The sequence below is a fragment of the Lactuca sativa genome, chromosome 4 (genome assembly GCF_002870075.4).
Source record: "Lactuca sativa cultivar Salinas chromosome 4, Lsat_Salinas_v11, whole genome shotgun sequence".
Classification (NCBI taxonomy): Eukaryota; Viridiplantae; Streptophyta; class Magnoliopsida; order Asterales; family Asteraceae; genus Lactuca; species Lactuca sativa.
Genome location: NC_056626.2, coordinates 175875840 through 175947928, shown reverse-complemented (window position 1 = coordinate 175947928; position 72089 = coordinate 175875840). Strand labels below are relative to the sequence as shown.

Genomic DNA, 72089 nt, shown 5'->3' with positions numbered 1-72089 from the left:
TATTGTACTCAATTTTTAATTTTCTGATCAACACATGTAATGCTCAGCACATTAAATCCTAAAATTTGGTGCATCAAATTTCACAAAATGCTTAGTGCATTCAGTGCTAATACTTAGTGTATTAAATTTCATGGTTAATGAACAATGACCAACACATTAAGCCTTGATACTTAGTGAATTAAACCTCATGGTCAACGCATAAAATGCTCAGTGCATTGACTCATAGAACGCTTAGTGCGTCGAACTATCATTATGTAACCTCTATAATCAGCATGAGGTTAAACGCTCAGCGCATAGTCCTGTGAAATTAATACTAAATCTAGCAGCCAACACAACAAACAATATAGAGCAAATCATCCAAAGTCATATAAAAACATCACTAGAAAAATAAGGCAAAAACAGTGTTACGTGGAAATCCAAAAAACAAGTATCAAACATAGAAACAGACACACAAGAAATATAAAAGTCTTCACACCCCCGGGGGGGTAGCACACGAAACCTGGACATCTTCAATCATATCACCACCACCACTATCCTCATCGTCATCATTCTCAGCACTAACTTGCCACCAACATCCCCAATAAAACCTTCCACACCTACAACATTCTCAACAACAATTTTATCAACACAAACTTGCCCATCAATAACAACTATGTGATTCCCATCATCATTACCACCCAAACCAGCATTGACATCCACATGACCACTCGCACCACCACCACCTTTAATAACGGTATCCCCATCACCGACAACAATATTATCACCATGACCAACCTCATCATCGCCACTCGCCATATCTTCAGGAGTACAGTCAGAACCACAAAAAGCATAAAGACCACGAACTCCCTGCATATCCAAATCGCCCAACCCCAACAGTGAAGCATGGTCCATACTAGCAAATGCCAAGAAAGCCTCATTGACACTCGTAACAGGGCCAAAGAAGGGAGCATCAATATGACCTGAGTGACCAGCACTGACCAGAGCATTACGCATAGACTCTGCTCCGACAACAAAGGCGATGTGACGAATAAGACTCACTACACCGGTAAATTCCGGATGTTCAATCAACTTATCCACGAATCGCACAAGCCCCACCCGTAAAAATCAGTCCAGATCACACTGCACAATATTGATACTTGAATGCAGATCAGCAATCACCCGATCACGATCAGCTGCATCACGCTCAAAACTCTTGACTTGAATCATTAAACCTTCGTTAGCCTGAGAAAGGGAATCAACCTTGGCTTCCAGACCAGACCTGATCTCCTCCATGCCCACTTTCTCGGAAACAAGAAGTTAATACTTCTGCTACGAGCGTTGGAGATCACCATTAAGCTCTGAAATACGATGCTCCAATTCCATAATATGAGTTCCACAGCCGGCATTCGCCGCTTCCATCTCACTAAGCATCTGGATACGCCATGCTCCGGTAACAAGATAAAACATGGCCTGCATGGCAGCATAAGTCATGCTGTGGGAAAGGGCAGGACTACCCATAGATTCCATGTCAGCAGCGGCGCAGGAGGGAAAGCATGTCGGGAAAACTCCAAAGCATTAGCACGGACAGAAAGGCGAGACTCATTGTGAAGATTCCAAGGGGGGGAAGGAGAAGGTCCTGAAGAACTTTCGCCAAAACCTTTAACGGGATAAACAGGAGTTTGACCCGGATCAAAAGGATCCTTCGAAGGAAAAGGATTGAAAGGAAAAGAAAATGCGATTTGAACAGGAACAATGGGTTGTTTTAATGCCCCACCGATCCCTTCAGATTGTTGAGCATCATCATCAGGGATCACAACTATGGCCGCCGGCGACAAAGAGATTGAGCTCAGAAGGCACGAAAATCTACGCCTAGTCTGAACCCGCTTGACAACATTAGGTGCACCGGTAACCGCCTCGCCCATGACCAAAATGGCCTTCCGCTTGGCTTGCAGCCGCCGAGCATCAAAGATGATGCCATCCTTGCTATCCTCGTCACCCCTGGTAGAGGTATGGTGAGCACCATCTAAAGTCATGACGGAGGAAATAGGACAAACTGCAAGGGGGTCTGCCTCAGTAGGAGATAAGTCTTCTTTTATCGACAGAAGAATAGGCATAGCGGTGGTCAGGGTAAGCTGATCTAAGAGGCGAGGAGGAAGAAGACGATCGACCAGATCCGCTTCCCGATAGTCCAATTTACCCCTGTAGCGCTTTCGAAGAACCTCAGCAATGGATAAGGGGGACTCGTTTCCTGGAAAATTTAAGGGTAAAAGGGGGAGTTAGGATGGGAAGGTTCCCAAATAGTAAAACCCTAACACTGATAAACAAGGGAAAAACACTGGTACTTACCATCCATGACGAAGAAGAAAACGGCCATCTTGCCACGACACCTCCAAGACGGGCTCATTCCTACACCAGAAAGAAGGGATTCATAATAATCATCGGGGGACACCTGTACATTCTTAAGAAAATCAGCCACACCCTGGTTATGGGGAAAGAGCTTGGGAGTAGTATCTGCAAAGGTATTGGCACGGTAGCGACTACTACCCACCAAACCCTGGTTCACCCATATCCACTTGTCATGCCAGTTTTTGGGCGTTCGACCGTCAGGCACTAGGGTGTGTCCTCCTAGTCGGACGAAAACGTGTATTTATCACCGGTACAGCAAAATCGAAAGAAGTACTTAAACACGAAGTAATCAAGAAGGTAACCATTGGCCAGAAAAACCATTTCGAAAGCAACAACCTTGTTCACAACATTCGGTGTTAGCATTTGGATGCTACAACCATCTTTCTGAAGGACTTCCTCCTGAAATTTGGTTAATGGAAGACGAAGGCCAACGTCTAGGGTTTTCTGGTAGATCCCAACTTTTTCGGGAGGGGGGACATGATAGAAGAACTCGGCAATGGAAATTCCACGCCATCCTAAGAAGAAAGACCATAGGTGCTTTCTAGATGCAAGTACTCAGCAGCAGAGGGCACAATGCCTGGGGGAATCGCCATGAGAAAGAAGAAAGGAAGATGGAGTAGAAGAAGAAGAATTGTAAAAGAAAGGAAGCATAAATAAGGAGGTATGATAGACACTCTTATAAGAAAATGGAAAAGGCGGGATATTCAAAATGCCTAACATGATGACGTAACCTCTGACCATCATGAGCGGTCACGTCGCCATTAAAACCAGAACGACAGGCAAACAAGGAGACAACACGTGTAGAGCAATCAAGTCCAAAACGTCGTAGCTAGCAGTACAACGCTACGACTACCGGACTGGGGGACTTGGTGATGTGCCTAAGCTAGCACGAAAGAGTTACACCCAGCCGAGGAGCTTGGCGCACTAACTGAGCCAAGCTAAGCAGGCTTAGTGCCCGCTAGCACCCCTAAGGGCAGGTCGCCCTGGCGAAAGGCTCCCGCCCGCCAGAGACGCTCCCGACACCAAGAAAAAAGATACGGTCAAGTGACAAGGCAAATGCTCAGGGAATTACCACCGGAGCCAATGGCAGTACTCTAACAGAAAGAGGCGCACAACCCTTTAATCAACGCCTTCGACCTTGTCCCCTAAAAGCGATCTTGTCTTGTACGGACGAGCAAGGTCGCTAAGTATAAAAGGCCACGCTTAGGAGCCATAAAGGTAAGAAATCTCCTTTCAAGAAGTATTCACTCAAAAACCCAAAGCTCTATCTATCTTGACTGTCGGAGCGTTCTTCCGGGAGCCTCCTCCCAGGAAGCGGCTGATGGTTGTTCTTTTCTGTGACCTTGCAGATACAACCTAGCACCATAAGAGAGAGTGAGAACAATAGCGGAAGCAATGTCACATCATTCTCCAACTCCTTGATGTAACACCTTTTTCTTAAAACACTCAAGAAACACTCAATAAGCTCAAACACTCAAGGAAATGGATAGGGTTTGGGGAAAACGACTCTAAGCAGTGGAGGCTGGGGTAAGGGAAGGTTAGGTGCTCGTAATGTTGATTATGTAGCCCCAAACCCTAAATATTAGGGTTTCATCCTAACATCAGTACGCCTAGTGTCCACAAGTTTACGCCCAACATACACAAGTTTACGCCCAACGTACTAAGGCAGACCTTAGTACTCTTAGCTTACTCTTATGTACGCGCAACGTACTCCTTCTTGGCCCAAGGTTGCAACTTTTCCCCTTAAACTTATCTTGACTCTACACTTCCAACCCCAAGGACTATAAATGACAAGGTAATCATAAAGGAGGGTTCAGAAATACCTGCAAGAATCTCGGGATGTTACAATTCTCCCCCACTTGACCTAGACTTCATCCTCGAAGTCTGCTGCGGTAAATAGATCTGGGTAATGTTCCCTTATCTCGGACTCGGGCTCCCTCGTCCACTCGGATCCCCTCCGATGTTCCTACTGTACCTTTACCAAAGGTATCTCTTAGTTTCGTAGAAGTTTCATCTTCCTCTCTATAATGGCCATGGGCCTCTCCCCGTAATTCAGGCGTTCATCAACTTGAATAGCATCCAACGATACTACTGCCTCTTGATCTATAATGCACTTTTCGTAATTGCGAAACTTGAAAGGTGATGTGGAACCGACTGAGATCCTTCGGTAGCTCTAACATGTATGCCACCTTGCCAACCCTGGCAATGATCCTGAACGGCTTAATGTATCGGGGACCAAATTCCGTCTCTTCCTAAAGCGGATCACACCCTTCCAGGGCGAGACCTTCAGTAATACCATGTCCCCCACCTGGAACTCCAACTCAGATCGACGCCTGTTGGCGTAACTCTTCTGCCGACTCTGAGCGGTCTGCAGTCGTTGTCTAATCTGCTGAATCTTCTTGGTAGTCTACAAGACTACTTCCATCCATCCCATCACCCTGTGTCCAACCTCACCCCAACAAACTGGGTTTCGACATCTCTGCCCATACAATGGCTCGAAAAGGCGGGGCGCCAATACTAGAATGATAGTTGTTGTTGTAGGCGAACTCTGCAAGGGGTAGGTGGGGATCCCAGCTCCCTCCGAAGTCAATGACACACGCTCTCAACATATCCACGAGGGCTTGTATGGTCCGCTCACTCTGACCGTCGGTCTTCGGATGAAATTTTGTGCTAAAATGCAGCCGCGTGCCCTGTTCCTCGTGAAACTTCTGCCAGAAATGGGAGGTAAATCTAACGTCTCGGTCGGAAAAATGGAGACCGAAACACCGTGGCGAGCGACGATCTCGCGGACATACACGTCGGCCAACTTCTCGGCCGATGAACTCTCCTGTATAGCCAATAAATCGGCACTCTTGGTCAATTGATCCACGATGACCGATAAAGCATCAAACCCCTTCGCCGTCCTCGGCAGCCTGGTAATGAAGTCCATTGTGATTTGTTCCCATTCCCATATGGGAATCTCCAGGGGTTGCAGTTGGCCATGCGGCCTCTGATGCTCAGCTTTGACTATCCTACAGGTCAAGCACCTCTCTATGTACTTAGCAATTTCTCGCTTCATGCACGGCCACTAGTAACTCAAACTCCAGTCCTGGTACATGTTGGTGACCCCTGGGTGAATAGAAAAGTGAGACTTGAGAGCCTCCTTCATAACTGTCTATCTGACCCCACCAGACATCGAAACCTATACCCGACTGCATCGGTCAATAATCCCCAACTATCCTGCACAAACCGGGCGTTCTCGCCCCTGATCCTCTCTAGTTTCCATTTCTCTGGTCGCATGCCCTCTACCTGGGCATCCCTAATCAAACTCACAAGGGGAGAATCCACCACTATCCTCATACATATCGTTGGGATGAAATACCCAGCTGACTTGCGGCTCAGAGCCTTCGCCACCACATTCTCTTTACCAGGGTGGTAAAGGATCTTGCAGTCGTAGTCCTTGACTACATCCAACCACCTATGTTGTCTCATGTTCAGGTTCGGCTGATCCAAGATGTGTCTCAGGCTCTTGTGATCCTTGTATAAGGTACAACGGACCCCATAGAGGTAATATCTCCAAATATTGAGAGCGAATACGACCGCTGCCAACTCCAAATCATGAGTAAGGTATCTCATCTCATGTGACTTCAGCTGCCGCAATGCGTAGGCTATCACCCATCCTCTCTGCATGAGGACCGCCCCCAAACCTGTGATGGATGCATCACAGAACACCACAAAATCCTGAACTCCCTCCGGGAGAGTCAAAATTAGAGCCTCGCACAAACACTGTTGGAGGGTCTCAAACGCTCTCTGCTGCTTAGGACCCCACCGAAAATCCATCCCCTTCCTCGTCAGGCGAGTGAGGGGTACTGCAATCTTAGAGAAATCTCGTATGAATCTCCGGTAATACCCTACCAATCCCAGAAAACTCCTTATATCTGCAGGAGATCTCGGCACCTCCCACTGCGTGACTACCTTGATTTTGGCTGGGTTTACCAAAATCCCCTCCTGGTTAACGAGATTTCCGAGGAACTGGACCTCTTATAACCAAAACTCACACTTCGAGAACTTGGCATAGAATCGTTATCGTCTCAAAACTCCCAACAACTCCCTGAGGTGCTCTTCGTGCTGCTCTCGAGTCTTGGAATATACCAAGATATCATCAACAAACATGACGACTGAGAGGTCAAGCATCGTTTTGCAAACCTGATTCACCAGGCCCATAAATACTTCTAGCGCGTTTTTGAGCCCAAACGACATCACAACGAACTCGGAATGTCCATAATGAGTCTGAAATGCGGTCTTCTCCAGGTCCTCCTCTCTGACTCGGACCTGATGATATCTCGACCTCAAGTCTATCTTGGAAAACCAAGATGCGCCCTGCAACTGGTCAAAGAGATCATCTGTCCTCGGGAGTGGATAATGGTTCTTCACCATTAACTTGTTCAACTCCCTATAATAAATGCACATCCGGTGCGAACCATCCTCCTTCCTGACGAAGAGGATCGGTGCTCCTCATAGGGAACTATTCGGTAGAATGAACTGCTTGCCCAGTAGTTCCTGCAGTTGTGACGACAACTCCTGCATCTCGGGTGGTGCCAGTCGGTACGGCGCCTTGGCGATAGGGGCTGCACCCGGCACCTGATCGATTCGGAACTCGACTTGCCTCTCCGGAGGTATCCCTGGTAACTCCTCCGGGAACACGTTAGCAAAATCTCTAACCATTGGAACCTATGAAACTAGAGTCTGATCTCTGACCCGCGTATCCACCACATACACTAGATAACACACACACCCGTGTTGAATATACTTTCGAGCCCTGGCAGCTGAACAAAACCCTGATCCCACTCTAGTGCCCTCACTATATACAATCAGTTCTCCCCCACTTGCGGTTTGAACTACCACGCGCTAACCCTCGTAATCAATCATGACACTAAATCGACTAAGCCAATCCATCCCCACGATCACGGACACCTCCCCCATGGGAATCAGAATCAATTCTATCGGAAAGGATACCCCGAAGACCTCCAACTCACATCCCTGGTAGACCAAAGAAGCAGAAACCCAGTGTTCGTTGGCGATGGAGACTCGCAACGGACACTCTAGCTCGCCTACTATCACATTGAACTCCTACTTAATGTTTGAGATACAAACGACCGACTCGCCCCTGAGTCAAATAAAACCAATGCAGGAAAAGAGTTCACTAAAAACGTACCAGCAACCACGTCCGGTGCTGCCCTGGTCTCTTCGACTGTAAGCTGGAAGGCACGCCCCTGTGCCTTCGAAGGCTCTGCATTAACTGGCCTCCCATCCGTAATCCTCAATGTAGCCGGCGCTGGAGCCTGCGCCGGCTTGGTGGCTAGTACATGACATTAGGCATTCATATGGCCCACCTGCTCACAATGATAACAAAGTCTGACTCTGAGAGTCGGAGTTTGCTGCCTGCAATCCCTGGCCAGATGGACCTGCTTGCCAAATCGATGGCACCCACTCCCTGATCGACACGTCCCTTAATGAGCCCTTCCACACTCCCCACAAGTACGACCTGGCTTTCCCCCAGTCCTGGTATTAGCGATCATAGACTGCTTCGCTGCCAGCTGTGATTGTGTCGGGGCCTACCACTGCTCCCTCAACTACAGCTCAATCTCCAACTCACGCCGCCTCGCGGTCTCCTGCAACTCCAGAAGAGTATCACATCGCTGGGTAGACACAAACTGTCAGATGTCAGTCTTGAGCATGCTCAGATAACGTGTCATCTGAGCATGCTCAAAAGAAAACTATAGGCAGAACATTGCCCTTTCTGTGAACATGCAGGTGATCTCCGTCACCAAATCCCCGCCCTATCTCAAACTCAAAAACTCCTGAGCCAATTGTTTCCGCTCAACCCGTGGAATGTAAAGAGCACGGAACATATCCCTAAACTGCTCCCAAGTAACAGTAGCTCTCTGATCATCAATGTACGACCCAGTCGTCAATCTCCACCAGTCTTTGGCCTTGAACCTCAGCAGGTTCAGGGCACACCTGACCTTCTGGTCAGTAGGACACGAGCAAGTAAAGAAACACCCCTCCACATTTTAACCCACCTCAGAGCCTTGACGGGGTCTTGATTCCCATCAAAATCAGGGGGCTTCGTGTTATCGAAGTCCTTATACTGTAACTGGCTCCTACTCCTCCTCCCGCCGCTGTTACAGCCGATGCAACTGCAATGGCAGCCGTCTTTGCAAGGGCTGCGTATCTGTCATCGAAGAACTCCATCATAGCGGTCTTGATAGACCCAAACAACTCCGGAATCTAACCTCAGACAATCTCGACCACCTCCTCGTGGATGATCTCCCTGACACTGCCCTCTGTCAACACTGGCCCCTCCTGGCCGATAACCTCATGCGCTACCGGGGCCTCCTGATGGCCCTGTCCTGATCCTGATCCGGATCTAGTCACAAAATGCCTCATAACCACCATACTCGCAAAATATAACAGGAAGATATTAGAGAATCCGCATAAATAACTGGAAACCAACTCCCAACTAAACCCTAGGGGTTGTGACTTCCTTGATATGCGTATGGGTCCTATGCTTTCACTAGTACGGGTCCATACTGCCTTCCACACTTACCCATATTTTTCTCAAGTATCACCACAACACCATAACAATATACATATATATGGTGGTCTCTCAACCTCGCTCCTAGAGGAAGGCAAATTGTCTCACAATTGATATATCGGCCTCACACAACCCACCTATCCATGAAACTTCCACTAACCCTGCAGTACTAGTGTATGCTAGACATACATAACGCTGGACCCTATAGACTTTCAAATATATGATCCTACCCTAAGCTCCTAATCAGACAAGAATAGAACATAAGGATAAACCAAACATTCTCAGGCTATAAGATCTTAATTATGTACAGCTGTGATGCATACACAAGCAACTATAGTAATGATGACAATCTCATATAAGGAAAACCCTAGGCTAACAGACATCATGTAATCAGGCAATTCTACCATGCAATTCCTGAAGAACCCTAGCCTAGTACTAGCATGCTGCTCTAACATATCACCGTATCAAATAACAGTATGGTATTTTGGGGTCTACTTACTGGCTCTGACTGATCGTACAACCTGCATCCTCCTTTTCTCATTTTGAAAACCATTTTAAAATTATTCTGAAAATTCTTCCTTGATTTGAGACTGGATTCACACGAATTCCTCCAATTCACTCAAACCAAGGCTCTGATACCAACTTGTAACACCCATAAAAATCATGCCAAATTTAAACTTTTTAAAACATTTAAAAGCCAATAGTTATTACAAATTTGTTTTCAAAATAGTCTATATCAGAGTCTCCCAGAAACAAAGTCATAAAAGATGAGGAGTTGTATGATCACGCCTTTGCCTTGCCGCGATTCTCTGATGTACCTGAAACAATAACCTAAAACTGTAAGCTCGAGAGCTTAGTGAGTTCCCACAAAATACCCATACACACAATAAAACACGTATAATCATAAACAACATACTATGGGTCCAGTCAACCATCAGGTTGGAATACCCCAGGCCCTCAACCATCCGGTTGGAATGCCAGCCTACTATGGGTCTAATCATCCTCAGGATGGAATACCCCAGTCCCATAACCAACAGGTTGGAATTTCTACATACTGTGAGTCCAATCATCCTTAGGATGGAATACTCACGGCCTACAACCAACAGGTTGGAATGCCCAGGTCTATTGGCTTTCGCACAAAGAAAATAAGCCTCAACCGCCAAAAAACATGTGCACATATAACAAAAACTCACATAACAGTCTATAGACAAAAAAACCGATCTAAGGGATCATACCACACAATACCATCATATCTACCAGGATACCGATCTAGTAGATCATACTAGCATAACATATCCAGATAACGATCCAAAGGGTTGGCCTTGGTGCCTTAGACCCTTGAGTATAGTGAGGATAACTCACCTCACAGGTAGTGCTGAAGTACTGAAAATCTATTATTGCTATCTCAACGGAAATCTCGAACTATAACACAATAGATACTAAGTCAATACACAAAATAATAGTCTTGACTACAATCCATAGTATATATAGACCCTTAGGGTTGGAGAAATCGGCCACTCTATGATTGAGAAACCCTAGAGCCGATTTATCACCTCTCTCCATCTCTCAAATCATCTTCTTGCTAGTAGGTGTTTGTAAGCCATTAGAGGAGTGACAATTGTGACTCTAAGCTCCAAGAAGAAGAAGTTTTCAAGCAAGTAACTCAAGGTATTCTTCTAGATCTGATTTCATATGTTATGAATTGTTTGTTTACACTAGATCTATGATTGAAAGTCTTGGATACAAAGCATGTTCAATTAGAGAAACCTAGATCCAAGCATTAGGGTTTGCATGTGCACATAGGAAAGTTCTTATGGCTCAAACCCATCAGTGGTATCAGAGCCTTGATTGGTTTCAATTGAATATGATGCTTAACTGTTTTGCTTGTTGAAAATCGTGTTTCTTCACCTCTGCCCGACCCAACTCGGCGAGTCAGTCTCTGGACTCGGCGAGTTGGTCAAGCGTCAAGCAGAGGATATTTCGGGATTTTGTTGCTGTTTTGTCTTGGATTTGATACCTAAATCGTTTTGTTATGTTAAAATCCGAATTTTAACTTAATTTTATGATTATCCTTGACATAACAAAAGATAATTTCAAATCTTTTGAATATTGGTTATTTATATGATAAATATGGACTATTTAAGATTATTTGGTATTTATCTAATGACTAAAATTGCATTAGGTCAAATATAGATAATTATGAAATTAATTGTTTAATTTGAATTATTTGTTATTTGATCCCTTTGTTTTTGCAAAGTTCAAAATTTGTCCCGAAGTTTTGAAATTTGAATTTTGAGATTAAAAGTTTAATTTAGAAGAATTTAAATTTCAACCTCTAGAATTTTAAAAGTTTAAAATTCAACCCTATACTATTATATTATTAAAAGCTTAATGAATATATAAGTATAATTAAAATGCTAGTCTTACCGTTAGTAGGCCTCATTCACGAAGCCGGTCTATAAGGTGGGTATAAGGTTGTTGCCTATAAAATGGCGCTTAATGGGTGTACACTCACACCCACCGCTTGCTTGAATGGTGGAGGGTCCTTAGCCGAACGGGTAGGATAGGGCAACTCTCTCTCCTCATTAAAAGTATAATCTTAAAATATAAAGTAACTACATGTTTTTTTTTTCAAAACTCCCAATCCTAGTTACTTTAGGCAAAAGTGAATTGATGCAATCCCATTAAATTACACTTTGCACCCTTGCTAAGAAGTTAATGGAGCGTGTGTGGTTTACCGGCACACTAATTGGTTCTAAGTAAAGGTGGAAAAGGGTGATTCATTGTTTACCATAGTTCGATGGAGCGTGTGTGGCTTACCGGCACATCGAATAGGTGATTGTAACAATGAAGGCACCGTGTAGATTTGCATGGTTATTCACACCCACTTTGTGATCCTCGGCATCCCAGTCACAAACAAGAGGGGCATATCGAGATTTAAACATGCCATTGAAAAGTTCAATGAATCTCCAAGAAAATCTAGGAATTCTCAATGCATTTAAAACTTAAGGTTATGTTTTTCATGGTGAAGAATTAGTGAATCGTCATTCACTTACCTCCAAATTATTTGCGTGTTGGATTACGACATCCCTTTTCTAATATGTGAATAATGTTGTTGGGTCCTAGCACTAATTTTTCATTTTGGGTGTTTAATTAGGGATTCAATCCTAATCAAACTTTGTCCTTTCTATTTGTAGATGTCGAACGCGAACAACGTTGCTGCTAACTCATTCACGTTAATGAGTCTTTGCCAAAAGGTGACTTTCGATGGATCGAACTTTAGCGAGTGGATAAGATACATTCGCACGATCGCATGCTACGAGGACAAAGAGTATGTCCTTGACGAAAAGCTCAAGAAGGTCAACCCAGAAATCGCTACTCCCGAAGAGATGGCCGTCTTTGAGACCCATGAACGTGATGCAACGAAAGTCCATTGCATCATGATAGCCACTATGAACAAGAATTCCAAAAGTCCTATGAGGACATGTATCCCTATGAAATGCATCAAGACTTAATGGAGAGGTACCACCAAAGCGCGAGGCAAGAGCGCTATGAGATCATCACCAATATGATCACCGCTAAGATGGGAAGTGGAGAATCGTTAATCGTGTACTTGCAAAAGATGCAGAGATATGTTGATCGTCTTCGCAAGTTAAATGTTAACTTTGGGGAGGATTTGGCTATCGACATTGTTCTTCACTCCTTGCCCTCATGCTACAATCAATTTAGGACGACCTACCACATGAACAAGGAAGAGGTCACCCTAAGCAAACTCCAAGGACTTCTAAGAGCAACCTCAAGGAAAAGTCTGTTGCACCAACTCCCGCACCACCCGCTGCTCCTGTTTTGGCTATTGGGCAAAGAAGGGGGAAGAATCCGTCTAAGAGCCACAACAAGGGAAAGTCCCAAGATGGTACCTCTTCTAGTGGGACCAAAGATGGCCCTCCTAAGCCCAACTCTAACCCAAAGGAGGCAGAGTGCCACTATTGCCACAAAATAAGGCATTGGAAGAGAAGCTGCCCGGAATATCTGCAAGCCTTCAAGGATGGGAAGATCAACCCGTATTTCGCAGGTATTTACACAATTAAATCTAATGATTCATCTCATTCTATTCCTTGGGTTCTTGATATAGGATGTGGTTACCACATTTGTTCTGATTTACAGGGACTAAGAAGAAATAGGGATGTAGAGCATGGAAGAATAAATCTAATCATGGGAAACAGAAGATCGTCGCCTGTCACCAAGATTGGAGAGTATTCTTTAGTTCTTAGTAATGGATTAGGTTTAGATTTGAATAATTTTTGCTACTCGCCAGATATGGCAAGAAACATCATTTCTTTTCATGGTTTGTTTAGACAAGGATTTAGATATTCGTTTAATAATGAGAATGGTTCGATGTATGCTTATCTAAATGGTGTTTTATACTTTGAAGCAATGCCTTGTAATGGAATTTATGAAACTGTTATGGTTGTAGATAACCTAGAAAATGATGTGTTGTGTATGGATTCTTCCAATAGTATGGATAAAGCATGTTTGTGGCATTGTCATCTTGGACATGTCAACAAGAAACGCATAGCCCAACTCCAAAAGGATGGAGTGTTGGAGTCATTCGACCTTAGGGAAGATGACATGTGTGAATCTTGTTTACCTGGAAAGATGACCAAGTCACCCTTCACTGGCACGTGTGAGAGGGGTGAGGGTTTATTGGATCTCATACATACCGATGTATGTGGGCCCTTTAGATCCACCATAAAGGATGTGAACCGCTTCTACGTGACTTTTACCGATGATTATAGTAGATATGGGTATATTTATTTAATCAAGCACAAGTCAGAAACGTTTGAAAAGTTCAAAGAGTTCAAAAATGAAGTGGAGAATCAATTGGGCAGGAAAATCAAGATGCTTCGATCCGATCGAGGAGGAGAGTACCTAAGTCTTGAATTCCACTACTATCTCAAGGAATGTGGAATAGTTTCGCAATTGATGCCACCTAGGACACCACAGTTGAATGGTGTGGCAGAAAGGTGCAATCGAACCTTGTTGGACATGGTTCGTTCTATGATGATTCATGCTTCACTACCTATCTCATTTTGGGGGTATGCCTTAGAGACTGCCGCCCATATCCTTAACTGAGTCCCTACAAAGAAGGTTGCCAAAACACCTCACAAGATGTGGACAGGGAAAGCTCCCTCGTTGGCACATATCAAGGTTTGGGGTTGTGAGGTTTTCGTAAGACGAGAGACTCACGACAAGCTCGAGCCTCGTAGTGAGCGATGTATTTTCATCGGCTACCCACAGAAATCCTTTGGACATCTCTTCTATAGACCGAGTGACAATGTTGTTTTCGTTGCGAGAAGAGGAGTTTTCCGAGAACGAGAACTCATAAACCAAGGAGACAGTGGGAGGCAGATCGATCTTGAAGAGATTCAAGAGTCGAGTGATGAAGGAACCTCTACCGCTGGCGCTTAACCCAAGGAGGAAACTATGGTTGAACCAATTGACGAGCCATTACCTCTTAGACGTTCCGAAAGAGTTAGAGTTCAACCCCAGTTTTATGGTTTTCATATTACTACTGAAGGGGACACGTATATTAGTGATGGTACACTAATAAATCTAGATGAACCTAATAACAATAAGGAATCCATGGCAGGCCCAGAGTCTGCGAAATGGAAAGAGGCGATGAACAGCGAGATTCAGTCCATGTATGACAACCAAGTTTGGAATTTGGTTGACAATGTGCCCGGACATAAGACGGTTGGGTGCAAATGGATCTTTAAGAAGAAGACTGATGTGGAAGGTCAGTGGAAAGAGATGTGGATGGGAATGTACACACGTTTAAGGCGCGATTGGTTGCGAAGGGCTTTACTCAAACTTCCGGAGTTGACTATGATGAGACCTTCTCACCAGTTGCGAAAGTAAAGTCTATAAGGGTGATGCTAGCTATTGCTGCATTTCATGATTATGAGATATGGCAAATGGATGTCAAGACCGGTTTCCTTAATGGGAAGTTGGCTGAGGATGTTTACATGGCTCATCCAGAGGGTTTTGTCGATGACAAGCATCCCAATAGAGTGTGCAAGCTTGAGAAGTCCATTTATGGACTCAAGCAAGCATCTCGCAGATGGAATCTTTGCTTTGATGAGAAAGTCAAAGAGTTTGGATTTGTATGAAGCGAAGATGAATCATGTGTATATGTCAAAGCCAGTGGGAGTATAGTTAGCTTCCTCGTTTTGTATGTCGATGACATACTGCTCATGGGAAACGACATCCCGACTTTGTCGGAAGTTAAGTCCTAGCTCGGGAAGTGTTTCACTATGAAGGACCTCGGAGAGGCTTCCTATATTTTGGGAATAAGGATAGTGAGAGAAAGAAGTAAGAGACTAATAGAACTTAGTCAGAATACTTACTTAGATAAAGTACTAAAACATTTTAGTATGGAAAACTCAAAGAAGGGAGAACTACCGATACAAAGTAATGCCAAGTTGAGTAAGACTCAAAGTCCGAGTACCGAAGCCGAGATAGCTGAGATGAGCTGAGTACCTTATGCTTCCGAAGTTGGCTCAATCATGTATGCTATGACTTGTACTCGCCCTGTTGTGGCCTTTTCTTTGAGCATGGTCAGTAGATATCAAGGGAACCCTGGGAGAGCTCATTAGATTGTGGTTAAGAATATCCTTAACTACCTTCGGAGGACCAAGGAATGGTTTCTAGTCCTCGGAGGGAGTGATGACTTAAAGGTGCGAGGGTATAGTGACGCCAGTTTCCAGACCGACAGAGACATCTACCATTCGCAGTCGGGCTGGGTCTTTACCCTTAATGGAGGAGTAGTAACTTGGAAAATTTCCAAGCAGGAAACTGTAGCTGATTCAACGTGCGAATCAGAGTACATTGCAACGAGCGAAGCGTTAAAGGAGGCGATATGGTTGAAGAACTTCATTGGTGCCCTTGGAGTTGTGCCTGCCATAAAGGAGCCCATGGAAATTTTCTGTGATAATGAAGGAGCGGTTGCCTTGACCAAGGAACCGAGGGATCATGGCAGATCTCGGCATATCGACATAAAATATCACTTTATTAGACATCGAGTAGAAGAAGGACACCTCGTGGTTAAGAGGATATCATCAGAAGATAACCCAACAGATCTACTTACGAAGGGACTGAGTAGGGTTAAGCACTTGCATCATGCTAGGAGTATTGGGCTGAAGGATGATATTAGTTTAGATTAGATAGTTTGGAAACTTATAACAGATAAATGTAATTGACATTTGGTGATTAAATAAAGGGGTATTATTTAAAAGTTTTGTCTTATATTTAACTATTGTTTCACTTTGCATGTTTTGACTTCCAGAATAATTGAGTTTATTAAGAATAATCGAATTATTCAAACAGTCCACAATCGTTCATATGTTGGAAGTAGGTATCAATGAATATTGTCGTGAATTGGTGTGTAGATTGTCTAAATGGTATTAGACATAGCAAAGGTTTGCTACAATGTTCATGAGTGCTTATAAACAAGTTTTGAGCATTGGAATAAACCCGCGCTTGCTGGAATCACTTTATGGAATGTACCGTAAGTGACCGCAAGACGATAATATCATATGGTCTTAAAACCTAGATATATGGTTTATTATTAATTAATTGGTTGTACAATGATAATGCGAAACCGCATCAGTAAATTAATGTCATAAAACGCATTGTTGTGTATAGTTGATTAGTGAATAAGTAAATGCATATAAGTCGAAGTTTATCTGTTACTTTTATCCTAAGAGTGTAAAAGCGATATCACGGCTGCTCGATGATTTGATTTGACTTATGTGCCGGCCCGGTCAGGACTGAATTGATGTGTTCAGTTAAGTTCTATGTCAAATAAATCTGAGATCGAGAAAATAGTTGCTGGACAATAAGTATGACAATGTTTCATGAGATCGTCTGCACGATATCAAAACAAAGGACTGTACGATCCCTTATCTAAAGGACAGGATACTAATAAGATCAGAGTTGATAGTGTCTTTGAGAGCTATGATTGCTAATCGGATTATGTTTGCATTTATAGTTACTAGACTTATCCAAGTGGGAGACTGTTGGATTAGTGTCTAAGGTTGTAACTATAATTGGTAAGTACTTGACCCGGTTGTGCATGGTCCTTTTGGGTTGCCTTCACCATAGTAACTTGACAAGGTGATTTATATAGAGAGAAGAGATATTATTATTAATGTATTATAAGAATAATATGTTAAAGGAATAATAATATTATTTGATTAATATAAGTCATAAATTAATTTGGTGACTTAAAGAGATTAATTGAATAAAGGGGCATAAACTGTCAAATGTGTGATAGTTGTATTTTTGGGCTATGAATCCTTATGGATATAGGAGGGGACGATTTTAAGATATGGATATCTTAGAAATCGTCCAAGGCCTTATCTAGAAGGATCTTTGGATTGCTTTGAGGCTAAGTTATCCAATTAGGGTTTAAGGTGAAACCCTAGGAGCTCACAGTATAAATAGACCCTTAGGGTTGGAGAAATCGGCCACTCTATGATTGAGAAACCCTAGAGCCGATTTCTCACCTCTCTCCCTCTCTCAAATCATCTTCTTTCTAGTAGGTGTTTGTAAGCCATTAGAGGAGTGACAGTTGTAACTCTAAGCTCCAAGAAGAAGAAGTTTTCAAGCAAGTAACTCAAGGTATTCTTCTAGATCTGATTTCATATGTTATGACTTGTTTGTTTACACTAGATCTATGATTGAAAGTCTTGGATACAAAGCATGTTCAATTAGATAAACCTAGATCCAAGCATTAGGGTTTGCATGTGCACATATGAAAGTTCTTATGGCTCAAACCCATCACAGAGGACGTACGAGGGGCATACTCCTCTGGTACGCGGGGCGTACTCGTCCAGATCTTTTACCACCATCGGGGTGGTTGACCCAGTACGTTGGGCATACTAGATTTACGCTAGGCGTATGCAGTGGTTTGGCAAACTCTTATTAAGTGCTTAATGGATTAAGCACTTAAGCCTAAACTTCAGATCCAAATACCTAACGTGCCTAGGACCCATAAAGTCACGAACTTTATCACTTTGGACGTCCAGAAAGCTCTTAATACTTGGTCTTAATCCATTAAGACCTTTTTACTCCATGCATGGGACACATTCAACTGTTGGGACCTCATTTTTATCACTCAAATCCCTTTCAAGAGTCTAGATGGACAATTCTTTTCGTCTAAATCACACCATGTACCATCTTGGGACTTTTTGGGACAAGAAATGGTTCTTTAAAGTAAAATGGCAAGAACTATACATATATGCATAAAGTTTGAAGCTTTTTACCTTCTGGAGCTTCTAGGGCACAAACCAACTTCAGATCTACAAGCTTGATCTTCTTCTCCAACTCCTTGATGCAACACCTTCTTCAAGAAACACTCAATAAGCTCAAACACTCAAGGAAATGGATAGGGCTTGTGGAAAACGACTCTAAGCAGTGGAGGTTGGGGGTAAGGGAAGGTTAGGTGCTCATAATGCTACTTATATAGCCCCCAAACCCTAAATATTAGGGTTTCATCCTGACAATTATAAGCCCGACATACACAAGTTTACGCCCAACATACTAAGGCGGTCCTTAGTACGCTTATTGTACTCTTATGTACGTGCAACGTACTTCTTCTTGGCCCAAGGTTGCAACTTTGGTCCTTAAACTTATCTTGACTCTACACTTCCAATCCCAAGGACTATAAATGACAAGGTAATGATAGAGAAGGGTTCGGAAATACCTGCAAGAATCTCAGGATGTTACAACCATGAATTTTAACCATGTAAGGCCTTGTCATGCATGCAACACAACAAATACCTAAAAATAACAACCAACTTAATAACAAATAACCACGTTTACATTAGTAGTAGATTAACATCCAAATCCCAACTACATAGAGTCAAATAAAAGAAATTACATAGGTTCATACTTAATACCAATTATTCCATAACAATTAAAGTGTATTTTCACTTAATCTAGAGCAAGATCTTTATTTTTAGAATCCCCAGTTGCATCTTAATCACCAAATCTCTTGGCCAGTTTCGGATTGAGAATCCTTTCAGATTTTTTCCTTCACATTTTCTTTAAAATGGTTGTGATTAGTCTTTCCCTGGCCTCCCGTTACACATGTATCTCACCAACATTGACATTGTCATTTGGTTTCCCTACCACTTCACCACCTGCTTGTTGACTAGTTCTCCATTTCCTGATGCATTAAACTCTAGATAAGTGACTTCTACCTCATCATGGTCTTGTTCATCATTTTGACCTCCTTCATCAGCACACCCATTCACTTGACCACCACCCTCATTCACTACAACACCACCCTCGATGATTTTGTGTTGACTTACATGTGGGGCCCCGTCAGGACTGAATTGTTGTGTTCAGTTAAGTTCTATGTCAAACAAATCAGAACTTGGGAAACAAATTGTTGGACGATGAGTATAACTTTATTCCATGTCTTTGTCCATGCGATATCTTGAGAACGGAGGACTACATGATCCCTTATCTAAAGGACGCGTCATTGACTAGGTCAAAGTTCGACAGCGGCTTTTTAGAGCTACGGTTGCTAATCAGATTTTGAAGTCGTATTTGCAATTATAGTTATTAGACTTATCCAAGTGGGAGACTGTTGGATTAGGTTTCCAAGCCCATAACTATAATTGGTATGTACTTGACCCGATAGTAGCATGGTCCTTTTGGGTTGCCTTCACCATAGCAACTTGACTAGATAAATAATGGAGAAAGAGGTTAATTATGATTTATTAATATATTATAAGAATAATATATTAATTGAGAAATCATATTATTTAATTAGTATTGATCAGAAATTAATTTGGTGATCAAAAGAGACTAATTAAATTAAGGGGACTGGTATTGCAATTATCTAATAGTTGCAAAGTTGGGCTTGTGGATACCTGAGAAGGATGGATGAATTATATGTGTAGCCTACATAGATTTCGTCCATATGATAGCTTCTGGAAGGATCTGCTGGGCCGCTTAAGGCTTAAGCAGTTGCATTAGGGTTTTACCTGAAACCTTAGAAGCTCAGCTATATAAGGAACCCCTAGGACTCCAAAAAACTGCCTTTTGCTTTCCTTGAGAATACCCTAGCCAATTTTGAGCCTCCTAACTACTCTCATATTCTTCCAATTTTCTACTTGGTGTTTGTGATCCATTTGAGGTGCAACAATCGAGGCACTAGGCTCTTAAAGGTCAAGATCTACAGGCTACAAGTAAAAGGCGTTCTTCTAACTTTGTTTTATGTTACATATTCCGAAAATTGTATGCTAGTTAGGTTTCATGCTTTGGATAATTTAGTTGCATGTATAACTTGAGAAAAACATAGATCCGAAGCATTAAGGTTGCATGTACACCATAGGAATGTTGTAGTGCTCAGAACCCATCATCTAAAAGGATAAATTTTCCAACTTTATCCTTTGGGACTACTCCAAATGCTCAAAAACCCTTCCACAAGGCTTGACAACTCATAGGCTTAACCATTAAGCACAAAATCCTTGAGATTTGGAACCCAACTTTTCCAGAAGAGATTCTAGCCTAAAAAATGTCCCGATGGTGGGTGCTTTATAGACATGCATGTCCAATGCATGTCTTGAACTAAAAATGGATCAAAAAGGGGAAATATGACCTAAACTCCATGCATGGCTTCAAAGCTTTACTGAAGACCAGATCTAACCCACTCTAAGGTCATCTTGACCTGGATATTCATAAATTTGCAAACTTTATGAAGTCTATCCATTGCAACATCCAAGAATAATGAGAAAAAGGGACAAAACTCAAGATTTAGCTACATAGATAGATAAAAATCAGATTTTGAATACTTACAATGGTCCAAACGAATGCGAAACTAAAGATGAGGGCTTAGCTTGCTAGATCCTTGCCTCTTTCTCTCAAACTTCTCCTTATTTTGCTCTGAAATGCCACACTAACTCACAATATGATATGGAATGAAGATTAGAGTTCACAAAGCTAATACTAGGATTTGGAGGCTGATAAAAGATCAGCCTCAAGGACTTAAGGGGGTTATATAGGGTGTAAACCCTAAAATTTAGGGTCTCTCAACCAGCCGCCAACTCTTGTAGTTTTCCTCACCAACTCGTCGATTTGGTCCAAAAGATGCATGACCCAAAAGCTTTCAACACATCGAGTTGAGGCCATCGACTCGACGAGTTCCAAGGAAAACTAGCCTTTTAATGAATATATCTCATACCTGGAGATCGGGATGTTACATGTTTTGGGTTTTTGGCTTATGTTTCGGATACGAGGGTGGAGGCCACGCCAGATATGAGTAGGGTACTGATTATGTGAGATTTTCCTGATGTATTCCCAAAGGAGTTTCCTGGGGTGCCTCCCGAGAGGCAAGTGAAGTTCCATATCAATTTAGCGCCTGGTGCAGATCTGATAGCCAAGGCACTGTATCGTTTAGCTCCACCTATGATGTAGGAGTTGTCTACACAGCTTCAAGAGCTGCTAGACCGAGATTCATTCGTCTGAGCAGTTCCCCTGGGGATGCTGTTCGTGAAAAAGAAGGATGGTGTTAAAGCATAAAAAGTGACCCTCTTGAACTTCAGCTACCACAGCCAACAAGCACCCGCTATCAAGCTTCTTCTTCAGCAATCGCATCCGGAGTCTCTACATACCCTAGTCACTCTTTGTTACTTAGTTCATTTTGTCTTACTATAATCCTCTCTATTGTCCAGTATGCCTTGCATGGCTACTCTTAGAGAGTGAATCTAATGTAACTCCTTGAGTCTCTATAAATAGAGCTCATTTTTCTTGTATTCAAATACGCATCTATCTTTCTGAATATACATCTCTGAAGTTATCTTTTCTATCTCTTACTCACACTTCTTACTCTCACATTCGATTACAATCTCTCTCCGGAGCAAGTCTTTTGTGACTTAATCACTAAGTTTGATCTCAATTATTAACTTGGTTTGAATGCATTCCTCGTTATGAATCAACTTATGTGTATACTTGATATACCAATTGTTGTCATTTTCATTTCTTTACTTTTCCGCAACTAACTCTCTAACTATCTAACTTTAAATATTATTGTTGAGCTTTTAGATCCTTCGAGATTAACTATTCTGCAATATACTTGTTCTAACTTTTGTTCAAGTCTGTCTCAAAGTTTTTATCTCAACAATTGGTATCAGAGCTATAGTGGTTTCTTTTTGAAAACGGAACTCTGATTTTCAAAGGGCCTTCTATACCACTGAAGCTCATATCTTTTAAAACAAAAAAAAAACAAAACGGCACAAGCACTTTCTCTAAACATTTCCAACAGTGTTGGAGGTTCAAATCAAGCTCCAATACTGGTTGCAAATGAATACCATCAGTGGTCTCAGAGAATGGAAAGATACTTAAGAAGACTTGGTAGAGATGTATGGCGATCTGTTGAAGAAGGATCACACGTCCATGTTCTCACACCTGTTCAAACCGATGGCGCCATAGCCAGACTAGGAGGAGGTCAACCAGTCATGAACCGTCCCACCAAGGATGATCTCGATAAAATGGAAAATGATGTTGTTGCTTTTTATGAAATCTCTTGTGGAGTTGCTCTTGACAACTTTGATATTATCATAAATTGCAAATCAGCAAAAGAGATCTGGGAAGTTCTCAAGAATCTGTTCGAAGGCTCGGAACAAGCACAAGACAAGAAGCTTACAACCGCACTCATTGAGTTCAACAACTTCAAAGCTCATACTAGCGAAAGTTTGGAAGACTCCTTCAAAAGGTTCAACCTGATAGTCACCAAGTTATCCAATGCGGGCACCATCCGCAGTAACCGTGAAACAAATCTTCAGTTTCTTAATGAGTTGGGAAGACATTGGACTACGGCTAAGATGATAGTCCAAGGCGATAGAAAGATTCATTATTTGTCACTCTACAAGCTCTATGGAGAACTGCAAGCACAAGAATCCACCGTACTCAAAGAATGTGCTGACTTCGGAGGACCTCTTGCTCTTAGAGCACAAGCTCCACATAATCAATCTTACTCTCCCTCGTATGACACTCCACCGCAGTCATACGAAGCTGATTCAGAGTATGATGATGAAGAAGAATTTCAAAAGGTGATTGCTTTAGTTAGCAAACAATTTAACCGACTACCACCTCACTCCATTTGCAAAAATCAACAATTCAACAAACCACCTTCTAATCATAACTTCAACCCACAAAACAATCACTCTCATTATGCTAAAAATTCTCATCCTCCACCATAATCTCCAAAATCTCAACCAAAGGAAGCACCGTAGTCTACTCAAACCATTGACTCCGGTACTCCCTCAGAAGACAAGACTGATGTTGTAATTTTCCACAAATGCAATAAATAGAATCACTTTGCAAGAGATTGTAAGCCCAATGTAGTAAAAGACAGAGCATTCTACCTTATAATGGCTCAAGAATTGGAAGATAAGTAAAAGGCAAGGGCATACGTAGCCCATGTCAAAAGAGACCATCAAGTTTGGTCATCCGGAGACAAAGATGAAGCCATTAGCTGTGTCAAAGGAAAAGGGAAAATATGCATTCTGGCAACTGCGGATGATAATGGTTCTACAAAGTTGGACAAGAACTACTGCTACATGGCAAAGGATGGAACTCTAAGCATCGTTGAACAGGTAAAACTCATGATCCAATCTCTAAACTATATCATGCATGACTGTCAACCTTACATAAATGATCTTAATGACACATGTGTTGCCGTCCTTTCAGACTATAACAAAGCCTTAGATGAGAACATTGCGTCCCAGGAGATGTTCCAAGTGAGAGGACGACTGGATAACAAAAGTCTCAAAATGGCTATGTTAGAAAAGGACTTAGAGTTAGAAAAAGATGCAAGAACGTTGAGTGAAACACAATTAGAGATAGCTTTGAACCAGAGAGATTTAGATCAGAGTGAAATTGTACGCTTAAATCTCTTAATCGGAAAATTGTTCAATGAAAGTGAAGCTATTGAAAATTTGGTAAATAATGGAATCGTAGACAACACATACAATTGGGGTTGGTCAAATGGATATCCTACCGCAATGGATTCCTCACCCCGGTTCAACAAAGATAGACTATATGTCCCTCCTGACCGAGAATTTCATTTCCCTGTCAATGATAAGACCTTTCTTGAAGATATCCAAACTCATTTTGGTAGACTGCGTAATCTAAGAAATAATTGTGTCATTGAGGAAATTGTGCCTGAGGTTTTGGATCACACATGTGATCAAATTCCTATCTATGGCACCACTTACCCAAACTGTCAGACCTCATCCATAGTTGATGAAGTAATTGTCATTGAAGGTCCCGCAGTCTTGAAAGACTTCCCATCTCTGTCCACAGACCGCAATGTCTCTCACTGTAGTCAAAAGTCCCACAATTGTCCCACTGAAGTCCCAACTAAGACTTATTCTGCGGTAGTCAAGTCATCCCTACCGCAGTCTTCAAACAAAAGTTCTGCCACTCTTCAAATAATTCATCATGACTTACCATAGACAACTTTGAAGTGGGTCAATGTTCTCAAATCCCTGAATCTTCAAGTTCGGATGATTTAAGCCCACGTTTTCACCAAATTTCAAAGGGTTCTAGGAAACCGCAGTTGAACAACAGTGACTGCGGTTCACCAAAATCCTTAGCAAAAAGGGCTTTCAAAGAAGAAATTTGCTCCTGAGGCACAAATAGACAAATTTTTTCAAAAAATGAGAAGCGTGTCAGATTTCAAAAGTCCAAAAGTCCAGAAAATTTTGCTTCTCACGATTTTTCAAAAAACTCTACAACTAAGAAAACATATAAAAAGGAATGTACAGTTTCAACAGTCATTCCTAGTTCTTCTGACACAACCCAAAAGGGTGTAAAGTCTTTTCGAAACAATGGTTTTCAAATCTATTCCTCAGATGATCTGAAATGGAAAGGTATTTTACCCACTCCAACACTTTTGAATTCACATCAAAGTTGTAACAAGTGGAAGGGTTTTCTGCCAAATCCAACAAAAAGGACACAGAGATCTACACGTGCTAAATCTTTTTCAAAACAAACTTTTCAGAAACCAAAAAACACTCATGTCAGATCTTTTCAACCTCGAACTAGTCATAAGCCCAAAAACTCATCCTTTAGACCGCTGACCAAATGTGGTGTCAGAATAAAAGACAAAATTTCAACCTGTGAATGTCAGTGTATCTACCATAAAGATTCATCTTATGTCAAATATAGTTGGAATCAGAAACCTCGTAACTTTTCAAAAACACACAACACTCCAAAACTACACAAACATCCAGGACTAGGATTAAAAGTTGACACGAAACCAATCCCTGCAACCTCGGTCCATGCATCATTCAAAAACTCATCTGTTGCTCCAGGCTCCAAACTAGTTTTGATGCCTAAACTAACCGTGTAATTCTCAAGATTTGTGCAAGGAGGAACAAGAAGATGAATGGTTAATCGACAGTGCCTGCTCCTTGCACATGACGGGAAGGTTAAAATACCTTCGGGATTTCAGGCCAATTTGCAATGATGGAAATGTTACATTCGGAAACAATGCGAATGGAATCATTCGAGGTTACAGTGTACTCACTACGGGAAACTTCTCTATTCAAAAGGCTGCTTATGTAGAAAGCCTTAAACACAATCTCATCAGTGTTGGCCAACTATGTAAGGCAGGCCATCGAGTTGTATTTGATGATCAATTTTGTTATGTAATGATAAGTGATAGGAGCACATGTTTTATCAAGTCTCGATCTGAGGGTACTATGTATCCTCTGGATGTCTCTCTGATCATAAGCAAACTGCAGTTATGTTTCCTTTCCAAAGTTGTATCCGATGTCAACTGGTTATGGCACCGCAAGCTAGCTCATCTCAACTTCAGATACATCAACACTTTGGTCACTGGAGAACTAGTCAGAGGACTCCCCATTCTCAAATTCAGCATTGATACTCTCTGTCCTGCATGTGAATGTGGTAAGCAATCCAAAGCAAGTCACCCCATGGTAATTGACTCTTCAATTTCTGAACCACTTGAGCTCCTGCACATTGATCTCTGCGGTCCATCAACCGTAACCAGTCTCCATCACAAAAAGTACATACTGGTTATAGTAGATGGCTTCACACGCTTCACATGGGTTTTCTTCCTCAGACTCAAGTCAGAAACACTGTAAATTTTCATCAACTTCATCAAGGAAATAGAACTTCAGATCAAGTTGACAGTAAGACGTATCTGCAGTGATAATGGAACCGAGTTTACTAATCACCCTCTCAACAGTTTCTTGGTATCCAAAGGCATCACTCACAAATTTTCAGCTCCTTATAAACCACAACAAAATGGAGTAGTAGAGAGAAGGAACCACACACTAGTCGAAGCAGCTAGATCCATGCTCAACTTCACACACCTTCCTCTCTACTTCTGGGCTGAAGCAGTAACAATCGCATGCTTTGTACAAAACCGAAGCATTGTGTGCAAACGTCTCAACAAAACACCGTATGAGGGCCTTAACAACCGCAAACCAAACGTTTTCTTCTTTCATATATTTGGGTGTAGATGTTTTGTGATCAACAACAGAGATCAGCTTAACAAGTTTGCACCGAAGTCTGATGAAGGCATCTTCCTTGGCTATTCCACTAACAAAGTTGCTTACAGGGTCCTCATTAGACGTACCGGGCTCATCATTGAAAGCTTCGATGTGAAATTTGATGATTCTCACATCCGCAACGCCCCTCCATCCACTGAAACCACCGCAATCATGGAAGACGATATTCCTGCTTCTTCTGGTCCTTTAAATCTAGTTGAAGTCAATTATGACGATCTTTTCAACCATGTTGAAACGGTGAAACTATCCGAAGTTCTTATGTCACCGGCCGCTCAACAACAACACACTGATGTTTCTGGTCCATCTCTATCTGAAGTAGCATCTCTCAATACTTTCACCTCTCCAGTTGAGGGGGAAAGCTCTACTCCGGATCAAGCAACAACCGTAGAGGGTCCGGTACTTGATGCTGATCAAATTCCTATCCGCAGAGAATCATTACCATCAAACGTATCTTCGGACTCAGATAATGAACTCATAGAGAACATAGACACAAGAACCGATTCAAGGATTATCACTCTCCCATCCGCCGTCCAGGGGGAACCTTCTCAGGTTCCAGAGGAACTCTCATCAGGAATCTAGGGGAACCTCTCCAAACTGCTTAAGAAAATTCCATTCTCGTTACAACAAACCAAGATGATTCTGCAGGATGTTCTCAACTCTAGGGGGAACTGCCATCTCCAACCAAAGAAACTTCTGATATTGAAGACATTCCCTCTACCGCAGCTGTTGATCATCTACAACCCCGTCTACACGTATAGATGAAGGACCACCCACTAGGTCAAATCATTGGCAACCCATCCGTAGGTATCCAGACTTGATCTTCTAAGGACTTATCTGATGATTGTCACTACGCAGCATTTATGTCCTCAATTGAGCCCCAATCGATCAAAGAAGCATTACTACAACCTGATTGGATATCCACAATGCAAGAAGAGCTAGAAGAATTCATAAGAAACAAAGTGTGGAAGCTCGTTCCGAAGCCACACGGTCACACCATTGTTGGTACTAGATGGGTATTGAAAAACAAGCTGGATGAATCTGGTGCGGTAATCAGAAACAAGGCAAGGCTAGTTGCAAAAGGATACAATCAACTTGAAGGTTTTGACTATGATGAAACGTATGCTCTGGTGGCTCAAATGGAAGCCATCAGAATCTTCTTAGCATACGCAGCTCACAAAAACATCAAGGTATACCAAATGGATGTTAAGAGTGCATTTCTCAATGGGGAATTAAAAGAAGACGTTTATCTTCAGCAACCTCCAGGCTTCGAAAGTATTGAATTCCCTGATCACTACTAGAAACTTGAAAAAGCAGTCTACGGTCAGAAGCAAGCCCTAAGAGCGTGGTACGAGACTCTCTATGAATTTCTTGTCTCGTCTGGATATAAAAGAGGAGTAATTGATCCCACTTTATTTAGAAAAGCAAATGGTGACCACCTTATGCTTGTACAAATATATGTGGATGATATCATCTTCGGATCAACTGATTAAGGAATGGTGGATGAATCTGCTAAGCTCATGACCAACAAGTTCAAAATGAGCATGAATAGAGATATTAACTTCTTTCTAGGACTTCAAGTGAAACAAGTTCCGCAAGGAATATTCATTCATCAAGAGATATACACCACTGATCTGTTGAAGAAATATTCTGTGGACAACTATTCTTCGGCTAAGGTCCCCATGGAACTCAGTTATAAGATTTCTGCTAATCCCTCAGGTGAATCTGTTGATCACAAATCTTATAGAGGTATCATTGGATTCCTGATGTACCTCACTGCTAGCCGAACATATATAGATTTTGCAATGGGTATATGTGCAAGGTACCAGGCTAACCCAAAAGTGTCTCATATGACCGTAGCCAAACAAATTTTTACGGTACCTGAAAGGAAGCAAGTCTCTTAGTCTATGGTACCCCGCAGGCAATGACTTTAGTCTTCCATCATTTACCGATGCGGATCATGCCTGATGCAAACTGGATCGTAAAAGCACCTCAGGTGGATGTCAATTTGTAGGTGGAAGACTAGTCATCTAGTCCTCAAGGAAACAAAACTATGTGTCATTGTCTGCTGTAGAAGCTGAATATGTGGCCGCAGCCAACTGTTGCTCTCAAGTCTTATAGATGAAGACACAACTGTTAGACTACATATATAGAATGCTGCGGATACCAATTTACTGTGACTTTGAAAGTGCTATAACGATTTCTCACAATCCTACTCAACACTCCAAGACCAAGCATATTGAACTACGGTATCACTTCATCAAAGACCACATCCTGAAAGGTAACATTGAACTAATCTTTGTCCATTCTCATGAACAGATTGCTGATCTCTTCACAAAGGCACTTGACTCTTCAAAGCTCAACACTTTCTTACAAATGTTAGGAATGATGAATCCGGACCCTCAATTCTTCTTGAATTTATAGGTACCGCAGACCATCCTTGATCTCTATTGCGGCCCTAACTGAAAGATACTCATAATAAAAGGTTTTGGTATGTCCTGTGTACCGCAGTCTATGTATCACCACCATATATTATATTTATCCTTTACTGGTTCTTCTTGTTTGTTATTACTAACTTATTGTACAAGTGCTCTCTTCAGTTTCTCCTACTGCAGTCATATATCTACCTATCCGCAAAGGCAAAGGATCCATCCGCAATGAAGTTTCCATCCGCAATCACATTTATAATTTCTCAAATGATTTATTTATTCTTGAATCATGGTGTGCTATTTAATGATCCTTCATTAAATAAAAACATTCTTTGAGAAACTGTCACATTCTCTTTTTTTAAAACCTTGTGTCAGACCTATTTTAGGTATGATGACAAAAGGATCGTTTTCCCATAAACACATCCTTAATCTGTCTTTTCCTCATACCCAGCACGTCCCATCCATTACAACCTCTTTTCCCTCACCACACGATCACCTGACGTAATGATGCACGTCTGACTTTTCATTAAATGCAAATCCTATTTTGGTAAATCTCATAAATATTTTTAAAACCGTTTCATATTATGTGGCTGAGATTTAATCTCCAATTCAAAAGATTCCCCCGCAAACGACCTTTTACCTTATCCTTTCTTTTTACCTAGGGTAAAACTCTGTTACTGTTCCATTTCATCCCTATATAAACCCCTATTCTTCCCTAACACCACTTTACGCTCTCTGAACATTGAATCTTCAAGCCTCTTCCCTCTTAAAATTCCTTCAAGCACTCTGTTTTCTACTCTTTCTCTCAAGCTCCTACAATGGTGAAATCCGGTATCTCCAAGAAACAATCCAAGGAAGCTGCATTAGTAAACCCTACTGGTTCAGACTCTCCCACGATCGCTTCAAGCAAATTCAGAGTAATGTTCGATGATCATTCATCCTACAATGCTCTGATCAAGCTAATGATCAAGTTTCTAAAGAATCACCCCCTGTTTGGTCCATTCGATGCTTTCACAGATGTTGTCCCAACCTCAACCCTCTTCAAATGTGCCTTCTCAGCCTATCGCCCACTTGAAAACCCACAAGAAGTTCATCTTAACCTGGTTAACGATTCTTTGGTCATTCTGTCCAAAGAAAAGTTTCTTTCTGCCATTAACCTCCTTGTTCATCCTTCCATTAAGTTTTTCACCCCATCCATGGCGGACATTACTTCTGCACTTTACCAAATAGGATATCAGAAGATAATTAAAGGAATTGGGGGGTTCAAGAAAAACCAGCTGCCTGCGGTCTGGCAATTCGTTTGCCATTTTGTCATCAGCAGTCTATCCGGCAGAACCGGAGGCACAAATAATATGGGACTCAAACTTCTAGAGCTGGTGTGGAGTATCTTCACAGGTCATGACGTAAACTACGGGCAGATCCTATGGGATGAATTTCTTCAATACATTCCCAAGGAGAGCCCAAGGGAGAACCCAACCGAACTCACCTTTCCAAGGTTCTGGTCCCTCTGCATTTCAGACCTTCATGCAGATGTAGGGATCGACATGGGCAGAGACATCAACTTATTTGTCACCAAGGATCTCAAAAGGTATAATCCCTCATCTGATCAATCTGTTTTTGGACCAATTCGAAGACTTCCTACCCACATTCTTTCCACTCTTGGTCTTGAGAGTACTGATGTCTCAGATCATATTAAGGCTACGGAAGGTATTACCCCATACCTTCCTACCCCGCCTCTTTAAAATCCATCTGCAATCATTAACCCTGAAGGCACCACAGTCCCTTCTTCCACCACTATCTCCAATATTTCTCAAAGAAGAAAGAAATTGGCCTCCAAGAAGAAACAAAGAACCTCCAAGAAGGATTCTCCCAAAACAACCAAGAAACGTAAAACCCAACCAACTGTCACCATACAAGACAGTGACTCTGATAAGGATGCGCAACCAATTGCCAGCCTTAAGAAAAGAAAAACCGATCCCACTGACCATATGCATGACCGGACAGATACCTCAGCCTCTCAAAAGGCTCTGGTAGTCCTTAGGGTGGCCGCAGACCCATTCAGCACCACCATCGAATTCCACTCAAGCTCAGCAAGTGAGTCTGATTCATCACATCGTGGAGACTCTCCCGAGTTCTATCCCAAGAGGATAATTCTGGTTCTCGCCCTAAGTTCTCCAGGGCTTCCCGACTGCATTTCTTTTCACCCGAGGAGATGAACTCCATCCTCTTGAACGTAACCCATACACTTCAAACACCTTCCCAACCGCAGGGCACTTCTTTTGCCCATGCTAGAACTGAGCCGAGGAAAAACTTGACTACGGGTCAAAGAGACTGAGGAAGCTCAGGAAATCCTACTCTGCTTACATCAGTAACAGGTGGTTTAGGCACGGTGAGCACAAATGTGCAAGGATCCATGGACCCGAAGGACACTTCGGTGCGATACAAAGGATTTGATGGTGAAGACTCAACTGAATCTTGGTTGAACTACAATTCGGTATCTGAAGCTGACATTCAGAAATATGCCACTTTCTGTAGGGCATTCCAAGCACGCAAAGATCAACAAATCAAGAAATAGCAGTAGAAGGAGTAAGAAATCCAAGTTGTGGCTAAGTATTAGGCAGATGCCATTAACAATGCCAATACCGTAGCCACCATATTAAAAGTTCAAGACTGGATGACTGAGATGGTCGAGACTCTCCACAAGGCTCAGGCAGCAACTGCTGATCAAAATACTTCCGAAGTTCCTCCCACTCCTACTGTCCAAGAATCACAAGACGAAGGAACCGCAATAGAAGTCAGCTATGGTCCCACCTTTGGTCTCGATGATGATGAGCTTCAAGAGGTAAACAAACCCTCTCCCTCTGATGATGATCTTATGATGTTTGATGAAGAAGAAGAATCCAGTGGCTCTCACCATTCAACTTCAAAGCCCAAAGAGAAGAATAAAAAGAAGAAGAATGTTGTCACTCGAAAATAATTTTTGAGCCTCCAAGCAAAGGTTGATCAAATCATTGTTGCGGTCAAGCCAACTCAACCGCAACCAGAAGACACCCCCGGGCCGCAGTCATTGATTGAACGGATAGAGCGCTTGGAAACTCGTGAGAGATTGGATGCTGAGCGTATCTCCCTCAAAGTCGAAATGGGAATCCGGTCCCTCGACAACAATCAAAAAGCAGATCACAAGGACTTCATGGCTGCTGCAGAATGCCTCATCTCTGAGGTAACCACAATCAAGAAAGACCATCAAACAGCCATTACAGATCAAGCCTCCCAATCTCAAAAGATAATTGCTGAGACTCACACTGCCTACGCGTCTACTATCTCAGTTCTTCAAGCTACAATCAACCGCCTGCAGCGATCTTTGTCCACAAATTTCCATGGCCCCGAGATCCTTCAACTCACCAAGGAAATTTACCGGCTGTTAAAATCCACCATCCCCAACAATCAACAACTGGCAGATGCACTCAAAGCTCAATTTCAAGAAGTTTTTGCCAAAGTTGATGGCCTTCGAACCTTGCTTGAGGAAGCTCATGGGTTGCTTTCCTCAAGAGGGGGAAATGAAGAAGAAGAAGTCCATCACTCCAATCACTCCATTTCACAACATCAAAGTCCCCCATCCTTACAGAAAAAATTCCTTCACTGCAACCTTCACCGCAACCATCTCATCATACTCCACCTCATAACACTCCACCGCAAGCGGAGATCACTCCTGAGAAACCAGAGACTCCCCCTCACTTCAAAAATCTTGCAGAACAGATGTCCTCTCCAAGCTCTAATGACTCTCCTTCCACCACCCAAAGGAAAAATATTGAAAGGCAGCTAAACTTGCAGAGCTCATTTGGAGAGAATGCGGTTTTGATACTATCATGGATGAATCCTTGATAAACTCTTGGATCAATCCTCACCGCAGACTGCTAGATGACGATTACAGACCTCACCTCACCTATGTTGAACCCCATCTGGATGGCTACTGGGATGTTCCAATTTCTCCAAATGCCAAATACTTCACAGTATTTGAGCAATTCGATCGCAACCTTCCAGACATCAAAAGACTGCCAATGGAATTTGAGACACTTAGTCATTTTTATGCTAAGCATGCCTCTCCTATTGAGAACATGTGGTCTAAGGATAGACCATCCGCAATCAAGAACTACAAAATTCAGAAGTTCATGAAGGATGACTTCATCCAGCATACCCTCACTAGAAGGGAACACGACTATGTCCGCACCCAGGCTGACTTCCCCTGTATGAACCCAGAAGAAGTCTTTCTCATTGCCAAGGTGTTCCAGAACAAGTCGGAGAAGCACTCGAAGATGAATATTTCACTTGAAAGGGCTAATACCTTTTTGAAGGAAACGGTCTGTAATTTTGCTAAAATCGATGTAGACATCTACCCCACCATTGCCAAGAAATTTGATCTACCACCACTCGACCCTGCACCAATGGCTACCGAAGGCTATGAAGAAAGATACTTAGGTGCAACCAACTTCCTTGAACTTGGAGTAATTTTCAAAAGGAAAATCGATAATGTCAAATACTTCATTCCTATGATTGCCATGCATCAACTCACCAGGAAGCAACTTGATATCTGCCGAACCGCAGTTGAAAGATCTAAGCACACTACTGCAGAAGTCAAGTTTGAGATTTTAAGGACAATCATCTGGTTGGAAAACATCAGGAAGTTTTGGTGGATCCTGATCAAGTTTCTTAAACTTGATAGCTGAACCAAAGTTAAAGAGGTCACTTAGGGGGAAATTGTTAAAACATAAAAAGTGACCCTCTTGAACTTCCGCTACCGCAGCCAACAAGCATCTGGAGTCTCTACATACCATAGTCACTCTTTGTTACTTAGTTCATTTTGTCTTACTATAATCCTCTCTATTGTCCAGTATGCCTAGCATGGCTACTCTTAGAGAGTGAATCTAATGTAACTCCTTGAGTCTCTATAAATAGAGCTCATTTTTCTTGTATTCAAATACACATCTATCTTTCTGAATATACATCTCTGAAGTTATCTTTACTATCTCTTACTCTCACGTAACCGATTACAATCTCTCTCCGGAGCAAGTCTTTTGTGACTTAATCACTAAGTTTGATCTCAATTATTAACTTGGTTTGAATGCATTCCTCGTTATGAATCAACTTATGTGTATACTTGATATAACAATTGTTGTCATTTTCATTTCTTTACTTTTCTGCAACTAACTCTCTAACTATCTAACTTTAAATATTATTGTTGAGCTTTTAGATCCTTCGAGATTAACTATTCCGCAATATACTTGTTCTTTTGTTCAAGTGTGTCTCAAAGTTTTTCTCTCAACAGATGGGTTGAACGGGATGTGTATTGATTATTGGAAGCTGAAAAAGCTAACGATGAAGAACACTTATCCGCTTCCGAGGATTGATGATTTGTTCGATCAGCTTCAGGGTGCATCGTGGTTCTCCAAGATTGATCTTCGGTCAGGATATCATCAGATAAGGATCCGAGATGAAGACATACCAAAGACGATGTTTAGAACCCGTTATGGTCATTAAGATTTTGTGTTGATTCCATTTAGGCTCATTAATGCTCCGGCAGTGTTCATGGATCTCATGATCCGGGTTTGCAAACTGATGTTGGATCAGTCTGCGATTGTTTTCATTGATGATATTTTGGTCTATTCTAAGACCAAGGAGCAGCACAAACAACATTTAAGAGAGGTGTTGGAGACCTTGAGGAGGGAGTGGCTTTATGCCAAATTCACCAAATGGGAGTTTTGGTTGCATGCGGCGTAGTTTCTGGGGCACATCATCAACCAAAAGGGTATTTTGGTCGATCCGGCCAAGATTATGGCGGTAATGCATTGGGAGGTTCTGAAAAACGCATCCGAGATTAGGAGTTTCTTGGGATTAGTATGGTATTATTGAAGATTTATCCAAGATTTCTCCAAAATTTCTGTACCCTTAACCCGTTTGACCAAAAAGAGTGTCACCTTTTGATGGGGTCCAGATCAGAAGTCGGCTTTCGAGACATTGAGGAAAAAATTATGTGAGGCCCTGATTCTAGCTCTACCCGAATGATTGGATGATTTTGTGGTGTGTTGCGACACCTCTATTTCATGGTTAGGAGATGTGCTGATGCAGAGGGGGCATGTGATTGCCTATACCCTGAGGCAGTTGAAGGCTCATGAGGTGAATTACCCCACTCATGATTTGGAATTAGGGGCAGTGGTTTTTTCCCTCAAGGTTTCGGGCATTATCTATATGGGGTATAATGTACCATCTTCACTGATCACAAGAGTTTGAAGTATTTGATAGATCAACAAAATTTGAATATGCATCAGAAGAGGTAGCTAGATGTGGTAAAAGATTACGACTATGAGATTTTGTATCATCCCGGAAAGGCCAATGTGGTGGCCGATGCTTTGAGCCATAAGTCAGAAAGTGCCCCGATTCGAGATGTTTTCTTGAGGATGACAATGATTTCACCTTTATTGGATCTGGTCAAGGAGGCTCAAGTGGAAGGTTTAAAAAAGGAGAACTGGTGTAACATCCTGATTCAGATGGTCCATGATTAGGTTCGTGGGCCGCGAACCGGGCATGAGGAAATCTCGGGTTGTGGCGAGTTTCTGGGATCGTAAAGCATCTCATCACCTTTTCGTAGGTATGAAGACCTTTGGACTCGGAGTTATATCAAAGAAGTTATGGAAGTTTGAAGATTTGACAATATGAGTCCCTAAAGTGGAGAAGTATGGCAGCGAAGTACGTTGGGCGTACGTATGTGTACGCTTAGCGTACAAATGCGCGTGTTTCTTAAGCAAGAGCCACCTAGTACGGTAGGCATACCAGGGGGTACGCTGGGCATACTAGGCATAGAAGGAAACCCTAGTTAAGAGAAGTGTCCCTATAAAAAGAAAGAGATGCTCTCGTTTCTGGCCACTTTCCTCAGTTGTTAAACCCTCTCAAACCCTAATATCCATTCTTGAAGCTTGTGGTGGCCCTGATGAGCTTGTTGGTGTTCTTGTGGACTTTTAAGAGTTAAGAAGGAGCATGGAAGAGAGTGAAGTTGAAGAGCAGGCTGTGGATCTGATCTTTCTTGGGGTTAGAGCACCATTTGAAGGTATAAAGCTCCAAGCTTTCCCTCTCTTTTTGTTTTATGCATATTAGGGTCCATTTTAGGGTTTTTGGTCCCAAGCTTGAGACTTTATGAGTTGATGCACTCCAGAGCTTAATAACCTATCCTTTTAAGTGTATCTAGTGGTGAAGAACTATAAAAATAAGGTCTTGATCGTGTGAATCTACCCATGCATGAGTTATGAGCATTGTGGGTTAAAAAAGTAAGAGTTTTTATGTGTTGTTACCTTATCAGCCAGGCAAAGGCTTAAAGATGATAACTTTATGAAGTAGGAGATGTAAGGAAGTCCAGATCCAAGATATGAGTTAAGGTCTTAACGGGTTAAGACCTAGAAATTGATTTAAGCACAACTGAGAGTACGCCCAACGTAATCCTAGTACGCCCCACGTACTGGGCTGAGGTCCCCAATCAGAATTGTGCATGCTTGAGTACGCCGAGTGTACCAAAGGAGGTACGCCCCGCGTAACCCCTCTGTGGGCTTTTGGGCTAGGTGATGTTTTGGGCCTTGAGTGTTGGGCCTGGAGTTTGGGCTTCATGCATAGAGACTTGGGCCAGCGGAGAGTATATATGTGCTTTGGGGGCCTTGGTTTGGGCTTGCCTTTTTGGTTGGGAATTGGGCAGTATAAGGACCCATTTATTAATGGGCTTTGGTGGGCCCAAACGACTTAGAGTATTAATGGGCTGTTAGGTGGTCTATCTTTAGACCCAATGAGTGAGAGGTTGGACTTAGCTCCTAATTGAGATTTATTGTGGGTTTGGCACAGAGTTAGAGTCTGGTGCGTAGCAGCAGTGACTATAGGAGCTGTTCTTCATCCGATGTGACTCTTCTCACTATACTGTACCTGGAAGGGTACCTATGTGTGGCAGGAAGGTCTTGTATGCTATGAGATGTATGTGTTATATGATGTTATGTGATATGTATGTGCTATGTATGTTATGTATGGTAAGGACCGGAAGGTCAGGAGGTTACGGACCGGAAGGTCGATATGGGTAGGACCGGAAGGTTTATCGGGGTTCGGGACGAAAGTCCCCTGAGACACTTGGACCGGAAGTCCCACAGAGTTATGGCCTGTAAAGGCGTATGTGTGGTATGTGGTATTTTGGGGAACTCACTAAGCTTCGTGCTTAACGTGTTATGTGTTATGTGTTTCAGGTTTTCTTATTTGGATCACAGGATGGCACCGACTTGATTGTACATACCAGAGAAATAGTTAAGAGGATCCTGGATTACCATTTTATAAAACATGGAACTATGTAATTGTGATTTAATAATGATGTTTTGAGAAATATGTGTTAAGAATTATAATTTTTCAAAAGAAAAATTGTTTTGAAATTTACGGTGTTACAAGTTGGCATCAGAGCCTAGGTTTGAGGGATTCGGATGCACCTTCGGGTATATCTGGACTCAAACTGAGGAATGGAGGAAAATTTTCAAAATAATTGATTTTTTTTCTAAAAACGAGCAAGAGTTTCTAAAAGGAAACGAGAAAGAGCAGTGTGTACAATCAGCTAGAGCCCGAATGGTGATTTCCCAAAATACCCTTACCTTATGTTTTATGAAATATTATGAGATATTATGCATGCTAGAGATAGGCTAGGTATTTCATTTATTAGGACTAGAGTGGTCTGATGTGTGATGCCTTAGCCTAGGATTTGTTGTTATCTATGATGCGCTTTCGAGTATGTGTTGAGTAAAAGTATCCAGCGGGAATCCTTGTAAAGAGGGATTTGAGTAGAGGAGTAATCTAGGAGAGATACCTAGATGAGTATTGGTGGAACCTACCGAGAGAGTAGCTAGATACCGCGGGAGGTAGAGTTGCAGAGTTCGGTGATATCTTTTGAGTATGAGTAGAGCTAGTGGAGTTATCACCTAGAACGAGTTATATATGGTTATTCGACGCCCGAATGCTGCTTGCTTCGTGCTTTGTGGAATTCCAGATGATGGGAGTCAGCTACCAAGTGAATGTGACGATATTCAGGAGGTAGATGGCTGGCATCATAAGGAGTTTCTCAGCAGCTAATGGCGGAGAAATGTGATAACCTAGGAAGAGCCTAGGAAGTGGCCTTAGTCAGGTGAGTACGCTGACAGAGTATAGCATTTTGCTGGGGAGCGAGCACGCGTGTTGAGATTGGTGAAGATGAGGTTGAGCAGCTACTTAGGGAATCTGGAGTGGTCCGTGTAGAGAGTATGGGTAGATGTGGCAGGTAGTATGGGGCCGTACTACTGAAAGCGGAGGACCCATACTCGATGTAGGGAGTACCCCAGAGGTTCTAAGTGGCAGATCGAGAGGTGATGTCATGGTTCGAGTACCATGATTAGTAGCAGATCGAGGAGTAATGTCATGGTTTGAGTACCATGATTGGAAGCAGAGAAGTGATGCAATGGTTCGAGTACCATGATTGGTGGAAGATTGAGAGGAGACATCGTGGTTCGAGTGCCATGATATGTGACGGTTAGTGCTTTTGGTTTTTACCGATTATTCCGCAGTGATTATCTAGACCAAGGTCGGATGTGAAAGAGTATGGGTCCAAAAGGCCAGGATGAACGAGTTTTAGTGGAGCATCCCTTGATATGGAAATTGAGTTAGCTCCGAGGGATTGCTGGTGATATGCCAGAAGAGTCGCAAGACTCAGGTTTGAGTAGGGATGGTGCGCTATGGAAGAGTACGGCCTGAGCTGGGCAGTCGGCCGATAGTAGAGACGTCACCTTTGTGACCCGAGTAGTGTTATCTTCATTCCTAAGGGATACATATGAGGTGTTGAGACTTCGGTTTTTGAGTTGGGAGTGAGCCTTGTAGGATCGTACTGGTGGTGATCTTTGATCAGAGTATTTGGCGGTAGGTCTGCCGCGAGGGAATGATATAGCTCGAGCAAGTTGTCAGTGGGGACTGAGACGGTCAAGGACCAAGATACACCCTATTGGAGTACAGTAGCGCATGTGATAGCTACAGTGTTGGACGATCAAGACGAGTATATCAGGGTGGTGACTCTTATTGTCTTTGATGTGTATGGAGAGTGGAAATGTGGGTTATGCTCTTCTGATAAGGGACGTGTTGGAGCGTAGAATGAAAAGTCGAGGATGAGGAGTATGATAGTTCATTATTTCCAGATTAGGAGTCATGGTTGATATTGGACATTTGGAAGGTCCGGTGAGGGTATGATGTGAGATTCTGAATGACTAGAGGCGGTCATGTTGGTAAAGTTCTAAAGATTTCCTATGAGATTTGGGTATTTGGAGTTGTTCGATCTCCGCCAAGGAGATCATCGAGCGTTGCGTAGCACCATGCGAGATTGGGTGCGATGTTGCTGGTGGAGACGGTCTGAGGGATAGAGTGTTAGTGCACCAATCGGTGATGATTCGAACCCTAAGTGGGGGAGGACCGAGTCTTTTGGTTGAGAGGATCAGAGAGCTGTCCGAGAATGCTTAGAGATCTGGACAGAGAGGCCTGCGGTGCAGATTTCTAAGACCAGGGTTATTGTTGGGCAATGAGAGGTGCAGAGTGAGATAGTGCATATGATACATGTTTGAGAAAGGATGAGTGTCTCCACGGAAAGTGGCCATTGGTCAGAGACCTTGTGGTAATTAGGAATCCTTTAAGGTTAAATGGTGAAATCGAGGTGGTTGGCTTATGAGGTTAGTTCGGCGGTTGAGAGTTTCTGGTTCAGGGCATGGGCTATTATATGCAGTATGAGAAGGGAAGAGGTTGATTAGTCAACCAAATTCAGAGTCGTTATGGGTATTCTAGCATGAGTTTTGGGCAATAGAGGAGGAAGTTTCGGATTTGTCATCTTCGTGTTTTGAGTCGTTGGTAATTTCTCTATGTTTTAATTCGGAAGATGGAGTATTCCGAGGTATCCGAGTTCAATGTCCTAAATCTCAGATTATTTTGAGTTTTGAGCTTGAGATGCCAAGTGGGGGTATCGAGAGTCTATGGTATTGGTGGGAGGCTCTTCAGCTATTTTACATCAAAATGATTTATTTGAGAATGTGAAATGCAGCGAGCAAAAGAGGTTTTGTTGCGAAGGTGGTCGTCTGAAGTAGTGTTGCTTAGCCTGGATGGGTGTGCGTGCACCTATCTATGGATGATCTGTAAGGCATGAGTAATGATCGCAGTGTGGCGCCGAGAGAGTGAGATTATGAAGTGGTAAGAGTTAGCGGGGTGAGACTGCGAAGAGCTGCAGTTCAATGAGTTAGTGATGAGAGAGGGTGTTGTGATGCTATGGGTAGCCGTAGTACTTACTGGTCAGAGAGAAGGTATTGTGATGCTACGGGGAGCTGTAGTACTCACTGATCAGAGAGAGGGTGCTGTGATGCTACGGGGAGCCGTAGTACTCACCCATCAGAGAGAGGGTGTTATGATGCTACGGGGAGCCGTAGTACTCATTAGTAAGAGAGGAGGGTGTCGTGATGCTATGGGGAGCCATGGTACGCACTAGCTAGCGAGAGGTCGTTATGATGGAGCACTCTTGTTTAGAGCATGACGCAGAAGAGTCTTAGGCTTGAGTAGCTCTAATTTATGAGTTTTTGGGAGCCTGGTGGTCGGACTAGGGGTGAGACCGGGGTCTCCTCAATGATCGGGAATCATTGTATTCTGAGTAAGGTGTGGGCACCACAATCCGAAGGAATTGGATAAGTGAAGTACGCATGAGTTGCGGGTCATGAGTCATGAGTTGAGTGGGTCTTTGGGACGAAGGGTTCCTACATCAGGTCGGACCAAACTCTCGAGTTGAGTTGAGTCTGGGTGGCTTGTTGGATAGACGAGATGAGATTCTGGAATCAGAGATGGATTCCATATTGAGGGGTATTGTTTATCATCTGATGTCATAAACCTGTGTAGGTCAGTACTCGGGTACATGAAGTACCGCGAGATGCATGGAACTTTGAGCAGTGAACGACATTGGTTGGGGATGAGTCGAACTTCAGTGGTGTATAGCATTCAGTGGTGTACCTTCCCAAAATCGGGATGTTTGGACTCAGGCATCCATGGAAAGATAGTGGTGGGATATGAGGTCCTTTTTATTGGTGCCTCTTGGGTTTGGTTTCAATCTAAGTGTTGATAAGAAGCGATTTCGAGGGCGAAATCTGATTAAGTGGGGGAGAATTATAACATCCTGATTCGGATGGTCCATGATTAGGGTTCGTGGGTCACGAGCCAGGAATGAGGAAGTCTTGGGTTGTGGCAAGTTTCTGGAATCATAAAGCATCTCATCACCATTCCGTAGGTATGAAGACCTTTGGAATCGGAGTTATATCAAAGAAGCTATGGAAGTTTGAAGATTTGGCAAGATGAGTCCCTAAAGTGGAGAAGTGTGGCAGCGAAGTATGTTGGGCGTACGTATGCGTACGCTTAGCGTACAGATGCGCGTGTTTCTTAAGCAAGAGCCACCTAGTACACTGGGCATACCAGGGGGTACGCTGGGCATACTAGGCATAGAAGGAAACCCTATTTAAGTGAAGTGTCCCTATAAAAAGAAAGAGATGGTCTCATTTCTGGCCACTTTCCTTAGTGTTAAACCCTCTCAAACCCTAATATCCGTTCTTGAAGCTTGTGGTGGCCATGATGAGCTTTTTGGTGTTCTTGTGGACTTTTAAGAGTTAACAAGGAGCATGGAAGAGAGTGAAGTTGAAGGGCAGGTTGTGGATCTGATCTTTCTTGGGGCTAGAGCACCATTTGAAGGTATAAAGCTCCAAGCTTTCCCTATCTTTTTGTTTTATGCATATTAGGGTCCATTTTAGGGTTTTTGGTCCCAAGCTTGAGACTTTATGAGTTGATGCACTCCAGATCTTAATAACCTGTCCTTTTAAGTGTATCTAGTGGTGGAGAACCATAAAAATAAGGTCTTAATCGTGTGAATCTACCCATGCATGAGTTATGAGCATTGTGGGTTAAGAAAGTAAGAGTTTTTATGTGTTGTGACCTTATCAGCCATGAAAAGGCTTAAAGACGATAACTTTATGAAGTAGGAGATGTTAGGAAGTCCAGATCCAAGAAATGAGTTAAGGTCTTAATGGGTTAAGACCCAGAAATTGATTTAAGCAAAACTGAGAGTACGCCCAACGTAATCCTAGTACGCCCCACATACTGGGCTGAGGTCCCCGATCAGAATTGTGCATGCTTGAGTACGCCGAGCGTACCAAAGGAGGTACGCCCCGCGTAACCCCTCTGTGGGATTTTGGGCTTGGTGTTGTTTGGGGCCTTGAGTGTTGGGCTTCATGCATAGAGACTTGGGCCAGCAGAGAGTATATATGTGCTTTGGGGCCCTTGGTTTGGGCTTTCCTTTTTGGTTGGGAATTGGGCCGTATGAGGACCCATTTATTAATGGGCTTTGCTGGGCCCAAAGGGCTTAGAGTATTAATGGGATTTTAGGTGGTCTATCTTTAGACCCAATGAGTGAGAGGTTGGACTTAGCTCCTAATTGAGATTTATTGTGGGTTTGGCACAGAGTTAGAGTCCGGTGCGTAGCAGCAGTGACTATAGGAGTTGTTCTTCATCTGAGGTGAGTCTTCTCACTATACTGTACCTGGAAGGGTACCTATGTGTGGCAGGAAGGTCTTCACTACTAGAAAAATAGCCTTTTACGACGTGCAATTAATGACACGCACTGATAGAGGGCGCGCATTTGTGCGTGCTCTAAAAATTAATGTTAGTTTTCCAAAATTTGAAGGATAGAGAACACACATTTTTGCGTGCCCTAAAATTAGTGTCGGAAAAAAAAATTACGGAAGGCACCTATAAAAAATGTGCGTCGTGTACCTGTGTCGCTTTATATTTTTTTAAAGAAACACGCGTTTTTAGGGGGAAAAACGAAATCCAAAAAATTAACCCCCGCCTATTCATCCCAAAAATTCCCCGCCTCTTCGAATTAGGGCATTCGTCTTCATCCACAACTTCCTCAATTCCTCGATCCATCACCTCCACCAAAAACCTAATTCACGGTTCCAACTAGTTCTTACGCTCTTAATTCGACCATAATGAGCTAAGGATTTAGGGTTCTTACCTCCTAGTTATCAATTTGAGCCGATGATTTAGGGTTCCTAAATCCGACCCTAATTTTTTCTCACTCTCGTATTTCCATCTCATTCCTCTCCTTCTTCTCCTTCTACAATCCTATAGCAATGAACCCTAATAGAATTGTGAGGTTGTCAATCCTTTTGAAGCAGTCGTCTTCCTCTACCTCTGCACTCTCTATGCCTTCCCTTTAGAAGCCCTAACCGCCACCACCAGCATCGACTCTCTAATTTCCCTTATTGTCTCTCTATTCTGTTATCCCATATCTCCACTTCCTAACACACCTTCGTCTCCACCCTACATCCACTTCCACCATCTCCAACCCTCACAGATTCAACTCTCACTCTCAATCTCTCTTAAATCTTAATCTTTCTAGGTTTTTGAGAAAAGCTTTTTCTATAATCGGAGTTAAGGTGTATGCCATAGAGCTATACATAGATCATAAAATTATGGATAAATTAGAAACATGGAAAGGATGAACAACGTCTCAGATCCAAGACGATTCTTCTGTATTCGACTTAATTTGTCAAGGTAAATATCAATTTTCTTATGTGAACTTTTGCAAAAATTGATGCAGATCATTGAAAAAAGGAACGGCCATTGAAGAAAGGAACCTTCATCTTCTTAACCTGGCTCGATTCCTCCAAAATTCTGGTTCGTTTATACTTTTATTTGAAGGAAAATCACTAACATGGGTTTACTTGATTACTCTATTCAAAGAAACCGAGCATCTTCTTCTGATTTTTTAGCCGATTTAATCTATTCTGAAGCTTTTTTTTTTTTACTTTTTTTGGTTTTTCTATTCCTTCTGCTTCCTGATTTAGTGAAAGTCGCTTGAAATTGATATATATACCGTCTTCACTTGCCTTCTAGATCAAGTAATATGCATATAACATTGTGTCAATTTTAATTTCAGTTCCTATAATGCTGATTTTGATGGAGATGAAATGAATGTTCATTTACCACAAGATGAAATCTCACGTTCTGAAGCTTATAACATTGTGAATGCAAACAATCAGTATATAGTTCCAGCAAGGGGATATACTGTTAGAGGCTTAATCGAAGATCATATTGTCAGTTCTGTTCTTCTCACAATGCAAGATACATTTTTAAACAGTGAACAGTTCAATCAACTTCTTTATGCTTCTGGTGTTTTTAATGGAGGTAATTCAAGACATGGTAAAAATTCATCTATCGATAAAGGCTGCTTTGTGAAGCTTGTTCTTCCAGCTGTCTGGAAGCCAAAGCCTCTTTGGACAGGAAAACAGGTCATAAATTTTATATATACAAGTATAATGACTCTATTCACTTTCAAACATATGTAAATCTTGAAATTTTTAAATCTTTTTTTTGTGCGTTGTAGGTGATAACAACGTTGTTAAATCATCTGACTAGAGGTTATATGCCTTGTATTGTTCATAACAAGGTGAAGATCCCATAACAGTATTTTCAAAGAAAATAGGATAAGAATAAAAAAAATATAAAACGAAAGAAAGAGGTTGTGGAATTATGTTTTGTGGTGCAGGTGATTCAGTATACAACAGAAGGGCTTGAAAAAGCTTTGTGGTTGGTTCTAAGTTTTAACCTAACTTGACAGTTGGATTCTTAAGACTGGTTATGTATCTGCAAGTAATGAGGCAGGAAGATTCTTAACAGAGGAACCTTACGAATGGAACAAGAATGACCTAAGTGAAGATGGTCAGATTAACCACTTGTATCATATAAAAGTAGCTTATAATGCAAATGGAAAGAAGCTTCTTTGATGTCCTTTAGAGGAAAAATAATTTAACTTCAGGAGCAGTGTCATGGACCCTAATGTTGTTTATTAGTAATTTTTATTAGCACAAAACATTTCCTTTAATTTATTATTCAAGTTCACTTTAAGCAACTCCTGAGATGAAGGGTAGCTATTATTCAATTAACAACATTTCCTTGTATTCGTTTAACTTATTTTCATTATGTTATAATTATTACTATTTGTTATCTAAGACATATAAGTGGAGTGGCTAATTAGAACCCTTTGGCAGAGTCACGCAGGACTCTTTAAACTTTGCATAGTGGTTCTAGTTGAAGTTAATGGGAGACTCATCATTGAGAATCTGATGAAGGTAAAACTTATGTAATATTATTAAAATTTTTTCTTAATAAATCATTTATATTGCTGCTGATAACATAACCCAAATTTTATTTTGCAGTATGGATTATTGATAAATTCCAAATTTTGGTTCAGTTCAAGATCATTGAGAGATTGGCTACTTCTTATGTGCTGGTAAAATATTCTTACAAGCTTTCTTTCTGACTCATTTTTATAAAATTTTAGAGCCACACAAGAAATAGTTACTCCATTTTATAGAAAAAAAAAGTTAATGTAAAATTTTCTAAGTTCTCATGCAGCCTCACTCTTCCAATCTTCCCGCTTACTGCCTATATTGTTGAAAAATTGGCATGGCAAAAACGTATTTCAGACCCTGTAAGTAAATGATTCCATAAGACTAAAATATATTTAAATGTATAAAAAGTATTTTAATCTAATTAGTTCTGTAATTTGTAGGTTATAATCACTTTCCATATTCTAATAACTACAACTGCAATTCTATATCCAATTTTCATGATTCTGAGGTCAGCTTGTTTATACCATTAGATGCTTTGTACAAATTCATTATTGTTTTTAAAGTCATTTGAAAAAGAAAAATGATATGAGAACATTCCACAATATATTATTATTATTATTATTATTATTATTATTATTATTATTATTATTATTATCATGTGATTTTATAAAGCTATGCAGGTTTGACTCAGTTGTTTTATCAGGCGTATCACTGATGCTTTGGCCAAATATTAATGCCATGAACAACTGATCGATTCCAAGGTACGTGTTAACACTAGCATAGCAGGCAGTCCCCATGAGATTTTTATTTTCCCTGAAAAAAATTCAAATTGAGTTCATAGTCAAAGATAAATGGGCAGGTAAGCCGGGTAGGGTTTGGGTCAAAGTGGGTCGAACAATTTTTAGTAATTCATAAAATACAAATTAAGACTTTGGCTTTGCCAAAAGCCATTTTCCTACATTTCTTTATTTGTCCCATTTTGGGAGTTGAATATGCCAATTATGCTATTTCAAAAATAACAATATATATTATCAAAAGGAACCTGATGTCATTTTTCAACCCTTAATGCATTTCAGTTTTTTAAGTATTTTAATTCTAGTTGTGTGTGAAAACTATATTCACGTAACATAGCTAGAAGCAAAATTCCTTACATATTTATATATTCAATATAATAATATACATTGAAAGGTCCTTGTTAACAATATAATATTACATAAATGGTCGATGTCTAATAAAATTCAGAAAAGTGGTCCAGGTTTAACTTAAATTAAATATTAAACGTGATTGAAAATTTACCATTTTAACCTTGTAAAATGAAACCCACATTTTATGTTCCAGATAACAAAGTAAAATCCTACCCCAAAGTTCATAATAATCATTTTTAAACCCACGCGATAAGATACAAATTTAAGTACAATTACCAATCTATTGAAACAGTTTCAATAGAAATTCTATGAAGTCTCTAGAGCTATTCTGTTTCAAGGATGAAGATGCCCAGACACTCCTTGGACAAATAAAATCCATGGATCCTAGAATGCACCCTGGTTCGAAATTAGTTTCTGTTGGTCTTAGCATGGTAAGTAATTTGAATTACGAATCTTTTATTAGTCGTAATTTAACTGGTTCGAAATTAGTTCCTTGGACAAATAAAATTCACTGATTTTCAACTTGGCTTCGAAATCCTTTTTGGGGTTTTCATACAAGAATCCCTTAACCACGTTGTGATATGATTTCAGTGTGCTAGATGTAATTAAGAAGCTAAAGGAATATGTAGAAGATTTGAATAAAAATATAGAGAAGATTGCTACAAGGGGATGTGTGTCAAAATATGTCTTACCAGATGAGAACTTTAGAGGGAAGTATGTCTTTCAATTTCCAAATTTGCCCTTATCTATTTTTTGAAATTATTATTCATGCTTTATGAGGGTGCTGCAAATATAAAAGTGGCAGGAACAGATATGAACAGCAAGAGCAGCCGGTCACTTAGTGTTTTCACCTGCATTATGGAAAGTCATTGGGAAAAGGATTCCGTGACTCACCTTCGGTTTGGAAGGTTAAATTTGGTAGACCTGGCTGGTTCTCAAAGGTAATTTGGTAGCTTAAACCATTGAGCTAATTATGATGCGATCCTTTGTTTATTTGTTTTCAGAGGTCAAGTATTGCTATCAACCAATTAAAATTTCGTTCACCAATGGCGTAATTAAGGTATCAATATCATCACTCTTACTTATTTGTCTATATCATTTTCATGAAAATGTTTATGTTGCGTATTATATATTCATATGTCCAGTTGTGCTTTCTATATAGCAAATGTTAACCTTGGTTTTGCGTTTTTTGTTCATAGATTACAAACACCAATTTCTTTCAAACAACAGAAGATCTAGAGTTTAATTGGGTGATTAAAGGTAATGGATGTAAATTTGATTCTGGAACACTCAGTCTACCAACATTAGAGTTTAATTGGGTGATTGAAGGTGATTTTGGTTCTTGAAACGAGACTCAAGATATCATATTTTGGCATGGCTAGAAGCTTTGGAGGAAATGACACTCAAGCAAGAGTAAACACACAGAGAGTTGTTGGCACATAGTATGCTAGATGATGCAATTGTATATAAATGAGTTCATTTTTTTATAACATGATTTACTCACTTTTGGAATAATTATTTGTATTTGACATATTAGTGAAATGAATTATCTTTGTTATTTATGGTATTTTATTTTGTATTATGAGATTTTTAATGTATTATTTAATTTGAAAATTAGTAAATCTATAAATAATATTTTTTTAAACATTTAAAATTATGATACGCAAAAATGTATGTCATCTTCATTTATGACATCGTCTTTCTTGACAGGGGCTTTCTTGATACACATTGAGTGTCATTAACATGCGCGTCGTAAGGTTACGACATGCGAATGCGTGTCGTCTTCCTTTATGACAGGGCCTTCCTTAATACGCATTGCGTGTCGTAAACGAGCGTCGTAAAAGGCTGTTTTTCTAGTAGTGCTTGTATGTTATGAGATGTATGTGCTATATGATGTTATGTGATATGTATGTGCTATGTATGTTATGTATGGTAAGGACCGGAAGGTCAAGAGGTTACGGACCGGAAGGTCGATACGAGTAGGACTGGAAGGTTTACCGGGGTTCGAGACGGAAGTCCTCTAAGACACTTGGACCAGTAGGTCCCACAGAGTTATGGCCTGGAAAGGCGTATGTGTGGTATGTGGTATTTTGGAGAACTCACTAAGCTTCATGCTTACCGTGTTATGTGTTATGTGTTTCAGGTTTTCTTATTTGGATCGCGGGATGACACCGACTTGATTGTACACACCAGAAAAAGAGTTAGGGGTCGTTTGATTTGCACTTACCCAGTCTGGTCAGAGCTGACTGCTGACCCGGTCAGTAGTCAGACTATTTGATGGGCCTCCATTGTTCAGCGCAATTCTACCTCTTCCTCTTCCTTCAACATTCAGCGCAACAAGCAGCAACAGCTCCTGCTGCCATCGATCGACCACACAACAATTACCTCCAGCTTCCGGCCAACCTCCTGCGCCGATGAAGTAACAGCTCCGGCGACGAAGACACAGCCCCGGTGAGGAGATTGACTGCAGGTACGTTTCTTCGTTTTTTTTTTCTGAAATCACAAAACCCCTTCAATGTTTGCTGTCAAATTGATGATTTCATTTTGAAATTAGGGTTTGAAATTACTTCTTTCATTATTTTTGGATTCAATTAGAACAAAGGGTTGGCATGAAATCAATTTATAATGTGTTTTTGTTTATGAAATCTGATTTTATCTATATGAAGGAATGAATTGCTTGTGTATGAAATCTGTATGAACTAATGTGTGAAATCACAGCCCCTTATATAGTTGTTAAATCGAATGAATTGTGTACTGTGTGTATATGATATGTTTATGTGCATATGTGTGTAAGATCAAAATGCTCAAGACAATGATTAGAATTTGTTACATAGGTATATGTGTATTACCAAACTGATATATGAGATCTTGTCTTCAAGTTATGTACTGTGTGTATATGATATCTCCCAAGTATTGTCTTCAAGTTGTATTATCTTTAGGTTAAACAAAAAAATATATGTTTTATCTTATTGACATCAAGCAAATAGTGTTAGCTATTTGTAAATGTGTGTTATGTGGATGATTAGATTTTTTTTCTTTTTACAATAGACATGGCAGATAAAAGAATTAGGGTTAGTTGGAAGTCGGAATTGGTGGACAAAACTTTTTTGGAAGCATGTATACAAGAATTAACAAGCAATGGCCGGGAGGGTAGCGGACTAAAAGCAAGCTCATGGGCTGTGGTCGCGGAGAAATTAAAAACAGATCATAATTTTATTGTCGACAAAAAACAAATGAAAAACCGATATGACTATTTAAAAGCAAAGTATGCAGTGTGGTTAAAACTTAAAAACAAAACAGGAAATATTTATAATCCCGTTATGAATTCTTTTAACATGACTAATGAAGAATGGGAAGCGGAAGCGAAGGTACATATATACATATTTTTTAAAGTAGATTATTTTTTTACTACTTTAATAATATTTATTAAATTTGTCAAATAGTTGAACAAGTATGTAGATAAGCTGAGAAATGCACCCCTCCCTTGCCCTGAACTTTGTACCCAACTATTTGATGGGGCGACCTCGACCGGTGTTCACAGTTGGGGGCCATCTTCGACATTACCTCATCCCAATGAAACCTTCAGTACACATGATTTTGAGGATACAGAGATGGATGAGCCAGCACCTCATGCAGATACCCCAAGCTCAACAGTACCTCAACCTACTAGTGAGGACTCATCTGGGCAGACAAAAAACAAGGGGGGCAAACGAAATGGTCCTAAAGAAACCACACTTGATGAGTTGAAAGAAGTTGGAAAAGAGATTATCAAGGCTGCACAAGCATTCACCGAAGCAAATAATCTTGACAAGGAGATGGATGCTTGTATGGCGAAGTTGACAAGATTGGAGTGGGGAGAATATGATCCGAAATACACCACTGCTCTTATGTTATTTGCTGAAAGTGCTGGTAATAGGAAAATTTGGTTGCGCCTTAACTTGTCAACTTGTGAGTCGTGGGTAACAAATGCAGGAAAAAAGTTTGGATTAGTTGGTTGACTTTAGTATTTACATGTTACGTTTGACTTTAGTATGTTATGGTTCATTGTTAGACATTAGTATTCTATGGTTTAGTTACGTTATGGATTGTTTTTCTTAGGTGCGGTTATGTTATATGAATTTATATGTTATGGAATGTTATGTTTTTCGTATTTACATGTTACGATTTGTTATGTTATGGATTGTTATGTTATTGATTGTTATGTTATTGATTAAAATGTAATTTGTATTTGACATCTAACAGCACATGGATAAAGAAGGTGACTTTTTATATTTTCTTATATTCTCGTGGTATTGGTTGATGTTGGTCCGACAAAGGCAAAGAATAATTAAAAGAATAAGAGCTAGCGAACAGGTAGCAAAGGGATATGTGTATACGCAAGATTTGATACACGGATGTCCTATACAATGTTACGATATGATATGTCTTTCACAAGATGCATTTGTACTATTATGCAATCACTTTACACAAAGAAATTGGTTGCAATCTAGTAGGACGATAAGCGTTGAAGAGAAGATGGCTATGTTTTTACATGTTATAGGACATAATGAACGTTTTCGAGCCGTTAAAGAAAGATTTCATCACTCCACACAAACGATTCATCAATGTTTTCATGAGGTCTTACGTGCAATGATGTGTTTTGCACGAGAAATTATAGTACCAACCTCGTCTAATTCAACAACAAATACCTCAGAACGATATAGACGGCTAATGCAGATATTTCCCGGAGCAATAGGTGCACTAGATGGAACACTTGTACATGCAGTTGTGCCTGTTGATCAACAAACTCGTTATAGGGGAAGAGGAAAAGGTGAATGTTATCAAAATGTAATTGGGATTTGTAATTTTGATATGATATTCACCTTTGTATGGGCTGGATGGGAGGGCATAGCACATGATTCTAAAGTTTTGAAAGAAGTTGCATTTAACCCAACTTCCGGATTTCCATTCCCTCCACCAGGTTTGTAACTTTACTATACGTTTTATTATCTATATTATTTATATGATAAATTTTTCATACATCTACAGATAAATATTACCTTTGTGATGCCGCATACACCAACACTCGTGGATTTATGGCTCCCTACCGCAATACTAGGTATTGGTTAGCCGATTTTCGAAGAAACAGAGCTTTGACTAAGGAAGAAATGTTCAATCATGCTCATGCACAACTTAGAAATTACATTGAACGTGCTTATGGTGTATTGAAGGCGAGATTTCCAATTTTAAAACAAATGGCTCCTTATCCTTTTCCAGTGCAAAGAGACATAGTCATTTCTTGTGTTGCGGTCCATAATTTTATAAGGAAATATGATATTGAAGATGAATTATTTACGAACTTTGAACAAAACACTATGGTTAGTCATAATGTGGGTGGTGGAGGAAATGAGGGTCAAAACATAGAAGGCATAGAATGGGGTTCAGAAGCCGTTAACTATATGACTAATTTGCGTGACCAGATTGCTAATCAGTTACTTTCAAATGGTTCACGTTAAATGGTGTACTTTTTTTATTATGTATGACAATATGTATTTGGATTTTGTATTACACTTTGTATTTGGATTTTAATTGATGTATGTTTAATTTGGATTTTATATGATAATTTGTGGTTTTATTTTTATCCAGCACAAGAGACGACATAAGGGTAATATGGTCATTTTTTCATTCAGCACAACCATTCAGATAAATAATCAAACAACATAAACTCAATCAGATATGGACTCAGTCAGCATTTCTAACCCAGTCAGCTTCTAACCCAGTCAGCTCTAACCTAGTCAGCAACCATCAAACGACCCCTTAATAGGATCCTGGATTATCATTTTATAAAACATGGAACTATGTTATTGTGATTTAATAATGATGTTTTGTGAAATATATACTGAGAATTATAATTTTTCAAAAGAAAAATTGTTTTGAAATTTACGGTGTTACAACTGGAAGACTGAGCAGATTTGTGGGCAGATTCCATTGTTTGTTCGAGACAGCTGAAGATTATTGACTCAGTGTGGCAGGGTTTGGGTTCTGGCATTCGGGGGTGTGAGGCAGAGAATCTTGGAGGAGGCGCACAAGTCCAAATTATCTATTCATCCAGGGGCCATAAAGATGTACCGAGACCTAAGATTGAGCTATTGGTGACCCTACATGAAGCGGGAGGTTGTGTGGTCAGTCGAGCAGTGTTTGACCTATGGGAAGGTCAAAGATGAACATTAGAGGCCTCACACAAAGATGCAGCCGCTACCTATTCCGATGTGGAAATGGGAAGAGATCACCATGGATTTTATCATGGAGCTACCTAAGGCGACGCAGAGAGTGGATTCCATTTGGGTTATTGTGGACAGGTTAACCAAGAGGGAACATTTTATTCCAATTTCCGAAAGTATCTCCATCGAGAAATTAGAAGACATTTATGTGCGGGAGGTGGTGGTCTGGCACGGGTGCCGATATATGTGGTCTCGGAACATGATGTTTGTTTCACCTCCAAATTCTGGAGGAAGTTTCATGAGGAGTTAGGTACTCAGTTGCATTTCAGCACTGCTTACCACTCCCAGACTGATGGCTGGAGTGAACGGACAATTCAGACACTCGAGAATATGCTTTGGTCATGTGTATTAGACTTTGGAGGGAGTTGGGATACTTACCTTCCACTAGTAGAATTATCATACAACAATAGTTATCATGCTAGTATTGACCGACCCTCGTTTGAGATGTTGTATGGTCGGAAGTGAATGACTCCAGTTTGTTGGGGTGAGGTTGGGCCTCGAGTCATGGGAAGCACCGAAGTGGTACTTAAAATCGCTGAGTTGATTCAGCAGGTGCGAGATAGACTGAGGGTTGTGCAGATCCGTCAGAAGAGCTACGCTGACAAGCGTTGATCAGATCTTGAGTTCCAAGTAGGCGATTTTATGCTGCTAAAGGTGTCACCCTGGAAGGGTGTTATTCATTTTTGGAAGAGGGTCAAGATGGGCCCCCGATAGATTGTACCATTCAAGATTTCTGCCCGAGTTTGCAGGGTTGCTTATCGGTTGGATCTTCCAGACGAGCTTAGTTAGATCCATAACACCTTCCATGTGTCGCAGCTCCGGAAGTGTGTTGGAGACGAGGCCACTGTTATTTCTCTGAATGATATTCAAGTGGATGGGAGCCTGAATTATGTGGAGAATCCCATTATAGTTTTGGATAGAAAAACTAAAGCTCTTCGTAACAAGGTAGTGAAGCTGGTGAAGGTTCAATAGCAGCACCAGAAAGGTTCCGAATGGACTTGGGAACCGGAGGACGAGATGCGAGAACATTACCTGGATCTATTTGCATCAGCAGACTTCGAGGACAAAGTCTAGACTAAGTGGGGACAGTTGTAACATCCAAGATTGATAAGGTTGGTCTTTAACTTTTGGAATTTTATTTTATGACATTATTGGTCCCTGAGATTGGAATCTTAACCTTTTTGAGTATGCGAGTGTAACTCTTCTTATGTTGGGCGTAGAGGGCTCCGGGTGCGTACACTACACATACATCTCGTATGCTGGACGTACGTGGCTCAGACCAAAACCTAGTGATTAGGCTTTGTGCACTATTTAAACCTCATTATGACCTCAAAACCTTCCCTCACCTCAGCCTTCACTATCATTTTGTCCCTCTTAGCTAACCCTAGCAAATTTTGAACCTCTTGAGCTTTGTAGTGAGAGACTTTAAGCTTCTTTGGTGGTGAAGTAGGTGGTACAAGAAGAAAGCTTTGTCTCCAAGACGTTAGATCCAACATTTGCTACTCATTTGGCACCATATTGAGGTATAAAGCTCAAATATTTGCTTGTATTTCCTTAAGTTCTTGGTTGAGGCTAAATTTTCCCTTTGGACCCAAAAGGTTATATCTTGCTGAGTATGAGCTACTTGTAAGCCTTTTAGTTGCATTTCTAGTTAGGATCCAGTGTCTTAATGCTTAAAGGTGCAAGCTTTGAGGTAGTTTGGTCCCCATTCTTGAGATAAGACGTAGGAAAGGGCTTATGAGACTTGATCTTTGTTTATGGACTTCTTATAGTCGGCGCGTATGCCACACGTACACCCATGTATGCAGTGCGTACTGCCTCCGGCTGAGGTATGTTGTGCATACCAGTGTGTACGTCGGGCGTACAATTCAAGAAACCTTGTTAAGCATTAGGCTCAAATATTTGGTCCTTATGTGGGTTTTTGGTTTTGATCGTGGGCCTGAGGTTTTGGATCAGTTGAAAAATGGAATGCATTATTGGGTCATTAGTAGCTTAGTTGGGACTCTTAGGCCTTGTGACCCATAATAGTTACGAACTTTGGATAATAGGCCCATTAATAAAGGAATGACCTTTGGGCCACTATGGAGGAACTTGGACTTAGATTTCTGAGCTTTTTATTAGGGAGAATTATAATCCTAATTTAGCGTTATTTGTATTATTGTTCAGTGTGAGGTTTTAGACTGTTAAGCGAGTAGTTATTATGTTCAGCGGATTGAGGTGAATCTTCTCACCATACTCATGGGTCGAAGGCACCAAGGTCGACCCATTAATGTTTATGATATGATTTGCTTTAGAATATGTAATTGTTTGGTATTGGACTTATATGTGGACTTATTTGTAGACTATGGGAGGAGCTCATAGCATTTGGAAAGACCATGGGAAGAGCCCATGGCACAAGGATATAAAACCATGGGGGTAGCCCATGACATTCCAATGAAGACCATGGAGGGAGTCCATGACAAAATTATATGTATATATATGTGCATGGTATCATGTGATTATATGATTCGTGTGTTTTGGGAAACTCGCTAAGCTTGTGCTTATAGTTTTATTGAGTGTTTCAGGTACTTTTATCGATAAGGGCAAGGGACCGACTTGATGGCACGACATACATTCACTAGTGTTTTCATATTTAGTTTTCGTACTCTAAACCTTAAAATAATATGGCTATGTAATGGGATTTTTTGGACATGTTGTGGTTGATATTTATGAAATAAAAAGTTAAAAATTCTCTGTAAAATTTGGACTGCTACATTCTTGCTACATGTTGGGTACTTTTAACCTTACTTTGTTTTCTTGAATTTAGCCATGTTAGGCTAAACTAATCTTGGTTGACTTTGGTGAAATCATTTGAATGTTTAAGAACTCCATGAACTTGTTCTTGAATCTTTATGAGAATGTTTTATGTTTTAACATCTTATTACTACTTGTATGTTTTTATTCATGAGTTTAAATGCACTTGTAGTGATTAGTTGGCTAATTTCTTGATTAAGTAAATGCTCCTCAAATTGGCAAGTAACAAGTGGTTCTTGTGTTAGTTTTCACTTCACACAATCACAAAAAAAATTCTCTAACACGGAAGTGAAAGAATTTGACTCCTCTTGGATTTGGTGACTTTTTGGTTCTTAATGCTAGTTAATTTTCACTAAGTACAAGCTTAATGAAAATTGTGACTTTAACTAAAGAAATTGTTATGAGCTTATCTAAGTATTTTAACAACTAAGAAAAGTCTAGGTAATCTCAGGCTTCTTGGATTACTATAGCCAAATAAAGATTTAAAACAAGTATTGCACCATTGGATTCTAATGATATGTTCATCAATTGTTCAAGTGTGGAAACCTTAAGTCAACCATCTTTCTCTTATTGATTTGGCATCAAACTTTTGTTTTTGTTGAATTGTCTACTTAAATCTTAAGTTAACTCTAGTTTTATGTCAATTATTTCAAAAGAACAAAACCCCCATTTTTATTTTTATTGTCATTTTACATTTATTTTTGCAAAGAGATTTTCATAAAGTTATAAAATTGAACCAATCTTCGTGGATACGATCATTTTTACTACTATACACTATTTTAGTGTACAAGATTTAGGGTTATTAATTTTGTTGGCCTCGACAACCACTTCTTGCAATGTATATATTAATAAGAGGTTGTTTTTACATCAACATGTGGGAAATTCTCAATTGCTTCAACATCTTTATAATCCTTATATACTTTTTATGGATCATCATTAGGTACTTTTTCTAGAGTGGGATTTCCCTTAGGCCACAACTTACTAAAAAGGAATCATGTTGGTCTTGTTTACATGACTGTTGAAGTCATTTAAGGTCAATGTCATCATACATTTCTCTTGACAAATTTACTACACCTGAATGGTATTCCTCAAAACTAACAACGTCATCAAATCTATTCATGCATATTAGTGCCAAAATGGTCCACATACATCGGCAGTTGAACTCCACAACTGTACGCAATGTTATTGAACTCAACATATTCAAGCTCACTAGAAACGAACCTTAATCCTTCACGTTATCATGATTTTGGCAAACACTATTACAATTTCTTATACTTCTCTTATGTAAATCTTTCAAGAACTGCAACACATTCATTAGGTCCATCCCATCAAAATCAACATCTTCGAACATGATGTAAACCATAAAAGTAGCAAAACGGGTTCCTAATGAACTTTTTGGAAAGGAAGCTCAACCTGGAGGTATTATGCCATCGTGAAAGCTCAACACACATAACTATGGGAGAAGGGTTTGCTTGAGAGGAGAAATAAGATACTGTGAATCGATCATGGCATTTTATTCTCATATAGGTTCCATATGGCGCTCTTTATTAATGAGATGGCACCGCCTTTACCTTATATGAAAAAAAACTTGGTTGGCTAGAGAAAAGATGATTGGTTCAACAATTCATTTTGTTTAATATGACTTTTTTAATAAGTAAAATTGGATTTTAAGCCCATAACTACCAAATAAACATAAAGGGCCTTTAAAAAAAGACAAGAGTTTGTAGGGCCTTGGTGATAGTATCCCTATATAAATATATGATAAAACTTGATAAGCTAATGAGTTTAATATTATTTTTTTAAACGACATAAATATATTAAGTAGAAAAGTCTGAAAACATTACAAGAAAGCACAAATAAGGCTTTTAAGCCACACTATCCAATCAAGATGTAACTTATACCTATTTGAACACCAAAAAATAGGAGCAATATCATAAAAAATAATACTTTTTCTGGGCTTATCTTTACCAAAAATGATCTTATTTCTAAATGACCAAATATATCACCACTAAAAAAACACCTTCAAGAATAATATTAATGTGTTTAATATTATCTTAGTTAAAAAAATAAAATTTTCATTTAATAAATATAATATTGATATATTTCATATTTATTTCTCAATTCTTCATATTTAACCTATTTGGTTTTGTATTTGCTACCATGTTTTGTATCTAAGTTTTGTTTTAAATTTTGATTCATCTATTTTATTAAGTATTTTTGATGAATATAAAAAAAAAAACTTTTTTTATTATCTATTTTTAATCCTTTTAATATTTATAATAACTTTAAATAAAAATTAATCATAAATAATATTTATTTCATAAAAAACAGTTGAGTTTGATCGCTAATGAGTGTAAAAATAAGGTTTAATTGGACTTTGTAAGTAGAAAAAAGAGAAATTAGTATTAATCAGAAAACTTTGGTTGGATAAGTTTGATGATTAGAAGAATCTTAATCGCTCAATCTTATAATCGTAATAAAAACGGTATTAATTATATGAGATAGATAAGATAAGACTATAGAGATATATAATTGAATAATATGTATAAAATAATCACAAAACATATATATAATTTGAATAATATGTGTAAAATACTCACAAAACAAGGGTGAAATCTTTTAACATATTTGAACAATTTTTCGAAAAAATGTTTTTTTATATACATTAAGTTAGAGTCTGTTTGATAAGAAGTTAGGTAATTCTCATATAAATAATAACTTTTTTCGTATTACAATTATAATATTAAATATAAGATGAAGCAATTAAGACTATTCTAATCATCAACCTAATCCAACCTTTAAATAGATAATGATAAGAAGTTGGGCCTCACTCGATCAATTCACACTGTTCATACTACAATTTATAAGCCTTTAATTCAGACTTTTATCGCCGTTTATATGCCTTTTACAGGGTTTGTTAAGAGGTTGGATTTGACTCAATTAAACAATGATTCAATTTATCTAACTTAATCAGCAGCTACGTTATAAAAAAAAATTACTAATATTTTGAGTTACTAAATCGTTTAAAGCTCTACGTGACATGTAATTGAAGCATCTTAAAAAAGTACCAAGTCGTTTTCCTACAAAAACAAATATTACACCCAAATCAATCGTTGAGTTGTAGACTGATCTAACCAATAAACGTAACAAACTATCAATTCTTATAATTTAATATAAAACTTAACAAACGTACAATTTCCTCTGTTTAATATAACAAAATTTATTATTCTGTGTGAATTTTAAATCAAACAATAACAATGATAAATTTACTACATTAAATGGTTAACAGACAAAACAATATATGCCAAGGATTATCTAATGGTAAATGTATCTTCCCTTTTACCACTCAGGCTTGATTTTTTATTCTGTTCACCAGTTACCACTATATCCAAATTGTAAAGCAACATACATGTAAACAACAATACTTACAACTTCTAACACTATCCAGCACCAAATAACAAATACATTTTATTCGTTAACATCAAGCTATTTGTATACACACAAGAGAAACAACCTAGTGATCAATTTTCTTTAACATCACGCTATTTGTATACACATTATAGAAACAAGGATATACCTAATGATCCATTAGCCAAAGTTATTTTCCTTGCAAAATTTCCACCATTTCAAAATAAATATGAGCCCTAAAACCTTCATCTTTCTCCGCAAGAAAAAATATCAAGTCTAGAGTCCCATCACTCGTAATAAGCGAAGAATTAGGTTTCCCACAAAGTTCAAAATGTAAAGTGAATTTCAACTTAAACTTTTCTTTTTCAACCCCAACTGCTGCATAAACCAAATCCACAAATTCTTGATACCGCATTTTATGCCTAGCTGGAATCGTAAAAGTTGATGTTGATTCTTCACGGTTGATTTCTCCATTCTCGTATTCAATATTACCACCGTAATAAAAACTCATGAAAAATGGACGACTTAAAGCCGTACCAAAATCGGATATTTCCGGAGCCGTGGCCGCCACCGGGCGTGGTGGTGGGACCGGATGTGACATTGACGGTATCGCAGTGTATGAAGATTCGTTTGTGGGGTCCGGATGTGTTTGTGGTCGACCATCACGAAAAATCAAAGGTGGCTTCTGCTCTTCAACTTCAATATCATCTGAGCCAACCTGCATGGCGTAGCCAAGATTTGTTTTAGGGTAGGCCAAATAATATACAAAATATGAAAGAGTGACAAAATTCTTTAATCCTAATTCCTTTTATTTAACAAAAATATATATCGTACATACAAGATATATGTAACCTTAATTTTTTGTGATATATGTAACCTTAATTTTTTGTGTCGGCTTAAGCCCCTGCCTGCATTCCCATATCTATTTTTTTAAATATTTTGATTAGTTAACAAACAACAGTATCATGTATTGGAAATGTGTCCCTCCCCTAACTGGTTGAGGGTTCAAGTCCCGTTGTAGACAACAGGTGTAGATTTAGTACTAGGATTCGTGGATGTGTGCGTTAGTTGTTCTAAAAAAATAAAAAATAAAAAATAAAATAATAATAAACGTGTAAAAATTCAAATGCTTACATCATTATTTTGCGATGGTGGCTCTAGACGACTCTTCTTTGACAATGGCGAAAGATTTTCGGAAACATCGTTAAAAAAACGACAACTGTCTATCCACCATTCAGCAGACTGTTCATCTATTGTGGGCGTCAGCTCCGTTTGAGGGTGACGCCCATCCTAATAATTAATAACACAATTAACTAGTTAATTAGTTAATATAACGATTAATGAAAAGTAATTCAATGTTGTCAAATTTGACAAACGTACCGTATCTACATCAAGAAATTGTTGGCATGTATCCCACGACAGTGCATGGGTTCTCCTCCATGCAATGGCCCGAGGGATCACATCTCTTTCACGCATCGCGAATTCTCTAGCAATAGGAAACATCTCGAAGATCCATATCTTTTAAGTCATGCGATGGAAAACGTCAACCAATGGATTTATGATTAAAAAAACTTAAAAGATAATAAAAAGATATCATCGAACCTTGAAGGCGTAGACGAATCCTGTTAGAGTGTACTTCGCTACCCTCTTACGCGTTGTCCTAACGCCCACATGGTGTCCGCGTTTTGACAACGCTCGATTCAACTGGTTGTAGGTGGTCGGCCAGATATACGACCCCCATGGGTACCTATCCCATAATAGAATTGATAAATTACTTAAAGGGAAGTGATCATACACAACAATTTTTCTCCATACACAACAATTTATGTTTTATAGAGTTGTACAATACAATATTTTAAACCACAAGTTGTTATGTATTGAGAAAAATTGTTGTGTACAAATCAGCTCCCTTACTTAAATAGTTGATATAAATTGTACACATAAAAGAACAAATTGTATAATACTTGTTCCACGAGACTAAGTCATCAACAAGGCATAGGAGCCGATCGGAGACCACCGATTTATCCTCATGGCCCATGAATCCAACCTCCAACAAGATGAGAAGACATATACGGACCGCATCCACGTCTGCTAACTCTGCAAACTCTTTACTCCGAAAGACTTGTAATAAGTCGGAGACCTTCAACGATTGATACGAAGGAATCCGTGAAAACAACCGGATCCTAAACCAGCTCTTGGACGTCTCCGATGACGAAGGAACGTGGCCGAATCGGAATCCAGTGACGAGACAAAATTCCATTTGCCCAAAACGCAACTCGTATCCTCCAACACGAAACCACATCTCCGCAGGCTCTGGCTCCGGGTAGATTTGAGTTTGCAGCATTAGATGGACGAGTAGTGGGTCCCCATACGCTGTTGAAATATCTAACCACCGACCAAAACATGTGGTCTTGAACATCTTTAAACGCGCATCGGATGACGCCTTCAACTTCTTCAAAATCTCTTTTGCAATGCCTAACTTTGCCTTGATAGTCAAGGCTGCCTCGTAGTAATCGCCCTTTTAAACATATTTCGCAAATTGGAGACATTTAATGGACCAATTAGGGCATACTTAAGGAATGTAAAAAATTGGAATTAAGACATTTCGCAAACCATAAACATGTAAGAAAAAGATGAAATATGATATTTCACAAGAAGCAATACCAAACTTTGTGAAATGAGTTGTATGCAAAATTTAAATTAATGCAGTTTACATACCCAAATTTGTTCATATACAACCACTAGCACTACCACAATTCACAAGGCCACTATGTTAGTTGATATAAAAATAGCCTAAAAAAATGTAAAATAGAACATTTCACAAAATAAAACTTATATTTTGTAGAGCTAATTACGACTAAACTAGCAGTAGACACTAACCAAACACATTGATTTTGCAAGAATACGAGTATTTGAAGAACACTTACTTGATTATCCGGCATTTTGTTGTCCAGATCGTGTGTGTGTGTGTGCAACACTTTACAGGCGAAATTTGCTCTCGGAGAAGTTCATAAAGGTTTGCAAATGAATTACACAAAAGAACAAACAGATTTCGCCAGAGTTTTGCGAAATTGGTGGTGTTTGTTTCGTATTCTGTTTACTAAACTTGTTGATTCTTGACAGGCCATAACTGAATCTTATCTGCACAATTAATCACAAAATTACAGTCTTCAATTTTGAATATATTGTTGCGAATCTTCTAACCTAGGAGCCCCGTTTATACTTCATAAGTACCAAGAATTGTATTCAAATTGTGAATCTTTTGAGTTGATGTTGCTAAAAGAACTATAAGGGTTTTTAAACGAATTATTAATGTCTAAAATTAGATAAAAACAAATGGTTGGGTCTTCTGGTAAAGGTACATTGAACTGTTTTCTCCGATAAAGTTTCAAAATTGAAGCACACAATGGATTAAACTACATACCTTGCTTGTGATAGGCTTTCGATCTTCGAAATATAAATATCATTCATGAGAAATAAAGCAAAATATGAAGTTTTTGATTGTTTTCTACAGCAAAACTCAGCAGAATCAGCTGTGGATGTTCAGGGAAAAAGCAAAATAAGGGTTTTTTTTTTTTTTTTTTTTTTTTTTTTTTTTTTTTTCATGTGCTATGCTAAAGAGAAGCTGTTGAAAACAAAAAGCTAAGGACTTTTAAGCTCTTTTGAAATATTATTAATTTTAGACAAAATTTATTTAACTGGTCATAAATCGTAACACTTTTAATTTTTTGGTATCCGTATTAAATGGTTACACAACCATTTTAAAATATTATTAAATTTAGACAAAATTTTATAATTGGTCTTTATGATTTATAAAAAATCATATGAAAAAATTACGTTATTGGTCCTTAGGGTTTCAATTTATTACCCCCTCACCCTTAACCTGTCACTTTTCTACCGTGGTAATTTCATCTTTTCATGTACATTTTATTATTTTCCCTTTAATTGTAATTTTGTTTAATCATTTATCATTTTTAAAAAGGACCTATATTTTCCCTATTCTCACCCCCACCATCCATCCCCCTTTCCCCCTCTCCACCTGCAACTTTACAAAATCCAATTAATCTAATTAATCAACATATTTTTCTTTCCAGATAAGATTTTCATATATAGTAATATTATGGTGAATAAGGTTGATCTTCATGTCCAAGAATCCTAACACTTGATACGGTTATCCTATAGATATAACCAACCCACTTTAGGGGATGTTTTGGATTGCTTTTTAACTTAAAAGTCTTTTTTAACAAAATGATTTTTTGATTTATAGCTTTTTCCAAAAGAAGTTTTAAAATGTGTTTAGATAACTTTTCAGAAGGTAAAGGCCAAAAAGCCAAAAGTTATCAAAAGTTACAAATTATGGCTTTCAAAACAACTTCTTTTTCTTCTTGGCAAAAAATCGTTCTAAAAGAACTTTTGGAATTGCCAAACATCTTTTTAGATTTTTAGCTTTTTGAGAAAAACCAAAAGTCCAAAAAGTCACTTTGAAAAATAATCTGAAACACCCTTTCAGTATGGTTGATGTTGTTGTATCTTATTGTAACATTCCGTTTAAAATAGAATGATTAAATAATAAACCCCAAACCCCAAGAAGTGATTATTATTATTATTTTATATTATTATTGTCCAAAATCAAATAATAATTAGTGGGGTGTTGGTTTCGGGAAGCCAAATGACAAGATTTGAATCTCCGGGGGTTAAAGTGTAATTTTGGGATCTATTTTTAAAAGGATTTCAGAAGTCGGGGTGTGTTTGGTATCATTTGGACTTATATTGAATAGATTCTTGGGGCAGAGACTAAATGGTAATTTTTGGACCCAAATTGAAAAGGGTTTTGTATAGGAAGGGTTGTTTCGTAAAATTTGGATTAAATTTAAAACAAAAGAAGGGAATGAGGGACTAAAGGTGTCATTATGGGGAGAAGTTTGTATGAACCGGGTATATAACCTCGCTACTCATCTAACCCTAACCCTAATCATGCTAATCGGCCGCCACCCCACTCTCTCTTCATCCTCCAGCCGCCACTCTCATTCCTACTGTTTTCGGCCACCGTCTCTTAGCCACTTATGTCGTCAAGCGAAGCCAATCATCGGCGCAACCGCTGACAGCGAAGAAAAGTCACGCACGACGTCAAACCAATGGTTCGCCGGAAAACCATGAGGCAAGGTTGTCGCTGTTGTCCGTTGCCATTGAAGCTGTGAATCGCTTTGATCAGCGAGCATCGTTGCTCCATTAACCGGTGAAACTGCAATGCTCTTCACTGTCTTCTTCTGGCGTTGCAATCGTCGTCCTCGCCTTTTCGGGCGGCTGTTGCGGCTCGTGCCCTTCTCCGACTGCCATGCACCACCGTGAGGGAGGTGACTGAGATTGCATGCTTTTTCCAATAGAAACTCGCGTTTTGAATATGTGTGAGCATGTGTTGACGTATTGCTGGGCATGGGATCTCGGGAAATCATCACCACCACCTTGAGGTGGTGGCTGTCGTTGCAAATCGCCGCATGCCGCCTCTAGATTGATGATGGGTGTGTTTTGCGTGACCAGCTCGTATTTGCGTGTGTTTTGGTGTTGCTCCACGAGGATGGGTGTGCTCATCGGCCGGAAACCATGGAAGACCACCATGGGTGCCAACCATGGTGGTTACGCCACCTTTTCTGTTCTACCACCACCAGCCGCCGCATGGTGGTGGTTGTGTGCATGTCTTTGCATGTGTGTATTGGGTGATCGAGAATGAAAAGTGAACCACCACCACCATGAGGTGGTGGCTGCCACCATATACCACCGTCGGCCACCACAAGGTGGTTGTGTGTGTGTTTAGCTTAGCTTAGTGTGTATGTGTGTGTTATTTGAGATTTTGCATTGTAAAATTGTAATCGGGTAGGAATAATCAAAAGAAAACTCAAAACCACCACCGTGAGGTGGTGACAGCCGCCTCCTGCCGCGCACCAGCCGTCGTGTTGGGTGGCGGTGTGCTTTTGCTTGTGCTTAGTTGCTTTTGGGATGCTTGGACAAAAACGGACTAGAACCATAACCACCACCACGAGGTAGTGGTCGCCGCCGTGAGCCGCTATTGACCACGACTACTCGAGGTGGTAGTGGGTGGTGCTCGACTAATGAAACCCTAATGGGCCCAATGAAGCCCTAATTGACCTAAAAGCCCAACCATTTGGCTAATGGGCTAGTATTGGGTTGGAAACCCTAATTAGAGTTTGGAAAACACTAATGTCATGAAACCCTAATTTTTGGGATTGATCGGGACCCGCACTGGGATTGATTTGACTTAATGGATGAAGTCCTTAATGGGCTAAGTAAGAAACACTTTACCCTAATCGTCCTTTCATGTGAAAGTGCTAATTTCACTTGGGCCTTGAGTTGGGACTTTCTTTTGGGCCTTGGTGATCGGGTTGTTGATAGGTTATCCACGAACAAGTAAGTGGACTAAAATAATTAGATGGGCTTTAGGATAATGCCCATGCGAAGGCCTTGGGCCCAATTTGGAAAATTAGGTCCTAGATAGGCCATAATTAGGGCTTGATGATTATGAGATATTGGGCCATTGGTATACAAATAGTTTGGTCTAGAATTAATGGATGAGCCTTAAGGAAAGACCATGTAGAGGTCTGGGCCCAATTTGGAAAATTCAACCATATGTTGGGATTTGGCCTATTACTTGACTATTGGGCCTTTAGAGTGTGAGGTGGACCTTGGGCTTGGAACCCAATTATTAATTGGGTATTGTTTGATGTTGGAAGTTTGAGAATCTGTCAACGAGCAGTTGGAGTTTCATCCGCGAGACTTCAGTAGTGCCAGGTGAGTTATCCTCACTGTACTAAGGGGTCGAAGGCACTAATGCCGGCCCAGGATATGATATCCTAGCCATTGATATTATGTTGAGTATGAGTTAGTTATGCATGATAGTTGTTATGCCAATTTGGTAGACTAGTAGGATTACCTGTGTTATTACCTGATTATCTGTATGTGCATTAGTTATGTTATATGTCGACATGTTATGTGGGATGGGTTAAGGTTGTACTGCTACGTGTGGTAGCCAACAAACCCTAGAGTATTCCAGATATAAGCTGAGGGTAGGGCAGGGCATACTAGACTCGTACTGTGGGCTCAGTGGCAAGCCAAATGTGTGCTGTGGGCTCATAAGGCAAGCCAGACTCACACTGTGGGCCCATGGATAATGCAGTCTGTAAAGCTGTGGACCCAGTACATGTTGTTATTTCGATATGTGTTATTTGTTGTGTATCGGTATTTTAGGGGAACTCACTAATCTTTGGGCTTACAGTTTCAGTTTTGGTTTCAGGTACCTCAGAGGTTCGCGGGAAGGCAAAGGTGTTATTGTACAACTCCTCACATTTTATGACTATGTTTATGGGAGACTCTGATATTAAATTATTTTGAAAACATTTTGTAATAACTAATGGCTTCTGAATGTTTGAAAAAGTTTTAAATTGGCTTGATTTTTATGGGTGCTACAAGTTGTTATCAGAGCCCTGGTTTGGGTGAATTGGATAAACACTTGTGTGAATCCAGTCTCACACTAGGATTTGAGAGTTCTTGCAAAATGTTTTTCTCGAAAAAGAAATTATAATAAAAAGAGTTGGGTTAAGGGCATGGGCTCGATCTCTTGTAATGTTCTTGTTTGATTGTTGGCTTGGGATTAGGAACGTGAAGCTTGACTTAACTTTGATTTTTAAAAGGAGGATTCAGAGTGTATGGTCAATCAGAGACAGTAAGTAGACCCCAAAATACCATACAGTTATTTGATATTGTGATATGTTAGAACATCATGCTAGTACTAGGCTAGGGCTCTTCAGGAATTGCATGATAGAATTTCCTAATTATATGATGCCCGATAGCCTAGGGTTTTCTTTATATGAAATTTACATCATTACTGTAGTTTCTTAGTGTATGCATCACAGTCGTACATAATTAAGATCTTATAGCATGTAAATGTTTGGTTTGGCCTTATTTCATGTTCTTGTTTGATGAAGGGCTTAGGGTAGGATCAGGTATTCGAAAGTCTATAGGGTCCAGCGTTATGTATGGTTAGCATACACGAGTTCTGCAGGGTTGGTGGAAGTTTCATGGGTGGGTTGTGAGAGGCTGAGAGGCCAGTTATGAGATATTTAACATTCCTATAGGAGTGAGGATTGAGCGCTCGCCATGTTATGTATACAGTTAGGGCGTTGTGATGATACTTAAGACAAATATGGGTAGGTGTGGCAGGTAGTATGGGCCCGTAGTACTGAAAGCGCAGGATCCATACGCGTAGCAAGGAAGTCACAACCCTTGGGGTTTAGTTGGGAGTTGGTTCCTTGTTATTATACGGATTATCCAAGATCTCTCTGTGTATTATCATAATGGCGGTTACGAGATGTCTTGCGAACGAATCCGAGTCAGGATCGGGAGCTGGCAGCTAGGATAGGCTAGCATTGATAGAGGATCATGTTAGGGAGATCATTCGGGAGGAGGTCATTGGGATTTTCCAGGATCAGATTCCAGATGTGTTTGGGTCTAACAAGACCGCCATTGTTGAGTATTTCGACAAGCGCTATGTAGCCATTGCTGAGACGGCTGTCGCAGCAACTTCAACAGCTGTAACGACAACATGGGGAGGAGCAGGTCGAGCTTTCCAGTACCGGGACTTCTTACTGGGACATATTCTGATGAGTAGAGGGCCGCAGTTACTTGGGATCAGGGAGATCTTCGGTACTCGTTACATTCTGCGGGTTGAGCGGGAAAGGCTAGCAAAGGAGTTTCTGGATTTAAGGCTTCGAGGGTTTTGCTCGAGGCCGGAATGCGAGTCGTGGGACTCAGGAAGGGAGTGATGATGATAATTAACTCGTGTTTTGAAGCCAGGGAGTAGAAGGATTTATTGTACGATCTATCGTACTTCCGTGGATTAGGGACTATGACTTGGGAGTAGTTGTAGCCCGGTTTAGGGCAGAGGTTGCTTCAACTACTACAGTTCAGTTGTGAACGATTGAGTCGGTGAGTGAGTCAGGGTGCGAGACCCTGAATGATATGATTTCTAGAGCCCGAGAGCGAGAGATTTGTTTGGAGCACTTTGGGAAGAAGGGTATTATATGAGAGGTCTACGGACAGGGCCCCATAGGATGGTTATTCAACATTGTCAGGATTCAGTGGTTTTAGTAACCGTTATTGATTGGAGGATGAAAGCGCCAAAGGAAATAGCTTGTTGCTAAGGTATTAGTTGGAGCATCTATCTTTTGGTCTTCTATCACACCCCGAAACCGATGGCGGAAACGTTTCGGGGCGGAGGTGACGTCATGTATAGCATCACAACCAATGAATAACAGCAAGCATAGTAAACACAACCAGACATTGAATACATATGTGAAAAAGGTTTACATTGTTTAATACATAGTTTTTTTCTTATCAAAGGTAAAATAGAAGGTGCGACTCTAACGCTTCGACTTATCTGAACTCCTGGAAATACATATCTACTAATTCCCTGAGAATACAAGCAGTTTTGAAAATATATCAGCATAAAGCTGGTGAGTTCATAAGCATTTAATTTTGGTGGAAAAGTGTTCTTTGAATCCTTTTGAAAAGTGTTCCTCAAGAAAATCCTATATTTTCTTATGAAAAGCGCGTTTGAAAACCCATTCATTCCATGACTTCCAGGTTCGTACAGAACGTGTACAATCCAATGTATCGTGGAATGAATATGAATATCTGTTGGTTGAAAAACAATCCGTTTTGAATAGCCGGTTTATCCTGGGTAAATCCTATATTTTCCCTAAAGGTGGTTGGTTGATTATCCATTTTAAACTGAGGTTTGCAAGTATCTACCATGCTCGTGTATATATATATATATATATATATATATATATATATATATATATATATATATATATATAAGCACTTTTCTTTTAAAGACCCTGGTTACACCCAAAGATATATTAATCTTAAAAACTAAATAAAAGAAAACCGTGATGAACTAAGTCCTGAAGATATTATTAATATCCTCCAGTAATCTATCGGTTGTTACTTTGAGGTTAGTTCATTTGATTCATTATTACAAAAGTAAATTCCTGTTATCTAGGTTATGAGTTTCGTAAGCATAACTGACTGGACATGGCCCGCAATGGCCGATATCCTTAATGACTTTGTCACCCGCAGACCTGCCGGTCCAACTGTAGCTAGCAGTGAGGTGCGGGATTGTCATTCCCGTATAGATCTATACACAACAGTCACACTTTCCCTACAAGAGACTCTGGTCACGAGTGCTAGTCCTCCACTCTGTTTATTGTGGTGAGTGTTACCATGGATGTGTCTCAAACATAGCCTAACAAATTTACAAGTAATAACACCGAAAATCCTGTTTATGATTTGCATGAATCCTTTATAAAATAATACGTTTTACTATATGATTCACAAGCTCATTGTTCTAGTTTTGAAAACTGTTTCTACGTGTTGATTTCTTAATCGGTTGGTAAAACTGTTTTCCGTGTTAAAAGCATACCGAAAATATAAATCTTAAACAACTAATATATTTGAGCACAAGTTTCCTTGTACTTTTGCTTGTATTCCCCCTGAAGACATGAAAAACTCGGAAAAAGCGTAGGGGTATGAAATCACAGTTGTTGCGTGGAGTTGTTGACTGAAATGAAGATTCCCGAGTTGTTGCGCGTGACACTTAACAAAATCCTATTATCAAATAAATACGTATATGTATCTAAATTAGCGATTTCGATAAATAAAGTGTCAGAAACACTTGAATTTGGTTGAGGAATGTTACCGAGACTTGCTTGAATCGAAGGAATGAGTTTATGGCCTTAGAACACGAGTTTACGGTTTCTGAAGATGAGTTTACGGTCTTAGAACATGAGTTTACAGTTTCTGAAGATTGCTGAGTTTACGGCCGTAAACTCAAGAACAGAGTTTACGGTCTTTGAAGGTTGGGCCATAAACTCGGAGAATGGTGTTTGGATGTTGATTTCGATGCGATGAGTGTTTCCAGATGTTCCAAAAGGCCCCAAACGGTGTTTTTCGACGTTTCCCAGAGTTTTAAGTGTGTTTTGAGAGTTTGCGGTTGGAGTTTCTTAGAGAGAGAATGAGAGAATGCGACCAGAAAACGTCCCAATAAAGTCGGAGGCATCGTATTCATAGGGTGAAAGTGGGGTCCACTCTTCACTGACCGTAAACAGGTTTACGGTCGTAAATGAGTTTACGTCCGTAAACCTATTTACGGTCGTAATCGCATTTTAGACCGAAAATGTAGTTTTCTCGAGATATTTGGGTTTCCGCGCGATTTTTGGTTCCGACTTGTAAATAATTTAATTAAATATAACTAGATTATTTTATTAAACCAAAATTTTGACGGAAAAATTAATGAATTGGAAACTTTATTAACGGAAATCATGTGACAGAAACGGACAAAGTTTCGGGTTGTCACATCATCCCGCTGTTAAAGGGAATTTCGTCCCGGAATTCGAACCTAAAATACAAATCATGGATTAGGAAAGAGATGCGGATACTTCTGTTTCATCTGGTCTTCGCGCTCCTAAGTGAATTCAGGTCCCCGCTTGGCATTCCAGCGAACCTTCACTATCGGGATGCGACTTTGTTTCGTTCGTTTGACTTCCCAATCCATGATTTCGACAGGTTCTTCCACGAAGTTGAGGTTCTCATTAATTTCAATCTCGTCGAGAATAATCACAAGTGTCTCATCGGACAGACACTTCTTTAGGTTTGATACGTGAAAAACAGGATGGATGTTGCTGAGTTCTCGCGGTAATTGAAGTTTGTATGCTATGGGACCGATCCTAGCAAAGATCTCGGGGACTTGACTCTTGTCTATTTGTGTGTCGCCTGAATCAGCCCAACACAGATGGGGTCTGTATTTATGGCTGCAGAGGGCTTTGAACGACGCAACCTTACTACTGGAAAGGTCGTTGTTGTCACAAGGAGGTTCAATTAAGGATAGATGTGGGTCCCATGACACATCTTCAATTGTTCGGATGGTTCTCTTACTTTGTCCTTCTCTTTGCGGATGATACTCTTCGTATGAATACTTTTGGATTTCGAAGAAAGATGAATTCTTTGAAGTTCGCATCTGGTTGTCGTCACAAGGAGGTTCAAAAGGGTTTGGTATAGCATAGACTCAGTTGAGCTAGACAGGATGGTGTCGTAGAATCGTGCGTCAGGTTAGTTTGGGAGGATCGTTTTGCTAGCATATTGGCATCCCTAATTGAACGTCTCTGGTATTTTCTGCGTTTGATTTGGACTTGTTGGGTAGTACTAATGCAAGGGTCCAACTGTTTTGAAGCTATAGGCTATCGATGGGATGGTTACCACTAGATTTTCCTATGATTTCTTGGCGTATACGAGTCATGTAGAGCTACAACTGACTCTAACGTATACACTAGGCTACTATAATTTACCCCTTAGGGCATCAACTTTCAAGAGTACGTTGCGATTTGATTTGGATGGGAAAGAAACCATGATTATGAACAATTATAGGGGTTTTCGAAAACGTACCAAAACATAGCAGGGTTTTTTGATGCTTCCTCATTCTTTGATGTCAGACTCCTCCCGTATCCCTATTTTTCTTCTCTGTTAGGCAGAGTCTTTTGAAATGCCCTAAACTTCCACAAAGGTAACAGGTTGGAATTGTCCCAACATTAGTAGTCAGAGTGATGATCTTGACTAGGGTTCTACATCCACGGGAGGTGTGTCCCTTCCTATTGCATCTAGTGCAATGCAGCACTCAACATATCCCATGATGATGGTAATTACATTTGCTATAGTGCGGGAGATTTCCACAGTAGGGTATGGTTGGTATGGGAACAACAGGGATGACTGGGGTACCAACTGTCCCAAATCGTTGCCTCTTAGTAGGTCTTTGGGTTGAAAAACTTCCTTTGAACTTTCGTTTTGGAAGGTTAGGTGTGTCCTTTCTAGTAGGCACTTGTTGTTGAGATTGGTTAACACCAAGATTCGGATTACCACTAACACTTCCACCCACATTTGTGTTGTTAGTGTTAAGAACAGCTAGGTTTCTTACTGGTGGGTTGGAACGTAGCTGAGTCCATATGGAGGATTGGTGTCTTACTGGTGGGTTGGTTACGTTTCTTCGGAGGCATGATCTGCTACATGTCAAGAACAGAAGATTGTGAGCAACAATGGTTGTCTTTGGATGTACCCTAAATGTTTATCTATGCATTGGGATTTCCCGTTTTGCTTATTTGACTCTCATTGGTTCGACCAACA

At 40.3% G+C, this 72089-nt stretch overlaps 3 protein-coding genes across 18 annotated transcripts; 2 read left to right on the top strand and 1 right to left on the bottom strand.

Annotated features, from left to right (window-relative positions):
• The first annotated feature begins 42929 nt into the window (after positions 1-42929).
• On the top strand, positions 42930-47950 carry LOC111877078 (DNA-directed RNA polymerase I subunit 1). Of its 16 annotated transcripts, none has more exons than XM_042901220.2 (11): positions 42931-43658; positions 44044-44395; positions 44491-44553; positions 45155-45235; positions 45323-45396; positions 45522-45597; positions 45679-45746; positions 45919-46814; positions 46975-47097; positions 47183-47443; positions 47583-47950. In XM_042901220.2, the coding sequence occupies exons 1-8, from the start codon at positions 43594-43596 to the stop codon at positions 45986-45988; spliced, it is 849 nt and encodes a 282-aa protein (XP_042757154.1). In that variant the 5' UTR covers positions 42931-43593; the 3' UTR covers positions 45989-46814; positions 46975-47097; positions 47183-47443; positions 47583-47950. The 16 variants fall into 16 exon arrangements, with proteins under 16 accessions (XP_042757155.1, XP_042757153.1, XP_042757163.1 ...); XM_042901228.2 differs by having other exon boundaries at positions 45919-47097; positions 47183-47291; positions 47388-47443; XM_042901224.2 differs by having other exon boundaries at positions 45919-47097; positions 47183-47301; positions 47388-47443.
• On the top strand, positions 46090-51878 carry LOC128133553 (uncharacterized). Its single transcript, XM_052771037.1, has 8 exons — positions 46090-46097; positions 46676-46814; positions 47164-47324; positions 49050-49075; positions 49432-49751; positions 49827-50292; positions 50924-51193; positions 51412-51878. Exons 1-8 carry the CDS (start codon positions 46090-46092, stop codon positions 51876-51878), a joined length of 1857 nt encoding a protein of 618 aa, XP_052626997.1.
• A 6970-nt stretch (positions 51879-58848) lies between these two features.
• LOC111877077 (uncharacterized) lies at positions 58849-62447 on the bottom strand. The gene is made up of 7 exons (XM_023873615.3): positions 62269-62447; positions 61772-61985; positions 60809-61362; positions 60447-60591; positions 60225-60362; positions 59979-60134; positions 58849-59562 (listed from the first exon to the last, which is right to left on the bottom strand). Exons 2-7 carry the CDS (start codon positions 61784-61786, stop codon positions 59035-59037), a joined length of 1536 nt encoding a protein of 511 aa, XP_023729383.1. The 5' UTR covers positions 61787-61985; positions 62269-62447; the 3' UTR covers positions 58849-59034.
• Between the last annotated feature and the right edge of the window lie 9642 nt (positions 62448-72089).

What these genes read in the sequence shown, in the direction of transcription:
- LOC111877078 (XM_042901221.2), top strand. Translation starts at nt 43,594, where the DNA reads ATGGAAAGGATGAACAACGTCTCAGATCCAAGACGATTCTTCTGTATT. An exon ending in CTTGTATTGTTCATAACAAG is followed by an intron (nt 44,554 to 45,154) that starts GTGAAGATCCCA and finishes ACCCTTTGGCAG; the next exon opens with AGTCACGCAGGACTCTTTAA. An exon ending in TCATTGAGAATCTGATGAAG is followed by an intron (nt 45,236 to 45,322) that starts GTAAAACTTATG and finishes TTTATTTTGCAG; the next exon opens with TATGGATTATTGATAAATTC.
- LOC128133553 (XM_052771037.1), top strand. An exon ending in ATTGCTTGTGTATGAAATCT is followed by an intron (nt 49,076 to 49,431) that starts GTATGAACTAAT and finishes TTTTTACAATAG; the next exon opens with ACATGGCAGATAAAAGAATT. An exon ending in GTTATTTGCTGAAAGTGCTG is followed by an intron (nt 50,293 to 50,923) that starts GTAATAGGAAAA and finishes TACATGTTATAG; the next exon opens with GACATAATGAACGTTTTCGA.
- LOC111877077 (XM_023873615.3), bottom strand. An exon ending in GACTTAGTCTCGTGGAACAA is followed by an intron (nt 60,592 to 60,808) that starts GTATTATACAAT and finishes ATTATGGGATAG; the next exon opens with GTACCCATGGGGGTCGTATA. An exon ending in AATTTCTTGATGTAGATACG is followed by an intron (nt 60,135 to 60,224) that starts GTACGTTTGTCA and finishes ATTAATTATTAG; the next exon opens with GATGGGCGTCACCCTCAAAC.